This window comes from Bos javanicus, chromosome 2 (genome assembly GCF_032452875.1).
Source record: "Bos javanicus breed banteng chromosome 2, ARS-OSU_banteng_1.0, whole genome shotgun sequence".
Classification (NCBI taxonomy): domain Eukaryota; kingdom Metazoa; phylum Chordata; class Mammalia; order Artiodactyla; family Bovidae; genus Bos; species Bos javanicus.
In genome coordinates this window covers 18,841,849-18,913,937 of record NC_083869.1, presented here as the reverse complement: position 1 = coordinate 18,913,937, position 72,089 = coordinate 18,841,849, and the positions used below count along the sequence as shown (strand labels likewise).

Genomic DNA, 72,089 nt, shown 5'->3' with positions numbered 1-72,089 from the left:
CTCCTTTGTAATTCTAGTGTGGGGTGAGATGAACATCTGCCTTTTGAGCAAATCTCAGCAACTCAATCACAGGGCTGTAGACCCATGTTGGTCCGCACTGGCTTATCAGGAAATGAAGCATATTTACCATTGAATTTTCTATACACATGAAATTGATCCCTTCTGAAACCAAACACTTTTAAATGTATTTATTTCAATGAAGATTATTCTAAAATAAAGTGAACAATGAAATTCTGTGAAAAGGAGTTATTATATATCATTTTATTATTATTTTATATGTGTTAATAATAGCAGTACAGTACAATGCATTCTTAAATATAACTTTCTGCATAATTTTTTGTTTGGTTTTTTGTCTCTTCAAGGAGAAGCAATCAGCTCTCCTTTCTTATATCATGAGAAGGCAAAGCAAGACCTGAATGAACAAAGATAGGGAAAGAGGCATCCTGGCAGAAAGGATGAAAAACACAGAAATAGAAAAGCACTATTTGGGCATTTAAAACAGCACAGAATTTAATTAGGATGGAGCTGAGGCCATACAAAAGCAGTAAACACTAGACTGGAATAAAATTGAACTCTTCCACCTAAGACTCAGTGTGACTCAGAATCAGGGCTGGCCTCTTAAGCATGTAACCGGTGCAATTGCATGGGGGCTCCCTGCTTGAGGTTTAATGTTGTGGCTGTGTGAAATTCTCAATAATTTCATCTTTGAAGTCATGCTTTGTAAATGAAGTCCACTAGAACAATGGTGTATGAGTCCAGAGCTCACAGTCAGTCTCCCACCCCACTGCCTGCCTAGGATTGGTTCTTGGCCACTGATTCCTACTGCCTGGTACCCCAAACCCCGCCCAGTATACACCTGGTCAGCCCTGCCCTGAGACCAGAAGCCACAAGCAGTTGGAGGTGAGGCCCAACTGATTGGCCATTGCCCTCTGCTCCTGGCTGGGGTCTGGGTGGGATGGGGCAAGGGTCAGGTGCATGCCCCACTCCATCATGAAGAGGAACAAGGCGGTGGTCATCCCCACCCAGAGCTGGCAGCTCTACGGCGCATTCAGCGGGCAACTCAAAAGGGCCTCTCGCTCACAGGCCAGGTACTGAGAATTTCTCAGCATGAAAGTTGAAACCACTTGAGGGTCACACATGTGCTGGGGGTTGGGGCAGCAGACCCTTGGGAAGGCAATATTGCCTTCTCCACCTCCAGCCAGGCTCCTGCTTAACAATTTTGTACCAAGCTCCACAAGTTATGTAGCTGGCTCCACTTAAAATCTCTACTCATTCAAGCCTCTCTTTCTATTTTTAATGACAGCATTACCCGTCTCCATATTTCCCAGGTGTAGAATCTGAGTCATCACTGACTTCCCTCTCTCCTTGCCCAAATTCACACCTGCAGGACATCCCCACATAATTCTGCTGTCTATTCCTACTTTGCGTGCTTTAGTGCAGTAGTTCATCTGGCTCCACCATGCCATCATAATAGATTCCAAATTATTTTCACAGTTTTGAGCCTCTCCTTATTCAATCCATTCAGCCACTGCCACCAGGTTACCCAAAACACCATTCTGACCATGCTAAAAAGGTCTCAAATGCTTCCTGTGGCTTACTGTTGTCTTTGTTTAGTCACTAAGTCATGTCCAACTCTTTTGTGACCCCATGGACTATAGCCCACCGGCCTCCTCCGTCCATGGGACTTCCCAGACAAGACTTCTGGAGTGGGTTGCCATTTTCTTCTCCGGTTGGGGGTTGAGGTGGGTCTTTCCTTCTCCAGTCTTCCAAGAATATTGGGGTGGGTTGCCATTTCCTTCTTCAGGGATCAAACCTATGTCTCCTGCTTAATAGGGGGATTCATTACCACTGAGCCGTCTGGGAAGCCCCATGGCTTATTGTTAGGGAAGCCCAAATTCTTTAGTCAGGTACTCAAGATTCTCTCTTTTGCCGTCACCCTGCTTTTGCATACTCATCCTATAGCATATGCAATACTTTGGCCAAATTAAACCACACACTCTCCTCTATACATATTTTGGGTTGCCCGTTACTGTGTTTGTGCTGAGGTCGCTTTGCTGTGCCTGGATGCCTTTCCCTACTCCACAACTATCTCCAACAGTGAAATCTAACCCTTGTCCCAGTTTGAATGACACCTCCTCCATGAAGTCTTCTATAATGAGCCAAGTCACAGTGTGACTCCATTCTCCTCTGTGACTAATGCCATTCAGTTTGTGTCATTTATTTAGTGCCGCTTGGTATTACTTGTTCATGAATAGTTCACAACCTTGTACTTGGAAGTACCTGGAAAGCAAAAAAGCAAGTACTTGCTTCTGTACACTCACAGGCCCCCTGGCTTGGACTTAGGTATAATAGGCACTCAGTGTATGTTTGTTGGAACTGATGAATAAATGCATCTGTTGTGTAAACAGATCAGGTTTTCTGAAAGCCTGGCACACCTGTAACCCTTCTGCGTCATCCCCTTTACTCCTCTCAGCTCATCTAACAAAACATCCTGACTGTTTTTCAAACCCAAAGCCTATCAAACACCTGTAGCATCATTACCAACACTAACTAAAATGTCATCTCACACTTTTTATTAATGTTTAAAGTGCTATACTCTGAGTGCTTAGAATTACTTCAAAGAGAACACCTGTTATTTGAGTGCTCTTATTTTCAACCTCTTGAGGGCAATTTTTCATTACTATATTAAAGTGGGTTGTTTAATAACTTATAGCTGACAGAGGAAAAGGTAGCTTGCAGTCACTGTGAGCTACACTGAATATGTAAAAGGAATTTTTTTTTTCATTTGCAATTCTTTGTCTCCTAATTTCAAGTCTGTTTTTTAGGACTAATTGAGGAAAGTAATGAAAAATAATGAAATCAACTAAGGAGTATTTTTGCTTTCAAAACTTTTACTCAACTTTAGTACCTCATTAGTCTACTCTTGACTTCAGGGTGCCGTGCTTATAATCATAATTTCATAAGCATTTTCAGTGCCTTTCTCTCACCCACATTCTGAACCTCTAAGGGGATCATCACTTTTATTAAATAATTAAATTTTCAAACCCCATGTGATAAGTTCATCTCCTGAAGAAAAAAAAGCACACTAGTTGAACCTAAGCAAGAAATGTCTTAAAAATAGAGTTAACAAAAAATCAGAGAGGATAGTTATATTTCCACATAGAAACTTCAAGATGTTTACATATATGATCAGAATTATGACAATATTTTGATAAGAGAACATGCATTTGGAAGGTTTTCAGTTTTCATTAAGAGAAATCTATAATAGGAAATGGAAAGGATAAGTGAAAATACTATAACTTGGGAAGGATGCAATATTAATACAACACTATAAAAAGCTTTAAATTGCATGAGCTCTAAAAGGAACAAAATGTAGAACTTTTGATAGGATAAGATATGGTCAAGAATTTTCAATCACATTTAGAGTAATCTTAAGCAGGGGGTGAAAGAGTAGACATTTCCATATTCCTTGAATGAAAAGTTAGTTCCAAAATATTTAATTTAAGGGTGGAGTATGACTTAGGGAAAGATAAGGCTGGTCAGTATGTGCTGAGTTCATATCTCAGCCCCAGATAAGAAGAAAAACAATTAAAAATGAGAGAAAGAGGAAAAAGAAGAACACTAGTAAACCAGATATCATTGTTGTCATCATAAACTGTTACCATTTCCTGAATAACTGAAATGTGCCAGGTACTGTTGGGGGGGCTTTAATGCAGCATCTCGCTTTATTTTCAAAACAATGATCTTTACTGCTGCTACTGCTAAGTCACTTCAGTCGTGTTCCACTGTGTGCGACCCCATAGACAGCAGCCCACCAGGCTCCCCCATCCCTGGGATTCTCCAGGCAAGAACACTGGAGTGGGTTGCCATTTCCTTCTCCAATGCATGAAAGTGAAAAGTGAAAGTGAAGTCGCTCAGTCGTGTCCGACTCGTAGTGACCCCATGGACTGCAGCCTACCAGGCTCCTCCATCCATGGGATTTTCCAGGCAAGAGTACTGGAGTGGGGTGCCATTGCCTTCTCTGGATCTTTACTACAGAGGTGTTATTATTCCCATTTCACATGAGTAAATTGAGACTCAGAAATCACAAAATTCTCCCAGAGTCACACTAGTGGTGACTAGTGTACCATAATAAAGAAAAAAAAAAAAGTAATTTTATCAAAGAAAAGTAGCGAAATAAAAATGAAGAAAAACACACCAGGTCAAAAATATATATTTTGAAAGAAACCAATGGAGAAAGACAAGAGAAATTTCCTAAGCAAGGAGTGGATCAAGATCTCAAACCCTATAATTCTATAACTCTTTTCCTTCCTGTCTTTGGCCAGTTCTCCCACCAACCCAGTCTTTACAGCCATCATTACTACCCAGGGAAGGTAAAAAGAACTCTTCATTCTCAATGTCAGTTTCCAACATTAAAAGGCAACTCTGCTTTACCCTCTGTCTTCAGAATAAGAGTAGGGCCCAGAAGAAACATCAGCTTCTGAAAGCCTGATTTTCTATGCCTGTGATAACACCTCTAGCAAAATACTAGGCAGCAGGAAGACAAGTTAACTGCTGAGGAAGCTGAGAATTATGCTATTGAAGAGAAGACAGTATATATGAACAGTATTAAATACAAGTTAGGAGCTAGCAGAAGGGAGTAAAAAATAAAAGCTACAGAAATGGGAGAAAATCAATTGGGGAATAACAAGAAAGTAAAAGCAATAGAGAGAAAAGACTGCAATTCCAGGCTATAACAAGCATCATCCTACCAGGAAGGGATTTTTTTTCCACCCAAGCACACAATAAGGATGTAGAAATAATGAGAAAGAAAAGTTTGTGACTGTTCAACTTTTTACAGAATCTTCAACATTTCAATTATTAAATGTTTTTATTTCTTCCCATGGTTTTCTAGGGTTATAGAGAAATAGATACCTATTAAAGATCACCCATTGCTTGTTTGTCCTAAACTGATCAAAGTCTTTAAGAAGGACATAATGAATAATGAATATAATCAGTAAACAAGTTAACAAAAATGGTATTGTGATAGGCATTCCTTGACATTAAAACATGATATTGATAGACATCCCACAAAAACAAGAAACTTGGTTTCAAGATAAGCTCCTCAATTTTCTATCTAATATTACCAACTTTCAGATGAAACAGAAAAAATTTTACTTTTAGGGTCCTTCCCACCATTTTTGCTACTCTGAGCAACAGCATCAAACTCAAGAAAAACCTGCAGCTTTATTAGACAACTAGAAGTGCTCATCAAATGACAACAAAACTTTCATGACCAAGGAATAGAACTGTCCATTATTATCAACCCAAAGAAGTCTCCTAGAAAGTGGCCTCTGGTTTCATTATGTTCAGGGAAGTGATACTGAAGAAATTAGAATGGACTGACTTTCAGAACCATGATCTAATAGCAAGTTCAAATCACTGTGAAAATGAAAGGCTTAGAAACACCAGACAACAGCATGATGGGCTTCCTTCTGTACCTGAATCCAGCACATTCACCATGCTTATTGCCTTTGGAATTGCTAGAAAATTATCCATTTTTCATTTGCTTCACAAACTAAAAACCTACATGCTCGGTCAAGAGCCCACTGCAGATAATGCTAGATTCAAACCTAAATAACTCTTCAATTTGTCCAACTTCTCTCAACTCCACAACAGAAGCAGTTAAAATAGATGCTAAAAAAAAAAAAAAAAAAAAAGGCATGAATGGATCAGGGGCCCTTTCTTCCCTTGACTTTCCTCCTCTTTTCTTCATCTTCCTTACCTTGGAACTCATGTAAGAGAAGGGGCTAAGGAAATAGCTAGGCACTTTGATCCCCTCCTAATCTGGAATGAGAATGAAATGCATTATGGTCCCCAAATGACATCAGAGACACCAATATACCCATTTTCTTCAGACTAACACTGGAATTCTGGAGTAGACATCTTTTTCCAGCACCTAAAAAAAATGCATTCTAAAATCATACACTGATATTCTTAAAGACAAGGTATCTTGACAAAGAAACATGAGGTATTACTGGATACAAAAATGTATCCCTATGTGTTATATGAATTTTCCACAAGCCACTGAGTGTTAGTAAAAGACCATTCTATCAAAGAAGGTATAGTAATATTCAAACTAATCTAAACTCGGAATTTAAATAGCAAAATTCACACAGTAAAGAATCTAAGTTAATGTGTTTGTGGATGCCAAAGGGTAACAGAAGGCTTGGCTCCCAGACCAATGGGGCTCTGGAAGGGGACAATGCAAAGTCCTACCTGGTAGGCATCAGGAATGTTGACCGTCTCTCCATGCTCCCCGACATAACCAATGATACCTTTGCCCCAAGGGACCTGCACCTCGTTTGAGTTTTCTGTGCTGCTGCAGGGCAGCAGTGGGGTTCCTGCATGCACATCAAAGAATTTGGAGACCAGGCTCTTCTTGCCAGCAGCCGCCCCTTCCACCAGGAAGAGAGAGCAGCGGTCTGCGTCCACCATGAGGCAGACGAAGATGAGGATCTTGTAGCTCAGACTGGTAAGGTCAAGGTCATTGGAGATATCTTTAACCAGTTCCAGGAAGAACTGTCGCTCGTTATGCTTTTTGAGGTGGCACTTGTAGTCCATGGCCGTAGGGGGGTACTGAGGCAGATTCACCCGCGATTCCAGCAGGGCGCTGAGAATGTGGGCGGTGGTTGGGGGCAGGGAGCTGGCCTTCCGGAGAAGCGCCCTCCGCCGCACACTGCTCAGGGGCTCCTGGGCCCGGGAGGTCACTTGTTCGTCGTAGGTCCTGTTCACATGGATGGCCTTGGAGCGGGCAAAACTCTTCCTCAGCTCTTTCTGAGAAGCTCTCCGCTGCAGGCTCCCATCGCCCCGGCTGCCACTGGCCCAGCTGGGACCCATGGGGCCCCCCCTACACTCCCCACCGCCCGGGGTGGGCTGGCTGCTGGCAGAGCCGTCGGGTCCAGGGCTGCCGCTGCCTCCGCCACCGCTCGTGCTGGCGGCCGCGGTGGACCTCGGGCCTACAGCCCCTTGACCCTGCCCGTGCCTCTGCATCCACTTCTCCACCATCTCCTGCTTCCCCTTCCGCATCAGGTAATCTTCCAACAACTCTGGGTGCCTGTCCAGGAAAGTTTCCACCTCCCCAAAGTCCAGGCGGGAGGCTGTCATGGTCCCAGACTCAGCTTTCCCTCTGCCTCTCTACACTGGGACCAAACGAGTCTCTGCTCCGGCCTCTAGCTGGTCCTGCCCATGGCTACCCCACCAGGATCCCGGCCCCGAGCTTCTGCCGACCAGTGGAATCCCAAGGGGCTGGGAGGCGCCCCTTCCTTCGGGCTCAGACGGCGGCTGGCAGGAACCCCACACCCCGTTCCTGCTACTTGTGCGCCGCACAGGTGTCCTCACGGCGCTGCTGCCGCGGCTACGGCTCGCTCTGAAAACCCGAGCGACCGCGGCTCTCGCTCCGCCTGCCGTCGCCGCCGCCGCCGCCGCGGCTGCCTGTACCGGATGAGTGGACCACTGTGGACGCGAGGTAGGGCAGGACACGCCCCTGAGTGAGGCGCGGGTCCCCCGGGGAGGAGAAGGGTGGGAGGAGGGAGACGCGAGCTCCAGCCCCGCCAGAGTCCCCAGCCAGGATGGCCAGGCGGTTCCTGGAAGAGTCTGGCCGGCCGGAATCGGCGCCCGGGAACACGACCCGCAGAGTCCTGATTGGGACAAGATTAGAGGGGAGACGCACCTCGTTCTGTCCCTCTCCTTCCTTCCTTACCGCCCCAGCGCTCCCTCTTCCCCGCCCCTCAATCCTCCAGCGTTTCACGGAGGCCCCGCGGGAGCCCAGTGGGAGCCCAAGTACTAGGAAGTGTTTATGTTTTGCAGGGATCAGACCCAGACGCTGACTCCGAGGAAATGAGGATGCTCAGAGACAGGGGGATTATTTTTCTGGGATGTGACTGTGGATTCTTGGCTCCTAGGATTCCTGGGACTGCCCACTAATACTGCCCAGCTCCTTGTGGGTGTTCAGTAAATAAGTACGGAACTGGATTTACGGAAATTACTAAATGAAGTTCCCCGTCTGAGCAATTCATGACTTTAACCAAATTCATGGACCCGGGGTTGGGTACAGGAGGGTGGTACACGGAAAGAGGCTGTAAAACACAGTTCCTTGGATTTGGAACCCTGCTTAGCCTGAGCATACAGTAGACTCAAGGGCCTCGGGGCTTCCTTCCAAGTCAGTCCTGCATACAGGGTGCCTACTCTTCTTTTCCTGAACGACTTGCCATCTCCTCCTTTCTCCACTCAGTTTGGCAAGGATGGCAAGGCTCCCTTTAGTTTCAGTATCCAAGGGCTGTGAGTAAAGGTTTCTTCTCTGCAGGAGGCTTTTCTTTCCCCAGCCCAATGGATTCTCCAGATCTGGCTAGTCTCTGCTAGTTAGGCTAAGAATGACACCAGGTTCCCCTTGGGCCTTTTCCAACCTACTTGATAAGCTTGGGTAATTTCCTGGCAAAGAGACCCAGCCTGACAACCCCTTCTTGAAGCCCAAGGGTCTCCTCTTGTGAGAAACAAGAGCAGATGGAGAACCATCCAGTCCCCTGGGACAGCAGGACAATCTAGACAAGCTCTTACAGAATGCCAGCAACCAGGTAACAGAAAAGCTGCAGAGGAAACAGGTAGTGACATTTTTATGGGGCTTCCACGTGGCGGGACACGCAGGTGACCTCCACAGTAAATAAAGCTTACTCCAGATGATGTCCTCACAGCGAAAACCACACTTGCTATGCTGATCGCTTTAAACTAACATGTTAATCTTCACAACAAATTTATGATGTGGGGACTCTTATTATCTTGTTCTAAAGATGGGAAACTCTGCGAAGTTGAGTAATGTACCCAGCGCACACAGTGAGGTGGTGCCAGAGCCGGGGCGCAGATCTACTTAGGTTGGCTCCAGAGTGAGGCACAGTCTCAGCCACATCAATGGGTTGTCTCCCACCTGTGTCAGGGGAATCCTAGCTCTGCTGGTAACAGAGATGCAGGGGCTGGCGCAGAATGATCTCTAAACATTCCTCTGACAGCCACGGGAGGAGCAGAGAGGGAGAAGAGAGGCACTTGTTCAAAAATTCCAAATATCCCAGCTTAGTGCTGTGATTAAGGGCATGGCCTTGGCACTGGGAATGCAACTGTGGACAAAGACTCTGCCTTCATGGAGCTTACATTATGCTGGGGAGGCAGCCAGTCAACAAATGAAATATATACAGTTGACCCTTGAACAACAGGGGTTTGAACTGCAGGTGCACTAATACACGGTTATTTTCCAGCAGTAAATACTACAGTACTACCCAGTCTGGGGTTGGTCGAAACCATGAGTGCAGAAACACTGATACAGAGATACCTATAAGTTATAGGTAGATACCTATAAGTTATAGGTAGATTTTCAACTGCACAGGGGTCAGCACCCCTAACCCCTACTTTGTTCAAGGGTCAGTTCAGCTCAGTCGCTCAGTTGTGTCCGACTCTTTGTGACCCCATGAACTGCAGCACACCAGGCCTCCCTGTCCATCAACAACTCCTGGAGTTCACCCAAACTCATGTCCATCGAGTCAGTGATGCCATCCAGCCATCTCATCCTCTGTCATCCCCTTCTTCTCCTGCCCCCATCAACTGTATACAAAATCAGAATTTCAGTGATAGGTGCAATGAAGAAAAACAAAACTTGGCAAAGTATTAAATAAAGCGATGAGGTGGTGAAAAGGTCTCTACCTGAGTAGAGATCTGGTAGAAATGAGGAAATGAGCTACACTAATATCTGTGGAAAAGAGTGTACCAGGAAGAGGAAGGGCGTGGAAGTTGTGAGATGTAATGTGTTGGGAGCATTTATGAAACAGCAGAGAGATCAGTTAGGAGACAGTGAAGCAAGCATAGAATATTGGTAGTTGGGAGCTGCAGACTGCTAAGGGGATGAGTTGTGTTCAAGAATTAAAAGAGGTAAAGTTCTTAACACAGTGCCTGATACAAATAAAATGCTCAATAAAGTCCCCTGTTGTATTACTTTTATTATTATCACTATTATATTCCTAAAATAATAATGGGGTTTCCCCAGCCTGCAGTGCAGGAGCCGCAGGAGATGCAATTCCATCCCCAGGTCAGTATTGTTGCCTGGAGAATCCATGGACAGAGGAGCCTGGCTACAGTCCATAGGATCACAAAGAGTCAGACATGACTGAAGTGACTGAGCACACACACCCACACAGTAATAGTGTATGGCCACGTCTCTGGTAACTTGAGGGACTTATCAGTAAAGATGATCAGGGTAGTACACTGGAGCTGGCTTGCAGGGGCTCACAAGAGCTTGTTTTAGCATCTCTCCAACTTCATGTTCAGTGACATCATGTAGCTTGCAATCAGCCATGATGGGAGTATTTACACCATGAAATCAACAAATGCTATGAATCAGGACTTCCCCCACCCCGCACCGCCCCCGATTGCTAGTTGTTAAATGCCTGCTAGAATTCAGAGGAAACAGTTCAATTGCCCACCAACTGATGAATGGATAAATAAAATGTGGTGTACCCATACAGTGGAAAAAATGTATATGTAACAAATGAAGTACTGAAATATGCTACAACTTGAATGAAGCTTGAAAACCTTGTACAAAGAGAAAGAAGCCACTTACAAATGACCATATACTGTATGACTTCATTTATATGAAGTGTCCAAAATAGGCAAATCCATAGACTAGTGGTTACCAAGGGATGAGGGCAAGGGAAGATGTAGGAAAGTTGGGGGCGGGGGGAACCACTAATGGGTGTAAGGTTTTTGCAGGAGTAAACAAAATGTTCTGAAACTGAGTGTGGTGATGGTTGCACAGATCTGTGAATATACTGAAACCACTGACCTGTACACTTTAAAAGGGTGAAGAATTGTGTGGCGTGTGAATTATATCTCATTAAAGCTGTTATTAAAACAACAACAAAAGCCATTTACCAGCACTCGACTGGTGAGAATAGAGCGGCACTGCTGTGCAAGGAGGCAAGAAAAGCAATGAGCTTCTTCAAGGAAGGGAGAGAAGCAGACCACCCCTGGGCTGCCTGGAAACAGAGCTTAATAAATGGCCATTTCCTCGACTCCATCTTCCATGTATTCATTATGTAAGCACTTGCTTAGCATGTATTATGTTCCAGGCTCTGGGAACAAAAGAAGACCAAGACAAAACCTCTGCCTTTGATTGAGAATCTCAGTCTCCTCTGCCAAGAGGAGTGGGCGTAGAATACTGGGAATGGTAGGGGGGAAAAACTGAGCATTTCTGGCTGGGTTTTGAATTAGCTGGAGCCTCATTCTCTGCTTGGCTCATGAAGTCGCTAAAGGAGTCAGTTTGAGGAAGACAATGCAAAGGTGGCAGACAGCGCAATTAAGATGGTCCGAGGCTGTGGTGGAGGGTGACACAGTAAGATGTGTGGCAACACGGCCCCAGTTGCATTTCCTCGTCATGCTCCATTTGTAGAACAGTGTATGCACTGGTCAAGATTCCAGCGGGAAACAGAGTGCACTCAAAGTAATTCTAAGAGGGTAAATTCACAAAGGGACTCATTACAAAGGGGAAGTACATAGGTAAGCCACAGTGACAGTGAAGGAACTGCGACTCACAGCCACAGAGAAGTCACCTCCCCTAGACCTGATGAGAGCAGGAGAGAGGCTTGCGGACTGACTAAGCCTTGAGAGAAGCAGTGGCAGCCAGTCAAATGACATGGACCGCTCAAGCTGACCTCAAAGGAGGGAGATACCAGGAATAAATAACTTGATCTCCTTCTTCCCCGTCTCTCCTGTCCTGACCAGAGCCAGCTAGAGGTTAGGAGCTTGTTGATGGAATCCATATGTCATCCCTACTGGGCAGAGAGTAGAGCAGGATCTGAGTAATATCTGGAGGGGCAAAGGAAAAATACTTGGCCCAATATGGAACCCTGAGGAAGTCTCTTTAGGACATACTGGATGCTATAACTCCAAAGAATTTTCTGTATAATCCTGCCCTCTTCTGCTCCCTGCTAATTCCATCAGAACTGTCTATAATATACCCTACACCCACATTTGCAGTCAACAAAACCCTCTATGGTATTCACCCTGAAAAGATATGATATCTTTTGAAGATAGATCAGTCATCTCAAGGGAGAAACTCTGCAGGCTCCTTCCCTATCTATATTTCCACCAGTCTAGAAATATTGACCAAGCAGCCCCTCACTGGAGTAGATCAAGGGGTTTTCCCTTCCTATTCCTTTCAAGAATAACTCATTTTCAAGTATAACTTGATCTGAGTATTCATTACTTTATCATTGTCATCATCAATCAGCATTTATTGAGCAACATGCAAAGCACTGGGTTACTTCCAAGGTAACTTTTGTTATTCCAAAGCAGACCCATTAAATTTTAGTACTGGATGAAACCTTAGAGATCATCTAATACTCCACTTTCATTTCACGCCTGTGGAAATTGAGATTCAGAGCAGATATCTAAGTCCTCCAAAGTCACCAGCCAAGTACAACCTCTGATCTGCCCTTGGTTCCATCCCACCTCTACATCCAGAACTCAATACCAACCTCTTGAAGCCGATGAACTTCTGTTGCCTAAACTTGTCTCCTAATCATTCCATCTCCTAAAATAGACTTTCATTTTGTGACCATTAAACATCATCAGATAGGTTGATCCAACTTTCAAAATGAAACCTTCACTTCAAAAATAAAATTGGCATCATATTCTTTTAGGAAATAGGAGTCCACAGGATCAAACAGAAGACAGGTTATTCCCCTTCCAAAAAGATGAAAACTTCCACAGAGATGTTTGTGGAAATTTCATAAGTGGTCATAGTCTATATCAAATCTATACCAAATCTATACATCTTAAGTGGTCATAGCCTATACCAAATCGAAAACCTGAGGTGCTGTACCACTCAGGGTTCTCCAGAGAAGCAGAACCAACCGGATTATGCCGTTCGGTTTGGTTTTAGTCACTAAGTCATGTCCAACTCTTTCGCGACCCCGTGGACTGTAGCCCATCAGACTCCTCTGTCCATGGGATCTTCCAATCAAGAACACTGGAGTAGGTTGCCATTTCCTATTCCAGAGTATCTTCCTGACCCAGGGATAAAAACTAAGTCTCCTGCTTGGCAGGCAGAGTCTTGGACCACTGAGCCACCTGGGAAGCCTATACAGAGAGAGAAAAGAGAGACAGAGATGTTGATACAGACAGAGATAGAGGTAAAGATTGATGTATTAGGGGGAATTGGCTCACATGGTTATGGAGGCTGAGAAGTCCCACAGTCCGCTGACTGCAAAGTAGAAATCCAGGAAAGCCAGCAGGGTGATTCAGTCTGAGTTTGAAGGCCTGAGAACAAGAGGAGAAAATGATGTAAATCCTAGTCAGAGGGCAGGAGAAGATGAGATTAAATGTCCCAGCTCAAGCAGTGAGGCAGAAGGAAAAGAGTGAATTGATTCTTCCTCCACCTTTTGTTCTATTCAGGCCTTCAGTGGAATGGACAGTGCCCACCCACATTGGGAAGAGCTACGTTGCTGAGTCAACCAGTTCAAATGTTAGTCTCAACCAGAAATACTCTCCTAGGCACACCCAGAAACAATGTTTAATCTGGGTACCCAATGGCACACTCAAGTTGTCACATAAAATTAACCATTACAGGAACCTTACCTGGTTTTAAATTTTGCAAGTGCCTTCTCCCTATTCTATTTGTGTAGAATCTCTACATGTGCCTATTTAAATTGTCACTCTCTCTCCCCGTAGTGATTTCACCTTAATCCATGAAACTTGATAACCCACAGTAACTCACAAGAGAATGCTAAGTATATAAAGTAACAGTGTGGGTTTATGTCCACCAGGCAGGGTAAATTAGATTAGCACTGTCCAGCTAGGCATCTGGGAATGAAGTCTGTTTCTTTTACTGAAGAAGAAGTTGTGCATGTAAATTCTGAAGCATGTATTTACACACTAGCGGGCCAAATCACTTTAGTCATGTCCGTCATGTCCAACTCTTTGTGATCCTATGGACGGTAGCCTGCCAGCTCCTCTGTCCATAGGATTTCCCAGGCAAGAATATTGGAGTGGGTTGCTATTTCCTCCTCCAGGGAATCTTCCCTACACAAGGATCAAACCCATGTCCTTTATATCTCCTGCATTGTCAGATGGGTTCTTTACCACTAGCACCACCTGGGATTTATTTATACACCACCTAGACAAGTATGGCTTCCCTTATAGCTCAGTTGGTAAAGAATCCACCTGTGATGCAGGAGACCCCAGTTCAATTCCTGGGTTGGGAAGATCCACTGGAGAACGGATAGCCTACCCATTCCAATATTCTTGGGTTTCCCTTGTGGCTCAGCTGGTAAAGAATCTGCCTGCAATGTGGGAGATCTGGGTCCAATCCCTGGGTTGGGAAGATCCCCTGGAGAAGGGAAGGCTACCTACTCCAGCATTCTGGCCTGGAGACTAAGTCCATGGGGTTGCAAAGAGTTGGACATGACCGAGCGACTTTCACTTTCACTGGACAAATATAGCTGCGTTTACAAAGTATAATTGACCTAATTCACAGTATTACTAATCAAATTAACAGGTTGCCCTCAGTAGCTCTTATACTCTTAGCAATAATCAGAGACAGTAAATTACAATGGTACACTTACTGTTTAAAATATTTTCATGTTAAATTTTCTTTCTTACTCCATTTCAATTGTTTCTTCCCTCTCCCTTCACTATTAACATTTTCAGCTATTTCTCCAAAACTTATCTTTGAACAAAATATCACTCTCATATTTAACCTACAAGGACCTCAGTTTCCTTAGATTTAGTGCAAGGCAATGGCACCCTACTCCAGTACTCCTGCCTGGAAAATCCCATGGACAGAGGAGCCTGGAAGGCTGCAGTCCATGGGGTCGCTGAGGGTCGGACATGACTGAGCGACTTGACTTTCACTTTTCACTTTCATGCATTGGAGAAGGAAATGGCAACCCACTCCAGTGTTCTTGCCTGGAGAATCCCAGGGACAGGGGAGCCTGGTGGGCTGCGGTTTATGGGGTTGCACAGAGTCAGACACTACTGAAGCAACTTAGCAGCAGCAGCAACAACACTATGCTATCCCATATAGTGTCCACCAGACACATGTGGCTAGCTAAATTTAAATGTTAATTAATTAAAATTAAATAAAATTATAAAGTCCGTTCTTTAGGAAACTACTCACATTTCAAGTGCCCAATGGCCATATGTGGCTAGTGGCTACCATGTTGGATTGTGTGTACCTTAAGAAAGTTCTATTGGAGAGTGCTGCTGTAAGACCATCTGCAGTGCTAAGATTCTGTGTTTATTTACCAGTGTCATTCAGTGGCCTCCCAACTGTCAGATATAATGGCCCATTTTAACCTTCATACTAGTTTTGTGATTGTCCTCTGTTCATGAAACTTTCTCTCAACAGCACCATTTCCCAATTCTGTATTATTCGAATGGAGTTGAATTACATTCTCTCAAAATAGTGACTAACCATCATTTCTCAGTTTATTTCACTAGTTTTTACACTTCCTGTGGCCTTCCTTAATGGCTGCAATTACTCATTTAAGGTCCATTCCCACAACTGTAGTTACCACCTCTTGTTTTCACAGTCCCCAGTCCATATGTCATGTTACAAGATGATTCCGTTTTCTATCAGCAGATGCTATCTTACTTAGCTGGGCTCTCATAACAAGATATCATGCACTAAGTGTCTTAAGCAACAGAAATTTACTTTCTCACAGTTCTGGAGGCTGAACGTCTGAGAACAGGATACTAGCATGGTTGTATTTTAGTGAGAGCTTACTTCTTGGCTTGCGAATGGCCACCTTCTCTCTGTGTCCTCACATGGCAGAGAGAGCATGCTCTCTGCTGTCCCTTCTGATTAAAGCACTAATCACTTCAAACCAGGGCCTCACTCCTAAGACCTCACTTAACCTTAATTACCTCCCAAAGGCCTCTCTTCTAGTGCCATCACATTGGAGGTGATGAATTTTGCAGGGACACAAACATTTAGTCCATAACACATGTACAACAAACCACCTCAAAACTCAGTTGCTTAATACGAAGGATTTGTTTGTTTGTTTACTTATCACAGTTGTGTGGGTTAACCAGTGGTTCTTCTGTTCCACTTGGAATCAGCAGGAGTCAATCCTGTGGCTGCATTTAGCTGGCAGCTGGGCTTCACAGGAAAAGGCCTCTTATGCACATCCAAGACCTCAGTGCTGGGGCTACTCAGTTTTCCTCCAAGAGCTTCCTTCCATGGCTTGTCTCTCAAGGACAGCTTGTCCTCCCTTACTGTGTAGCCACTGGCTTCCAAGGAAGAGTATTTCCAGAGGGTAAGCCCAGTGTGCAAGAGCTTATTAAGTTTTGTATTAAGTATTACATTTGTATTAAGTTTTGTATTAATACTTACTAAGTATTAATGTCCCATTGGCCAAAGCCAACCATATAGCCAAGCTAACTGCAGAGGAGGGACAAGAATGTGAATCTTTATTGGGACAGTGCACTGGGAGCCACCAGTCAACCACACCAGCTCTCCCCAGAATCTCCTACCCACATTGCCAATTGCTACAAGACATTTGCTCCTAAATGTCTTACAGGCACTTCAAATTTATCATTCCCAACATCACTTTCACTCCTCCCCACCTTAAATCACTCAATTCCATATATTTTACTTGAGAAATTTCTCTTTGAAACCAGATTCTCTTCTCCTAACCTACTTGCCTTAATTCAAGCCTTCATTAACTGCCTAATTCTCTGCTGAACAGTACTGTCTTATAACAAGTATAATGGCACAGCCTTGATTATAAACTCTTTTATTTATAGACTTCTGCATTCATATATGCTGGTCACTTCAGTAATGTCTGACTCTTTGAGACCCCATGGGCTGTAGCCTGCCATGTTCCTCTGTCCACGAGATTCTCCAGGCAAGAATACTGGAGTGGGTTGCCATACCCTCCTCCAGGGGATCTTTCCAACCCAGGTATCAAACCCACATCTTGTACATCTCCTGCACTGGCAGACATGTTCTTTACCACTAGTACCACCTGGGAAGGATATATAGACTTAAGTCCTTGTCAAAGCTAAGTCCTTGTCAAAGCTATGTAGGGGATTGAATGACAACCTTCCAAAAGATATGTCATCTCAGAACCTGTGAATGTGACCTTATTTGAAAAGAGGGTCTTTGCAGATATAATTAAGGATCTCAAGATAATAGCATCCTGGACTTAGGCCTAAATCCAGTGACACTTTTACTTATAGAGAAGAAAAGATAGAGATATTAGAGAGAAGATGTTGTGAAGACAGAGTAGAGATTGGAATGATACTTCTCTAGGCCAAGGAACATCAAGGACTGCTGACAGCCACCACAAGCTAGGAGAGAGGTGAGGGGTGGATTCTCCCTCAGAGCCTCCAAAAATACAAACCAACACTTTCCCACACCTTGATTTTGGAGTTCTGGCTTTCAGCACTGTCAGAGAATAGTTTCTATAGTTTTAAGCCACCAAGTTTGGGGTAATTTATTGTGACAGCCCTGGGAGATAAATATAAGACATTCCATCACTGTATCTCTATGTTTCATCTTCTACTACTCCCTACCACGTAGTCTCCAAGCAGATGCCTTCTGTCTTCTTGTCTTCTTCCCGAAAAGTCCTTCTCCCCTGTCTTGCCCTTTAACTTCTCTGTTCTGTGAAGACCTATATTTGAAATGTCACATCCTAAATGAGGTTTTACCTGTCTCCACAGTGAGAAGCAGTGTTCCATCTTCCTGTGTGGCCTGTCCTCCTGCTTTCGTACATTCTGGTCATCTATCTGCTATAAATCATTCAATAGTTGGTCTCTATTTAACCCAACGTGATGCATTTAATTCTCCATTTTAAAAGGTTTTACATCAAAGCACATTTTATTATTCTTTCACTTCTCTTTTTTTGTCAATTTAGAAACTGAAAACACTCTAAGCAAAAAGTCCACCTGCATTCATAACGGTATTAAAGAGTAATAAGTACCTAGAAGATAAATTTTTAAAAACTTAAAAGATACCTAGGTGAACAATAATGACCTGTGAGAATAACAGAAAAATATGCAGAAAATAACAGAAAAATATTCCATATCATGCCATAAATATTTTATATATTCTGTTTTCTCCTCATCTCCTTAATATCAATTGAGTATTTTATCTCAGAATAAAAATAAGAAATAATCAAAATATCTTGCTGAAGAATGATTTGTTGATAAAATAAATTGACTGGCTTTTGACTGTCTCAAAGTATTTCCTCTGCATTTGGAGATTCAGACAGCAGATAATTGACAAATTCAATATTCTTAAAATTCCTTGAATCTTTACAAAGGTAATTTTGCTAAAAATATCTTAAGCAATCAAATGTTTAGTTAAAACACTGAGAATATAAAACAGTCAAAGGATCATCCCTTTCTTCAAAGAACATTACCTATAATCTAGCTAGGGAGATAAGATATTTACATACTGAAAGTCACTCAGTCATGTCTGCCTCTTTGTGACCCAGAATACTGGAGTGGGTAGCCATTCCCTTCTCCAGAGGATCTTCCCAACTCAGGGATCGAACCCAGGTCTGCTGCATTGCAGGCAGATTCTTTACCAGCTGAGCCGCCAGGGAAGCACAATTGACAATACTAGATACTACTGATGGAGTAGGAGAGACAAAGAGATCTATAATAGAGATCAGAAGTATTCTTAAGTGTCATATGGTATGGTTTATATTTAATAATAATTCATAATTAGTATTAATATTGAAAGTATAGGCCTACCAATACCAGAACAAAGGAGGTAAAAATTGAAGGAAAATTCAACAATAGATGGGAATTAACAATAATAGGGAATTAACATAAGAAGGATAGAAATAAATATTAAATAGTGATGACTTTCCTCTCTCTCTCTCTCTCTTTTTTTTTTTTTTTTTTGACCTCTCAGGGCAGCTTTTTGGATCTTTGTTCCTGACCAGGGACAGAACCCATGCTCCCTGCAGAAGCATGGACTCCTAACCACTGGATGGCCAGGGAATTCCCCTGATGCCTTTTTTCTTAATTGCCATGCCTTCATTCACTAAATCAAAAGCAATCAATCATTCCAGTTATTGCTTTACATGTCTTACAGGAAGAACACTATAAGAACAGAATAAGGATGCCTTATCATTTAAAAGACAGTCTCCATTTGTCTCATACTGTTATTTATGGTTTGATTCAAAGATGAAATATTACTCCCCAGAGTACCTGTAACAGCAACTAACACAAAAAAGCAAACATGTCAACTCTTAATTATTTTTTATTTTTCAAGTGATTATGATAAATTAGGGCAAGGCCAAGCTATAAGTTTCAAATAAACTTTTTTGAAAATATACCATATATTATCCATAAAACATAAATGTTTTAATGTTAGAATTTACAAATTCTAACAAATTACAAATCTAACAATTTACAAATCCCCAAAATAAATACATGAAGATTAAAGACAATTTGAACTTTGAGAAACTATGAATCTCCTGCCAAATTAATCTTCTTAATATAATGTGAGATAGCAGCTAACATAATTAGTTATAATTCCAGAAATGAATTACATCACTGTTATATGCTTTAAGAACAGCTAATGAGTGTAGCCTGGTGTGTGCATGCATGCTAAGTCTCCAGTTCTGTCCAACTCTTTGCAACCCTGCTTGGGCTCCTCTGTCCATGGGATTCTCCAGGCAAGACTACTGGAGTGGGTTGCCATGCCTTCCTCAGGGGATCTTCCCCATCCAGAGATCAAACCCATATCTCCTGCATTTGCAGGCGGGTTCTTTACCACTAGCCCCACCTGGGAAGCCCAGTCTTTTGCCATCATGGAAACAGTTAATCCAAGATAGAACCTGATGCTGGATATTTCCCCTGAAATTTAGTCTCTGAAAGATTTTCTCACTTGTGTATATTTTTTTTTCCAGCATAAAACCTGCATCTTAATGAAACTCTTGTATGTGTAGGAAATTTCTTTACCAGTTATTTTACCACCAAGAAATAAGCCAATTTAAATGTCTTACCAGATATCAACATAATAGATATATTAAAGAAAAAACAAAAAATTGGCCAAATTACTAAATTCATGCCACAATATAATAATAAAATAAAGAATGAGGTTAATTTCAGTCTTTCATCCAAATACTCTTTGGAGCAAAGTAAAATGTGTCATTTTCACCCTGGCTGCTTTTTTTTTGCACTCTTTCATCCATCTGCTCATTGGCTTCTCCAATGGGCTTCTCCAATTTTCCCTATTAAATGACCCTCCAAGGACACTCTGACAATGACCTTGGAGGGAATTTACATCTGTTTCTGTTAGTTTGTTTGCTTGTGATAGTAATTGCATTGTATTGCTTCTAACCTGGTCCTTTTTTTCTGAAATTGCAAACTCATGTCTTAACTCTGTGCTTGGTAGGCTGGTTCTTCTCGTTGAGCAGATTCCCTGGTGAAGTGGGAGTGGTGCTACCTGTCACCTTCATGGTCCCAGTGAAGGCCACTGTGGGGAGCACAAGACCATCTCTGTCAGTGCCCTTTATGATTTTAGCTTGGTCAGAATTTCTATTTTGCATATTTTCCTTAGTTTCAAGCTATGACAGGGCAATTTATTTCTCTGTGCCTCAGGTTCCATATCTATAAAATGTGAATCATTTCCCTAACAGAATTGTCTAGAGGATGAAATGAGTTCATACATGTACAGCACCTAGAACAGTATTTGACACTTAGTAGGCTCTCAGTAAATGTTAGCTATTCTACTATTGTTGTTGTTATCATTATTTGAACCACCAATCCATACTCCTTAAGAAATATAATTTTTGAACACACTATTTTTAAAGAACATAAATGCTGACGTTAATAATTATTTTTAAAACCATAATTTCTGCTAGTTGGGAGTAACTGAAAAAAAAAATCACTGTAGAGAGAGAGAGAGAATTTAACAGAACTAAACATGTGAAGGAGCACAATTGTGGCAGGAAATTGAACCAATTCAAGGAGCCAAAAAACAACAAACAAAAAATACTGCTTAGAAAGATGACACACTTGCTTTTCAAAAGAACTGGCTGTGCTGGTTTCCCACATGTTCAGGGGAGTCTTGCAGATCAGCACAATCAGCCCTCTCAGGAAGTAGCTGCATTACTACTCTCTGCCACAGTAGCCACCATGCCTTCTGAGAGGCGGTATGGCTAACACCAGTTCCCAAAACACACAGTAAGCTTCCCAATAACTCATATGCATGGAAATGTTCTTCTTTCTAAATTTTTATAAACTTAAATTTGCTGAACACAAAAAGAATTTATAGATTTCACTTTTATATATGTAACAGAATTTTAGTGCCTTTTGTTCTTTTTTATTAGAAAAATATATACTTGTAAAAACTTAAATATAACAAAATTATATAAAAGAAAAGTAAAAGCCTTCCATCCCTGTTCCCTAGAAACACATTTATCATATAGCGTGTATCAAGTAGCTGTATAGATACCTTTACATATACATACTTTTGTATGTGCACAGAAAAAAAAATTGTATATAAAATTGAACAATTCTATGACATTAATCAGAAGTTTGCTTTCTTTACTCAACAGTGTATCAAAGATATCCTTCCAAATCAGAAAAAATAAAACCTTTCAAAAGAACAAAACTTCAAAAAAGGCTTTTATCTTTAAGCAAAATTAATACTCTAAGAAGAAAGACCATGTTTATTCTATCCAGAATTATAAGAGAAGTGATTGTCTCTTCCAAATCAGAATTTAACTTTTAATGATAAATTATCTTCTTGAGTGGTTCACTAATGTTCTCAGATATAATGTGGAATAGAATCGTCTAGTCCTAGCTACCAAAGTTAACAAATTTTTCATGCTTCAAGTAAAGTTGCTCAATAATTTGATAATGAGTATAGAGTTAATCTAAAATTGGAATTTTCAAAGGCGTTGTTTTTTTTTTTTTTTTCTCTCACTTATCAGAATTGGAGAAGTAGTAGGAGAGCCAAGACAGAGCAAAGCTGATGGTTTCACAAGCCAGAATGCAGAACTGAGCAAGCCTGAAATGGGAGCAAGCAAATGCAAACAAGTACAGAAACCAGAAATAAGAATGCAGCAAAGTTGCCAGCCAAGGAGATCATCAACAAAATGAAAGGCAGTGTACAGAATATAAGAAAAATCTCCAAATCATCTACTTGAGAAGGGGTTAATATCCACAATATATGATGAACTCATGCAACTCAACAGGGGTGGGGGCGGGGAACCACCCAATTTAAAAAGAGGCAAAGGAACTGAATAGACATTTTCCCAAGAAGACATAGAGATGGCCAACAGATACATGAAAAGGTGCTCATCACCACTAATCATAAGGGCACTGCAAATCAAAACCATAATGAGACTATTACCTCATATATGATAAAATGACTATTATCAAAAGACAAGAAACAAAAAGTATTGGCAAAGATGTAGAGAAAATAAATGTTTTATTGTTGCAAGCCCCTAAGATTTTGTTACTGGAGCAAAGTTGACTAATACAGAAATTGGTACCTAGAAGTAGGGTGCTGCTCTGTGGCTCTACCTTCTGCACCAGATATCAGGTGGCATGGAAACTATTATTTAGAGCTAGAAAAATGGTGACTTATGTTATGCAAGTATCAATAATTTGGTGAAATTTTCACCTGCAATAATGTAAACAACAGGTAATGAACCTAATAAATTTATGGCTTTGGGTGAAGAGAATGTAAAACAAAATGGTAATAGTGTACTTTGGTCACTCCTAGCTGTATTTACAGAGAAGGCAATGGCACCCCACTCCAGTACTCTTGCCTGGGAAAATTCCATGGATGGAGGGGCCTGGTAGGCTTCAGTCCATGGGGTCGCGAAGAGTCGGACACAACTGAGCACCTTCACTTTCACTTTTCACTTTCATACATTGGAGAAGGAAATGGCAACCCACTCCAGTGTTCTTGCCTGGAGAATCCCAGGGATGGGGAGCCTGGCGGGCTGCCATCTATGGAGTCGCATAGAGTCAGACATGACTGAAGCAACTTAGCAGCAGCAGCAGCAGCAGCTGTATTTAACAAGATTCTACAAAAGAGGCGAGCTCATGAAAAGAACAGGCCTATCTGCAAGCAGGATGCAAGGGAAAATAGAGGACTCAGAAATCCTACAGTTGCGATCCTGAGAGCTACAACTGTTTCTCACCTCAATTTCAAATGAAATTTGAAAATACTCTGCTACACAGGTCAAATAAGATAGTCTTGAGGCAAAGAAAGGACTCAGAAAAAGAATAAGACTCCATGAAAGCCCTGATAAGTACAAAGTACAATCAACAAAAAGAACAAAAATCAAAAAGATGTTTGGAGATGGTTGTATTTTAAATAAGGACTGTGTTTTATTATTTACAGGGCAGCACTGGAGAAACCGACATAGAGAATAGACTTATGGACAGGTGAGATGTTTGGAAAGAGTAACATGGAAATTTATATTACCGTATGTAAAATAGATAGCCAAGGGGAATTTGCTGCATGGCTCAGGAAACTCAAACAGGGGCTCTGTATCAACCTAGAGGGGTGGGATGGGGAGGGAGATGGGAGGGAGATTCAAAAGGGAGGGGATATATGTATACCTATGGCTGATTCATGTTGAGGTGCAACAGAAAACAACAAAATTCTGTAAAGCAATTATTCTTCAATTAGAAAATAAATAAAAGAAAAAGGACTGTGTTTTAAAGGACAGTGTTAAAAAGAACTGTGTTAAACATAAAAACAGTAAACATAAAACAGTCTTGGCAGCAGTCATCTGGGGGCTTGGCTGGACTAGATGGCTTACTCTGTGTGGCCCCTTCACAGAGACATCTGAAGTCTGGGCTCAGTGGGACTCTGGAACAGCTGACTCTCTTGATTTTTCTTATTCCCCCAGTTCAATCAATCAATCCCTCTCCTTCTCTCTCTTTCTCTACAGTTCCAGGCCCTCTCATTCATCATAAGGTTTCTCCATGTGGTCTTTCCAGCAGGATGGCCAAACTTCTTACATGGTGGCTTGCTGCTGCTGCCACTACGTCGCTTCAGTCGTGTCCGACTCTGTGCAACCCCATGGTGGCTCAGATCTTCCAAAAATACAAAAGTGGAAGCTGCCAGGCTTCTTAAGACTTAAGACCAGAACTGGAATAGCATCACTTCTACCACGTTCTGTTCATTAAAATGAATCAAGTTCAGCCCAGATTCAACATTTGAAGGAGCTACACAAAGGCATGAACACCTACAAGCCAGTTTATTGACAGCCATGTTTGGAGATCGGCTGCCAAGATGCACAAAAAATATTTATTAAGTGAGCTCATTTATTAATAGCCTTCCACTGTAGCAGACTACATTTTTATTGTGGACACAGAATGGTTTAAGATCATCACCCTTATTTTCATTGCGTGCTTACTCAGTTGTGTCTGAATCTTTGCAACCCCATGGACTGTAGCCCACCAGGCTCCTTTTCCATAGAGTTTTCCAGGCAAGATATTGGAGTACGTTGCCATTTCCTCCTCCACGGGATCTTCCTGATCCAGAAATCAAAACCACATCTCCTGCAGCTCCTGCATTGGCAGACGGATTCTTTACCACTTAAGCCACCTGAGAAGCCCCTTATTTTCCCTATCAAACAGCATTTATATAGATAAGATTTTCACATTCTATTCCAAAAAAGGAAAATAAACCAAAAATAAAGCTCTTGGCAGGATTAATAAAGATTTTATTTCAGAGATTTTGATTCCATATCATTGTTGTAGTTTAAGGAAAATTAAATGCGAGGAAGTATGTTTGATAACAGTAATTGAAAGTATATGGACTTAGCCAGAATCCCACATAAAAAATTGAAAAATCAGTTATTTGGAAATCAGGACCCACGTTCTAGTCCTAGTTTTTCATTTTGATCGGAGTGTAGCTGATTTACAATGTCGTTTCCATTTCAGGGGTGCGGCAAAGTGTCCAGCTTTGAAGACTAACACTGACTGAATGTTTGATTTTGGAAGTCTCTGAACTTCAGTTTTCTCAACTGTAAAATGAGATTGTGAGAGCTAATAGTTTTCAAACATTTTCTAGCATTTATATTCTTTATTCAGAAGCAGCTGGAGGTAGGCAAAAAAGATATGGGGGAGGAGGGATGTATCCAGCCCTTCCTCAGTCAGAGTACTATTATTTTACATACTGAGTTTTCTTTGGAGGACTGCATTTAAACAAATGGTTCTGTAAATAAAATATATTTGAGAATGAGAGATCTGGCCCAAGTCCCCCATTTTATAGATGAGGAATTTTATAGATTTTGTCCCTTTCCACACCCTTCCTTTTGTATTCTTCATGCCTGTCGTCAGCTCTTGTTCCTTCAGACAACACCCCACCCCGACAGTGGCTCCTTATCCTCAGCTGGCCTACAACCATACTGTCCTGTGTTAAATGATGCCCAACTTTGTGGGAAATGAGGAATTCAAGATGAAGAACTGCATGGGATTGTGATGTCAAACTCACAAGTTGATGACAATGATCACTGAGTGAAAAATACAAAGAAGAAACTCTGATTCTAAATTCCTACCCATGTTAATATTTTAGAAGTGATAATGAGAGAGAATAAGCCAATAAAATATTCTCAAAATCATGCTCTATTATATATGACATCTTGTAGGACACAAGCGTTCAATTCAAAAAATTACTTTTCTTAAGTAATAAATGGTATGTTGTTTCCCATAAGAACCCCTGACTAGAAGTTTACATCTAGGAAGTACTTCACTCTCTAGTGTAAAAAATTTTAAGAATGCAGGAACTAACAATGTTCCACTGTCTGATGAGTTCTCTCTGTTCCTTCTGAGACACACAAATAATTGCCAAGTTAAGTGATCTCACTTTTTCACTCTAATTAAGTAACACTTTATTCTTCCAAATCCTCAAGATATATCATAAAACTAAAAGTCATAAATGCGCATCTTATGTAATCATCCAACTGTCTACAATACTTTTCAAATATCTTTGTGTTGGAATGCAAACAGCATAACATTTCCTGGTCACTGAAGTCTCCTGGTTCCTGTTAATGGTGCTATAAAGCAAGGATACATACTTTCTCTTAGATTTCACAGTAACAAGGATGTGTTCTCTTATTACGGTGAACCCTTCTTCTACTGAATCTTTAAGACTGGAGACCTCATTAGATCACTGGAAAGGTAATTATTCTTTGCTAAAGGATCAAAGTTCCTAAGACCACAAAAGAGAGCCAAAGAAGACGACGGGAGGTGACTGGCTCTGCATCTCGGTGAGCGACCTAAAGCTGCTGTAGGTCAGCCCGGCAGGTAGTCGGGAAGAAAAGCTGGGAACAGACTATGGCGACCAAGGAGACACCCGTGACAAACTGGAGCCAGTGCTGCTTGTTTCTCACCGTTTCACACTTGATTATGAGGGTGACCTGACCTAAGTCTTTCCCCTTGAAACAGCCCGGACCCTGGCCCCTGGCCCGGGACTCAGAAAAGCTGAAAGGGTTATGGTAGGAGCTGGGGGAGCTCAGTGCCCGGCTGCTGCCCCACCACCCAAAGGCTGCTGAGTTGCACCTGCGACCCTGCACTGACTATTCAAGTGTGAAGGCTTCCATCTAACTGCTGCTCTTCAAATCTCAGGCAGACTTCTCATGTGACCAGTCCTAACCAGCAATCATACAGGGAATAAAGTTCTGAAAAACAGTTCCAACTTAGCTAAGTTGGCACAGTACCAAATTAACACAGTGCCCAGAAGTTCCTTCATGTAAACTGATCCTAAGAAGGACTTATGCCTCTCAAAGGTGACATACATTCATTCAGTAATAAATCCTATGACAATACAGAATTTTAATTAATGTGTTTATTTGAAAATTTTCCTCAAAATGTTTTCCCTAATATTAGAAACATTGCTACCAGCTCTTACCTGGATACTCATAGATGTAAATCATTCAACAACTTATCACTAGCTGACAATTTTTGAAATGGAAAAGGTCCACCTAATACTTCTCCATTTCCACCAAATGACTTTTATCATTTCAGCCCTTCTCATACTACCATCTTTTTACTACTCCTAGGTCAAAAAATATTTAAACTCCAAACAGGAGACCTTCATTCTCTTGTGCAACATGGCTTTTTCTCAGTACCACCAAGTTTATCAGGACTGTATAAATCTGAACTATGATTATGAATATGAATTGAGTTCAAGCTCTGTCTCACAGAGCTCTATGTCTCATGCAGATCAGAACAGAGGGTATGTCACCCAGTTCTACATCACTGCAAACTCAAGTCAGCTCTGACACTGGCAACATCCTTAATATACGCTTGAGAGTCCCTACAGATGTCTCTGACCTCATCAAAGAACTCCTCCAGGGAGAGAGTCACAAGGTCAGCTTTGCCTAAGGCCTTCTCTCGGACCCCAGGGACACACTCTCCTATTCAACAGGGCCCTGGGCTCCAGGAGGAGTACACCCTTTTCCGCTTGCTAGAAGCATTGAGTAGTCCCAGGCACTTGAAGGATTTAATAGAACCTTCTGGAAATCACCATCTTTTCAACCATATTCCCCTTCTGACAGGAATATCTTCTTAGTAGTGGCATCTGTTAATGTTAGCTAACATATCCCTATGATATGGTGAAAAGTTATTAAGAACTGGAGTAGAAGATCCAAGTTTTGGTTCTGGCACCAGATCTAAGTCTCACTGTAGAAGGTAAACTTCACCTTATGGAGTATGTGTGTTAGGGGGTGGGGTGGTGATGGTGAGTGGAAATGAGAGGGAGATTTCCATGTTGTGAAGTACAAATGAGATAATGGATATCCTATCTTCAACTATTATGAACCTAACCAGTCTATTATCCATGCCATCAACAAGGAAACACCTTCTCCTTGTGTGGGGCCATATCATTCAGGTGACAGAGTACTGGAGATGACACGGGTCATGTCACACCACACAGAGCCACTGTTCCCTTCTACACAGGCCTGTTGTGGACCTGCCCCACCAGGCCTCACTCCCATTTACTGTGAGGTGGGAGGTCTTTCACATTTAGGATGAAAGTTGTTATTCTTTCTCCCTGTCTCTCAGGGTCCCTGCTATCCCTTCCTACAGTCTAGCCTTATATTACTCAGGATTAGAAGGGCACTGTAATGCTGACAGATAAATGCAGAAAACATGTATGTTATGGATATGAATGTCTATTAACATGGAACATGCTTTTCTCCTTCTCTCTAGGTTTTATTTTATATCACCTATGGTCAACAATCAAATCCCTTATGATTATACAGTGGAAGTGAGAAATAAATTTAAGGGCCTAGATCTGATAGATAGAGTGCCTGATGAACTATGGACTGAGGTTCATGACATTGTACAGGAGACAGGGATCAAGACCATCCCCGTGGAAAAAAAATTCAAAAAAGCAAAATGGCTGTCTGGGAAGGCCTTACAAATAGCTGTGAAAAAAAGAGAAGTGAAAAGAAAAGGAGAAAAGGAAAGAGATAAGCATCTGAATGCAGAGTTCCAAAGAATAGCAAGAAGAGATAAGAAAGCCTTCCTCAGTGATCAATGCAAAGAAATAGAGGAAAACAACAAAATAGGAAAGACTAGAGATCTCTTCAAGAAAATCAGAGATACCAAGGGAACATTTCATGCAAAGATCGGCTCGATAAAGGACAGAAATGGTATGGACCTAACAGAAGCAGAAGATATTAAGAAGAAGTGGCAAGAATACACAGAACTGTACAAAAAAGATCTTCACAACCAAGATAATCATGATGGTGTGATCACTGACCTAGAGCCAGACATCCTGGAATTTGAAGTCAAGTGGGCCTTAGAAAGCATCACTACAAACAAAGCTAGTGGAGGTGATGGAATTCCAGTTGAGCTATTTCAAATCCTGAAAGATGATGCTGTGAAAGTGCTGCACTCAATATGCCAGCAAATTTGGAAAACTCAGCAGTGGCCACAGGACTGGAAAAGCTCAGTTTTCATTCCAATCCCAAAGAAAGGCAATGCCAAAGAATGCTCAAACTACCACACAATTGCACTCATCTCACACGCTAGTAAAGTAATGCTCAAAATTCTCCAAGCCAGGCTTCAGCAATACGTGAACCAGGAACTTCAGATGTTCAAGCTGGTTTTAGAAAAGGCAGAGGAACCAGAGATCAAATTGCCAACATCCGCTGGATCATCGAAAGAACAAGAGAGTTCCACAAAAACATCTATTTCTGCTTTATTGACTATGCCAAAGCCTTTGACTGTATGGATCACAATAAACTGTGGAAAATTCTGAAAGAGATGGGAATACCAGACCACCTGACCTGCCTCTTGAGAAACCTCTATGCAGGTCAAGAAGCAACAGTTAGAACTGGACATGGAACAACAGACTGGTTCCAAATAGGAAAAGGAGTACATCAAGGCTGTATATTGACACCCTGCTTATTTAACTTGTATGCAGAGTACATCATGAGAAACGCTGGGCTGGAAGAAGCACAAGCTGGAATCAAGATTGCCGGGAGAAATATCAATAACCTCAGATATGCAGATGACACCACCCTTATGGCACAAAGTGAAGAGGAACTAAAGAGCCTCTTGATGAAAGTGAAAGAGGAGAGTGAAAAAATTGGCTTAAAGCTCAACATTCAGAAAATGAAGATCATGGCATCTGGCCCTATCACTTCATGGCAAATAGATGGGGAAACAGTGGAAACAGTGTCAGACTTTATTTTTGGGGGGCTCCAAAATCACTGCAGATGGTGACTGCAGCCATGAAATTAAAAGACGCTTACTCCTTGGAAGGAAAGTTATGACCAACCTTGATAGCATATTAAAAAGCAGAGACATTACTTTGCCAACAAAGGTCCGTCTAGTCAAGGCTATGGTTTTTCCAGTAGTCATGTATGGATGTGAGAGTTGGACTGTGAAGAAAGCTGAGCGCTGAAGAATTGATGTTTTGAACTGTGGTGTTGGAGAAGACTCTTGAGAGTCCCTTGGACTGCAAGGAGATCCAACCAGTCCATTCTGAAGGAGATCAGTCCTAGGTGTTCTTTGGAAAGAATGATGCTAAAGCTGAAACTCCAGTACTTTGGCCACCTCATGCGAAGAGTTGACTCATTGGAAAAGACTCTGATGCTGTGAGGGATTGGGGGCAGGAGGAAAAGGGGATGACAGAGGATGAGATGGCTGGATGGCATCACTGACTCGCTGGACGTGAGTCTGAGTGAACTCCGGGAGTTGGTGATGGACAGGGATGCCTGGCGTGCTGGGATTTATGGGGTCACAAAGAGTTGGACATGACTGAGCAACTGAACTGAACTGAACTGAACTGACTGATGGTCAACAATTGCAATTTTTTCCCCAATAACATTCCTAGATAAGATCATGCTGCTGCTGCTAAGTCACTTCAGTCATGTCCGACTCTGTGTGACTCCATAGACGGCCTCCTACCAGGCTCTCCTGCCCCTGGATTCCCCAGGCAAGAACCCTGGAGTGGGTTGCCATTTCCTTCTCCAAAGCATGAAAGTGAAAAAGTGAAAGTGAAGTTGCGACCCCATGGACTGCAGCCCACCAGGCTCCTCCATCCATGGGATTTTCCAGGCAACAGTACTGGAGTGGGGTGCCATTGCTATATTTGACTTTATTTTCCCTACTTTTTTTTCCTTAAAGTTACTTTAAGTATTGTTCATAATAAAAAGCAAACATATAATCAAAACAACTTAATGAAAATTAAACCTAATGTCTGCTATATTTACATTTAAAATGCAGAGAAATAAGTATGTGGAAACTATTTCCATTATCACTGGTAGTTTCTAGATTTATAAAATATTTTGTGCATGTAGAGACGACTAAAGAACAGTAAGTTTCAGTTTCCTTCTCTCTCTTCCTCCACCCTGACCTTGCTCACATTCTTAGCAACCAGACAAAATCAACTTCAGACTCCAAAGGGCATGTGATAAGTAGGTTACACACAATCAAAAATATCAACTTTTATTTTAAAATGTTAAACTTACTTACAGGCTGATCAAGAAAGATCAAATATGAATTTTTTAAACATGTAAAATTGGAAAACATGAAATTGGAAAATTTTGGTTTATAACTAATAATTTTTAAGTTGCAAGAACATTTCATGAAGATGTTGCCTGTTTCAAATACTCAATAAGATCTTCTCTCTCGCTCTTCTTTTTAAGACCAGCAAAGATCATTTTAGTTCCAGGGATATATTTCTTTGGGTTCTCCAAATATTCCATCAGAGTCTGCTCTCCCCAGATAATGCCTATAAAGGTGAAAATAAGTTTTAAGTTTGCATAATTACATTTATAAAACTTACTTACTGATGTGATCTACATTCGAGAACAAAAGCTTACTTTTGGACTCAATAGGAATGCTATTATAACCGAAAATACTTACAGTTTCTGACCTACAAGAAAATTCCAAAATTGGCCTTTGGTGATCTCCTGTTTGGGTTTCTTACAGAAATCCAATGCTGTTTAAGATCATCTAAGGTACACCAATGAACCACCAACCCAGACATGTTGTGCCATCCTCCTAGAGTCACAGAGTTCATTCTAGAAAAGATCTTAGAGGTCAATTGACCCAAATCCTCATTTTGCAGATAAGTGAATGATGACCCAAAGAGAGAATAATAACTTACATTAAGATGACAAGGCCACAGAGTCAGGAACCTGTGACTAGTAACTCAGTTCCATGTTTGGGGTGGGGAGTTGCTCGGTTGGTTTTTTACCAATCATAGCAAGCTGCCTCCGTCTAGATCCCTACCAAAAATTTATGACTTCAGGAATCCAGTTTTAAAACCAGAGAAAAAGGTTGCCTCTAACTTTTTTTCCTTTCTGAAACCAGTTGAAAAGAACATGAACAAAGAGAAATAGAAATGCTAATTCTACTTTTAATAAAATTCTTGAGGGAGTACCTCACAAATTTGATACAATTAGAAAACTACCACAGACATAAAACCTGGACCAGAGTGAGAGGACACTTGTCACTAATTTCAAGACAAAAGTTCTCCAGAATAGGTGACAAATCCTAAGGGGCAGAGTCATGACGCTCTGGCCCCAAAAGAGTACAGTATATATTGACTGGCTTTGAAAGTCTAAATTCAATTTGATATCATGGAGGGCCAGGGGAGCCAGGATTAAAGAAGAAAACACATCTTTAAAAGAAAGATTCTACCTTGTTACAGGATAGAAGAGAAAGGTACTGGGTAACCCTGGAACTACCAGACTTGGTCAGCTGAAGAGCCAAATAACCCCCCAGCCAACATTCACACATACACATATCTCTAAAACATAACTGTGGGTAAGGAAGACTTCATAACCAAATGGAAAGCTCAGACCCTCACTCTTACTGACCTTCTGCACATACCCATCCTGATGAATCATCCTCATCAAAAGATGAGTAGTAATTAAAAAGGAATCAGCATGAAAGAGCACTAAAAACACATACACACAACAGCAGAAATACAAAAAACCAAAAGATAAATGAAATATACACATCAGAAATCATCAGAAAAATCATGACCACATCCCCATGGATTCAAAAAAGATCTTTACAAATCAAGGATTTATAGCAGAACTACAAAGGGTCAAGGAGAAAATGATAAAAACAGAAGACATAAATGACAGCGAAAAGAACAGACACGGCTGATAGCACACTCAGGCTTGAAAGTATTGATAAAAAAACAAAATGAAAAAAATTAAAAGTTTAAAACAATCAAAGGAAAAATAAGTTATAGAAGATATGCAGACAAAAGACATCCAAAATATGTACAACTGATGGCCCAAGCAACATTTCTTTAAAAAACAAATGAAAAAGTATAAAATTTTTAAAACATGTAGTGCAAGAAAACTTTCAAAAATAAAAGTTCTGAGTCTACCAACTGAAAGAATACATATCCCAGGAAATTCCGAAACAAATGAATCAAGGCTTACACACAACCCAATAAGTTCCTAATTTTTAATGAGAATTTTACTGAAATTTAGGGGGGAAAGAATAAAATAAAAATAAAACCGATTAACTTATAATGGAAAACAGTCAGGCTGGCTTCAGATTTCTTCAAAGAATAATTCAACACAAAGCATACAAAATCTTGAGGAACTAAAAGAATCATCCAATTATTTTAAGTCTAGCCAAAAAGTTTAGCACAGACTCGGACACGACTGAAGTGACTTAGCTACAGCAGCAGCAGCAGTGAGATATAATTGACGTATAACATTCTCTAAGTTTAAGGTGTACAATAGGTTGATTTGATACATTTATATATTGATTTTTCATTACCACCATAGCAAGAGCAAAAAACTCCACCCCATCACATAATTGCCATTTCTTTTTTGTAGTAAGAACATTTAAGATATACTCTCTTCTGCTGCTGCTAAGTCACTTCAGTTGTGTCCATCTCTGTGCGACCCCATAGACATCAGTCCACCAGGCTCCCCTGCCCCTGGGATTCTCCAGGCAAGAACACTGGAGTGGGTTGCCATTTCCTTCTCCAATGCATGAAAGTGAAAAGTGAAAGTGAAGTCGCTCAGTTGTGTCCGACTCTTAGCGACCCCATGGACTGCAGCCTACCAGGCTTCTCCATCCATGGGATTTTCCAGGCAAGAGTACTGGAGTGGGGTGCCACTGCCTTCTCCGATATACTCTCTTAGCAACTCGCAAGTATATAATACAGGATTATTAGCTATAATCACCATGTTATACATTAGATCCTCTGAACTTGTTAATCTTGTAGCTGGAAGTTTGTACCCTTTGACCAATATCTCTCCATTACCCTAACTCCCCACCCTGGTCACTACAATTCTACTCTCTATTTTTCTAAGCTTGGCTTTTTCAGATTCCACATATAAGTGATATTATACAGGATTTGTCTTTCTCTGTCTGACTTATTTCACTTAGCATGATGCCCTCAAGATTCATCCAAGTTGTTGCAAATAGCAGGATTTCCTTCTTTCTCATGGCTGCATAGTATTCTATTGTGTATAAATAGCACTTCTTCATTCATCTATCCATTAATGGACTCTATGTCATTTCAATATCTTGGCTGTTGCAAATAATGCTATAATGAACATGGAGGTATAGATACCTCTTCAAGGTTCTATTTTCATTTCCTTTGGATGTATACCCAGGAGTGGGATTACTGGATCATATGGTAGTTATATTTTTAACTTTTTGAGGAAACTATATACTGTTTTCCACAGTGGCTGCATCAATTTACATTCCCACCAACAGTGCAAAGGGTTCCCTTTTCTCCACATCCCTGCCAATAATTGTTATTTCCTGTCTTTTGATAACAGCCACTCTAAAGGTGTGAGGTAACAATCTCATTTGCATTACTGGGTTACTAGTGATGATGGCCACCTTTTCATGTATCTGTCGGCCATCTGTGTATCTTCTTTGGAAAAATATCTATTCTTTTCCTCTGTAAATTTTTTAATTTGGCTGTTTGGTTTTCTCTCTATTGAGTTGTATGAGTTCTTTACATATTTTAGATATTAACCCCTTATTAGATACATGATTTGTAAATATGTTCTCCCATTTAGTAGGGTGCTTTTTAATCTTGTTGATTGTCTCTTTTGATGTTCAGAAGCTTTTCAGTTTGATGTGCTGTGTTGTGCTTAGTTGCTCAGTTGTGTCCAACTCTTTTCGACCCCATGGACTATAGCCCACGAGGCTCCTCTGTCCATGGGGATTCTCCAGGCAAGAATATTGGAATGGGTTACCATGCCCTCCTCCAGGGGCTCTTCCCAACCCAGGGATCAAACCCAGGTCTCCCACATTGCAGGCAGATTATTTACCAACTGAGCCACCAGAGAAGCCCAAGAATACTGGAGTGGGTAGCCTATCCCTTCTCCAGAGGATCTTCCCAAACCAGGAATCGAACTGGGATCTCCTACATTGCAGTGGATTCTTTACCAGCTGAGCTACCAAGGAAGCCCTTAGTTTGATATAGTCTCATTTATTTTTGTTCTTTTTGCTTGTGCCTTTGGTGTCATATCCAGAAAACCACTGTCAAGACCAATATGGAAGAGCTTTCCCCTATGTTTTCTTCTAGGAGTCTTATAGTTTCCAGTCTTATGTTTAAATCTTTAATGCATTTCAAATTAATTTTTGTCAGTAATATACAAGAGAGTCCAATTTCATTCTGCTACTTATCATTCTTATTTCATTATTAAAACTAACAAATACTCATATTATATGCCCAAGTAAGTCACAAATACTACTTAAACAGTCTCACTTAGGAAAAATTTTATTTCTAATTGTTAAATAATGTTAAAGCCAAGCCTTATAAGCTTTTATCTTTGACAATAGCCCATAATAAAAGATACATTTGTAATAAGTTTTAATATGATTTCAAATCAATATTAATAAAGAAAATGTTAAAAAGAAAGAGTTTTGGCAGCTAGAGGGACAATAATAACTGTTCTAAAAATCAGAACTTTAAAAGTTGACTGTTCTTATAAGAGGATAATAAAATAAAGACACTATAGAAAAACATTACTTGAAAAGTTAGAGAGCCATATAAATGCAAACAATAAATGCAAGTTTAAGACTTACTGTAATAAGTGCAATTCAATTCTCATACTAACTGTCTAGAGTTAGCACAGACTCCAAAGTTTCCAACAAGACTGCAAGTTCAGTGTACCCAGCCCATCCAAACTTCTAAACAATTGGCTATAAATTTAAGGGTTCCCAGGACCCCCTTAGGTATGATAATTCAGTAAAACAATTCACAGAACTCAGGAAAGCACTACTTAAAAATCACAGTTTTACTATAAACAATACAAATCAGTACCAGCCAAGTGAAGAGACCCATATGGTGAGTTCTGGGAAAGTCACAAACACAGGGGGTCCTGGCCCTGTGGAATCAGGACTCATCACCCTTCTAGTACACGGATGTGCTTATCAAACAGGAAGCTCAAATAGAACTTCCAGTTTAAAGTGGTCAGAGTTTTTGATTGGGGTTTCATTATATAGACTTGACTGATTGCATCACTCACCATGTGCCTAAACTCAATCTCCAGCCCCTACCCTCTATACCTGGAGATTAGACTGCTATCACCTAGCCCAAAGTCCCAATTCTCTAATCAAAGAGTTGGTCTTTCCAGCTTGGCCAGTCCCAGCCCTATCAAGAGCCCTACTGAATTTTCTCATCAGCATAAATTCAGGCTGCAATCCCAAGGCCCAACGTTGAAAAACAAAGACACTCGTGTGTGTGTGTGTGTGTGTGTGTGTGTGTGTACGTGTTAGTCTCTCAGTTGTGTCTGACTGTTTGTAACTCCATGGACTATATATAACCTGCCAGGCTCCTCTCTCCATGGAATTCTCCATACAAGAATACTGGAGTGGGTTGCCATCCCCTACTCCAGGGGATCTTCCCGACCCAGGGATTGAACCCAGATCTCCAGCATTGCAGGCAGATTCTTTTACCGTTTGAGCCACCAGGGCAAACTCTCTTATCACTGGGAAATTCCAATGTTTTACAGATCCCTCCCAAGAACCTGAGATAAAGACCAGACAAATTCTTTATTAAAGAATATCTACTAACCAGCACTTTTACATATACTAAATACAATGATATTGTATTAAAACAACTATGCTTCCCAGGTGGCACTAGTGGTAAAGAACCCACCTGCCAATGCAGGAGACCTAAGAAACAAGGGTTTGATCCCTGGATTGGGAAGATGCCCTGGAGTAAGAAATGGCAACCCACTCCAGTATTCTTGCCTAGAGAATCCCATGGACAGAGGCGCCTAGTAGGCTAGAGTCCATGGAGTTGAAAAAAGAGAAGCAAATGAAGCGACTTAGCCCAATGTAAGTAATGTAACAACTACACAGATGTTTTAAAAAGGTGATAAACACCCTTGACTTGACAAAGATTAAACTTTATGTTGCTTTAATATAAGAATTTTTATCAATTGTCTATATATGTATTTTATATATATGTGGTCGTTTTTTGTCGGTGTCCCCTGAATAAAACTGTGTTGAGACCCCTAACCTCTGGAGCCTCAGAATGTGGCTTTGTTTGGAATAAGGTCATTGCAGCTGTGATTAGTAATGATCACAACTGAAAAGTAAGATAGGCCATACTGAGAAGGATAGGTCTCCCAGTCCAATATTACTAGTATCCTTACTAGAAGGCCATGTGAACACAGACACATGCGGACAAGGTAACAATGAAGGCAGAGGCTGGAGTCATGCAGCTGAAGGCCCCAAACTCCAAGTTTACTGGCAAACACCCAGAAGCTAGAAAGAAGCAAGGGAGGATTGTCCTCAGGCTTCAGAAAGACCATGGCCATGCCAACATCCTGATTTACACTTCTAGCCTCCAGAGCTATGAACCCATAAATTTCCACTATTTTAAGCCACCTAAATTATGGTACTTGGTTACACCAGCCCTAGGAAACTATTACCGCCCTCCAATGCTAAGCTGTAGAAGTACTGCTCTAAAACAGACTTAGCATATACTTCCCGCCTCATCAGAGTTTGCCTGGGAACCCAAGTCTAGGAACAAATGGCTTTGCCACTTTTCCATCCTACTAAACGGCATTGCTCTCAAGGCTTTGAGAAAATGAAAAGTATCTTACTTTCACATATGCACAGAAAAAGCTGGCAATCTAGATGTGTTAATTTTCTTTTACTCAAACCATTTGACTATCCATAAGGTCTCTTTCTCCAAAATTCCAGATAACAAAAATTTCACTACATCTTATCTATCTGTAGTATAAGTAACTCACAATTAATCTTTTTGATTGTAATATAAGTGCTGAACATTAAGCTTTCAATTGCTGAGGCAACTCCTTCAAATATACACATTTTGAATAAATGCACTACCAGCTACACAGAGTCCCTTGGACTGCAAGGAGATCAAACCAGTCAATCCTAGAGGAAATCAATCCTGAATATTTATTGGAGGGACTGATGCTGAGGCTGAAGCTCCAATACTTTGGCTGCCTGACTCTAAGAGCCAACTCACTGGAAAAGACCCTGATATTGGGAAAGACTGAAGGCAGGAGAAGAAGGGGATGGGAGAGGACGATTTGGTTGGATGGCATCACCCAGCTAAATGGACATGAGTTTGAGCAAGCTTCGGGAGATGGTGAAGGACAGGAAAGCCTGGCATGTTGCAGTCCATGGGGTCACAGAGAGTCAGACATGACTGAGTGACTGAGCAACAACTACACAAGTAGATGGAGAGCCAGGCTGCCCACCCATGAAGTTCCCTTTCTTCAGAAAGCTCTGGTAGACCCACATACCTATTTGACTGACCTGCTTGCTTTTCCCTTCCCATGCTTTAATTCGTGCTTTTATATTTTAAATTCACCAGTAAAGAGTGAACCCATAAAACCCCAGGCAACCCATCCTCAACCCCAATAAAAGCAAAACTCCAAGCCCGTGCTCTCTCTCTACCTGCGACCACACTGTGTGCCCCAGGCATGCTGTGTGCCCTCAAGAACCTGTGAGTAATAAACTTTGTTTTTTCCAGCTTCCTGATGTTGTTGCTAAAGGAAAGTGCACCTTGCAATCATATTAAGAAATGTAATAGGCTGAGACCAACCCCAAACACTATCTTACTAGAAACATTAATACAGGTTGAAATAAGTAGAATCCCTCTTTCGACAAAAAGCAAGCTATTACCTGTGCACTCGAAAATAAAAAATAGTACACAAGATGCCAAGTACCCATATTAAAGCCTTTCTCCTACAACGTGGTCTCCAAAGCTAAACCAAGTAAGGTAATTTAGTTTATGTTGCTGTTGTCATTTAGTCGCTATGTCGTATCTGACTCTTTTGCAACCCCATGAACTGTAGACTGCCAGGCTCCTCTGTCCATGGGATTTCGCAGGCAAAAATACTGGAGTGGGTGCCATTTCCTTCTCCAGGGGATGTTCCCAACCCAGGAATTGAACCTTCATCTCCTACACTGGTAGGCAGGTTCTTTACCACTCAGCCACCAGGGAAGCCCAATTTTATCTATATAAGCAGTATAAAACCTATTAAGTAAATTTTTAGTACTAAATTCAAATCACTAATGAAAGGATTTGAAACTTCCAATAATCTATATTTAAAACTTCTTCAAACACCAAGTAAAGACATCACAAGAAAATGACAAACCAATTATCTCTTATGTAAAAATCTTCAACAAAGTACTAGCAAGTTAAATTCAACAGCACTGTTAAAAGAACTACACACTACGACCAATTGGGATTTATCCCAGGAATGCAAGAATAGTTCAACACAGGAAAATCAATATAATACAAACATTAATAGAGCAAAAGGGGAAAAAAAAAAACACATGATTATCTCAACAGACACAGAAAAAGCATTTCACAAAATCCAAAACCTTTTCATGAGAAAAAACATTCAGCAAACTAGCAATAGAAAGGACCTTGCTTAACATGGAAAACAGAATTTATGGAAAACCTAGAGCTAGCACCATATTCAAGGTAAAAAATGGAACCCTTTCCCTCTAAGATCAGGAACAAGATAAAGATTCTCACTTTTACCAGAGCTATTCAGAATTCTACCATAAGTCTTAGCCAGAGCAATTAGGAAAAAATGACAAATAAAAGCTACTCAGGTTGGGAAGGAAGCAAAACTATCTCTATTCACAGGTGACATAATTCTCTACATAGAAAATGCTAAAGAATCACAAAAAATCTACTAGAGATAATAAACGAATTTAGCAAAGTTGCACACTACAAGATCAACATGGCTTGTCTGGTGGTGCAGTGGTAAAGAATCCATCTGCCAATGCAGGAGACACAAGAGACATGGGTTTCATCCCTGAATCAGGAAGATCTCCTGGGGTACGAAATGGCAACTCACTCCAGTATTCTTGCCTGGAACATGCTATAGACAGAGGAGCCTGGTGGGATACAGTTCATGGGGTCACAGAGAGTCGGATGCAACTGATTGAACACCCATGCCAAAAACTGGAAAGGCATCCCATGTTCATAGAATATAATGTTAATACTGTTAAAATGGCAATACTCGCCAAAACAATTTACAGATGTTATGCAATCTCTATCAAAATTCTATAGGTCTTTTTTGCAGAAATGGAAAAATGATCTTCAAACTCAGGAAGTTACAAAGGGTCCTGAAAAGCCAAAAAAATACTGAAAAATAAAAACACTGTTGGAGGGCTCATCCCTCTGAATTTCAAAATGTATTAGGAAGCTACAATAACCAAAACAGTGTGGCAGTAGTATAAGAACAGAAAGGCAACAGGCTGCATTTCACTACTGTATGTCTGCAAGAACAGACATGCAGACAAATGGAAGAGAGCGGAGAGTCCAGACGTAAACCTTAACATATATGGTCAACTGATTTTCAACAAGCGAGTAAATTCCATTCAACTGTGAAAGAATGAATCCCTTCAACAAATGGTGCAAGGACAATTAAATAACCACATGCAAAAGAATACAGTTGGACCACTACCTCACTCTATATAAAAACTTAATGATAATTAATTAGAGGTAAGACAGTGACCTAAATGTAAGAACTAAAACTATTAGAAGAAAATATAGGGTAAATCTTTATGACCTTTGATATGGTGATAGATTCTTAGATTTAACATCCAAAACACAAGCAACATCAACAATAAAAATAAACAGACTTCATACAAATTAAAAACCACTGTTCATCAAAAGACATTATTTTTAAAAACAAAGACAATCTACAGAATAAGAGAAAAAAACTGCAAGTCACTTATTTGATAAGAGTTTAATATTAAGAATACATGGACACCTCTTGCAGTGCAGTGCAGCACATGTGTGCTCAGTTCAGTTCACTTCAGTTGCTCAGTCGTGTCTGACTCTTTGTGACCCCATGAATCCCAGCACGCCAGGCCTCCCTGTCCATCACCAACTCCCGGAGTTCACCCAGACCCACGTCCATTGAGTCAATGATGCCATCCAGCCATCTCATCCTCTGTCGTCCCCTTTTCCTCCTGCCCCCAATCCCTCCCAGCATCAGAGTCTTTTCCAATGAGTCAACTCTTTGCATGAGGTGGCCAAAGTACTGGAGTTTCAGCTTCAGCATCATTCCCTCCAAAGAAATCCCAGGGCTGATCTCTGGGATCAGAATGGACTGGTTGGATCACCTTGCAGTCCAAGGGACTCTCAAGAGTCTTCTCCAACACCACAGTTCAAAAGCATCAATTCTTCGGCGCTCAGCCTTCTTCACAGTCCAACTCTCACATCCATACATGACCACAGGAAAAGCCATACCCTTGACTAGACGGACCTTTGTTGGCAAAGCAATGTCTCTGTTTTTGAATATGCTATCTAATTTGGTCATAACTTTCCTTCCAAGGAGTAAGTGTCTTTTAATTTCATGGCTGCAGTCACCATCTGCAGTGATTTTGGAGCCCAAAAAATAAAGTCTGACACTGTTTCCACTGTTTCCCCATCTATTTCCCATGAAGTGATGGGACCAGATGGCATGATCTTCATTTTCTGAATGTTGAGTTTTAAGCCAACTTTTTCACTCTCCACTTTCACCTTCATCAAGAGGCTTTTGAGTTCCTCTTCACTTTCTGCCATAAGGGTGGTGTCATCTGCATATCTGAGGTTATTGATATTTCTCCCGGCAATCTTGATTCCAGCTTGTGTTTCTTCTAGTCCAGCATTTCTCATGATGTACTCTGCACATAAGTTAAACAAGCAGGGTGATAATATACAGCCTTGACGTACTCCTTTTTCCTATTTGGAACCAGTCTGTTGTTCCATGTCCAGTTCTAACTGTTGCCCCCTGACCTGCATATAGGTTTCTCAAGAAGCAGGTCAGGTGGTCTGGTATTCCCATCTCTTTCAGAATTTTCCACAGTTTATTGTGATCTACACAGTCAAAGGCTTTGGCATAGTCAATAAAGCAGAAATAGATGTTTTTCTGGAACTCTCTTGCTTTTTCCATGATCCAGCAGATGTTGGCAATTTGATCTCTGGCTCCTCTCAGTCGTGTCCAACTCTCTGTGACCCCATGAACTGTAGCCCATTAGGCTCCTCTGTCAATGGAACTTTCCAGGCAAGCATACTGGAGTCTTGTTGCCATTTCCTACTCCAGGGGATCTTCCCAACCCAGGGATCAACCATATGTCTCTTGTGTCTCCTGCATTGGCAGGTGGATTCTTTACCATTGTACCACCCGGAAAGAACTCTTAAAACCTGACAAAAAGTCAACTCGAATAAAAAATGGGTAGAGAATATCAACAGACATTTTTCCAAAGAAAATATACAAATGGCCAACAGGCACATGAAACAATGTTCAGCATTATGGATCATTAAGGAAATACAAAGCAAAGTCACCAACGCTACTTCCTACCCACTGTTGCTATTGTTTTTAGTTGCTAAGTTGTGACCAACTCTTTTGAGACCCCATGAGCTGTAGCCCACCAGGTTTCTCTGTCCATGGGATTTCCCAGACAAGAATACTGAAGTGGGTTGCCATTTCCTTCTCCCAAGGATCTTCTCAACCCAAGGATCAAACCCACATCTCCTGTATTGCAGGCAGATTCTTTACTGCTAAGCTACCTGGGAAGCCCTCATATCCACTAAAACGGCAGTAAAAGAGAAGAAAAGGAAATCACAAGTGTGGGTGAGTATATAGAGAAATAAGAATCCTCCTCCATTGACGATGGAAAAGAAAAATGGTGTAACCACTGTGGAAAATAGTTTGCTGCTGCTGCTGCCGCCAAGTCACTTCAGTCGTGTCCAACTCTGTGCGACCCCATAGATGTCAGCCCACCAGGCTCCCCCATCCCTGGGATTCTCCAGGCAAGAACACTGGAGTGGGTTGCCATTTCCTTCTCCAATGCATGAAAGTGAAAAGTCAAAGTGAAGTCGCTCAGTCATGTCAGACTCTTAGCGACCTCATGGACTGCAGCCTACCAGGCTCCTCCGTCCATGGGATTTTCCAGGCAAGAGTACTGGAGTGGGGTGCCATTGCCTTCTCCAGGAAAACAGTTTGACTTTTCCTCAAAAAGTTATTAACTGATCCAGCAATTTCACTCCTAGGTATAGATTTAACGTAACTGAAAACAGGGATTCAAACAAACAATTTTTCACAAATGTTCACAGCAGTACTGCTTAAAATAGGTACAAGGTAGAAACAATACAAATGTCCATCAATTGATAAATGAATTTAAAAAATTATATATATATATATATACACACACACAGACACGCATATATATGCAATGGAATATTACCCAGCCATAAAAAAGTAATAAAGTACTGATATATGCTTCAATTTCAATGAAAATATGCTAAGCAAAAGAAGTCAAACACAAAAGATCATATATTATATGATTCCTTTCATATGAAATATCCAGAGTAGGGAAATCCATTGAGACAGCAGATAAGTGATTGCCAAAGGCTGGTAGTTACGAGATAGATACGAGGAGTGATTATTTAATGGGTACGAGGGTTTTTCTGGGATAACAAAAAAGCTTTGAAACTACAGAGGTGGTGATTGTACAACACTGTGGATACAGTAAATGTTTCTGAATTTTACACTTCAAAATGCCTAATTGTATTTATGTGAATTTCATCTACTAGAAAAATAAAAAGAAATATAAAATAAAATAAAATAAAAATCTTTCCAAACAGTAGTATAGTAGTGATATGAAATTTGGACCAGTAAGAAATGCTCAGATCCCAAGAACAGTTCAAAACAGAGAAGTACTTTATTTTTTAAATGAATGCTAACTATATTTATAAATATATATATAGATATAGATATCTCCAGGAGTAATAAATTGCTTTGCAAACATATTACAGTCTTTTGCAACTATTTTTAATTTCAACCTAAAATTAACTGCCATCTACATACCTTCTATCCAACAAAGAAATGACTGACTATACTTTTTCAAGCTGAAAAATAACTGAATATACTTTTTCAAATTGAATATACTTTTCCACCCTGCTAAGAATCACTACCAGAAATAGAAAACTACCATTATGCCATTAAAACATAATTTGATTTTTTAAATTCAGCTTATGCTTTTTCAAGATAAATGTATTGCTAAAAATGAAGTGTCTTGTATAGGCAAAAAATTAATGCTACAGAAGATTGCTAATCTTGCTGATAAAAACATGACCAGTTATCCAAACACAGATCTTTTGATATACATTAATATTTCTGTAATATAAACGTAGATTTCATTTTTAATACTGCAAATTAGGAAATTATTATAATATCAAATCCTGTGTTTTCTTCTTTGCTACAAAGTTTCTGGTTCTCTCCAACAACTGCCTAGCTTTTACCTTTGTTTTTGTTTGCCTCGGTATAAGAAAATCCTGGCGCTTGTCCTGTTTTTCTGCCAAAAAGGCCCCAGAGATTTGGACCAGTCTTGTGTTTTCCGCCTTTCTCCACTGTGTGGCACTGAGCACATTTTTGAATAAAGATCTTCTTGCCTGCCTCAGCATCTGCCATTTTGTTCTGCAATGAAACATTAAAACCACAGACCAAAGAAAATATCAGATTTGCAAAGCTGGAGAAAAAGGAATTTCAACACTTTGACTGAAGTATTAATGATATTAAACCAAAATATAATTTAAAGCATGTGCTTTGAATTCTGAGCGCTCAAAAACACAAACATAGCATTCAGTTTTATAAAGAATTGTCTCATTTATCAGATTTATTTTTAATTTCTAGCTATAGCTACTTTAGAAACTGCTATTGGTATAAGCCTGGTTTTACGTCAGCCTTCAGACAATTATGGGGTTCTCTGGTGGTTCAGACGGTAAAGTGTCTGCCTGCAATGTGGGAGACCTGGGTTCAATCCCTGGGTTGGAAAGGTCCCCTGGAGAAGAAAATGGCACCCCACTCCAGTACTCTTGCATGGAAAATTCCATGGACAGAGGAGCCTGGCAGGCTATAGTCCATGGGGTCACAAAGAGTCAGACACGACTGAGCAACTTCACTTCTTCACTTCTTCAGACAATTATAGTGATTTACCTAAATCAATTATATTCTTTCTTTTCACTTCCAAAAAGTACATGTGTAAAAAATTATGTGAAGCATATATGTCTAAATTGGTACTTCCTCACTTAAAAATAAAGATAGAACAAGTTGGAAAGATGATTAAATACAATGTTTATTATAAGTACTTATATGCCTGCAATAATAGACAAAACTATAAAATACCATGCAGAATGAGGCTACATATGGAATGAGGCAAGATACATATAATATATAATTTCATGTTTACTTTACACTCTAAGTGGTAAACAAATCTACCAAGACTAAATCAAGCATTACCTGAAAATAATTAAATAACAATATTGAGTTCAGTCAGCATTAGTATACATAGCAGAAAATACGTGGTCCTAAGTAGGAAAGATTTTATTTTATGGTGATAGACATACACAATAAATTCTGTACAAAGATACTTTTGTTAAGACTGCCAAAAACTCTACTGGGTACCTAAATAAATGCCTCATCCATGTAAAATGATATAAAAACTAAAATAATTTGAACTTATTGAACAAATATAGCTTAAAATGCTAATGACTGCAGTACCTTGGTTTTGTTTTCCTGCAGCTTGTGTTCTTTGAAGAATGGGTGCTGGGGCAGTGGAAGTGGGGATGGATTCCAACATAAGAGTTACTGTTACAGACATCATGAAAATTCCTAATTCTTTGACAGGTTCTAGGCACATTTTTACCTTCATAGCTCAATTGAGAAATAGAAAATGTTTGTGTTATTCTGACAATATTGAAAAAACAATACTGTTTAACTAAAGTAACTATCCTGGAGAAGGGCATGGCAACCCACTCCAGTATTTTCACCTAAAGAATCCCATGGACAGAGGAGCCTGGTGGGCTACAGTTCATGGGGTTTCAAAGAGTTGGACACAACGGACATGACTTAGCACGCCAAGTAACTATTACAGTGAAACTAGTATTTCATCTGTATGTACCATGTGCATGCATGCATGCTAAGTTGCTTCAGTTGTGTCCAGCTCTGTGGGACCCTATGGAATGATGCTAAAGCTGAAACTCCAGTACTTTGGCCACCTCGTGCGAAGAGTTGACTCATTGGAAAAGACTCTGATGCTGGAAGGGATTGGGGGCAGGAGGAGAAGGGGACAACAGAGGATGAGATGGCTGGATGGCATCACTGACTCGATGGACATGAGTCTGAGTGAACTCCGGGAGTTGGTGATGGACAGGGAGGCCTGGCGTGCTGAGATTCATGGGGTCGCAAAGAGTCAGACACGACTGAGCGACTGATCTGATCTGATCTGATCTAATGGATTGCAGCCTGCCAGGATCCTCCGTCTGTGGGATTCTCCAGGAAAGAATACTGATGTCGGCTGTCACGCCCCACTCTAGGGGATCTTCCTGACCCAGGGATCGAACTTGTGTCTCTCCATTGGCAAGAGATGTAGCTACTGCATTGGCAGGCAGGTTCTTTACCACTACCAGCACTACTAAAAATACCACTACTACTTATGTAGAAACCCAAATCAGTGTCAATAATCCACTTAAAGGGAAGACAGAAGTTTTCTTTGGGCAGTACCCAAAACAATTCAACTGTTAATCAGTGCTTTAGGTCTAATGCTTGGGGCTGATGGTGCACTGGGATGACCCAGAGGGATGGTATGGGGAGGGAGGAGGGAGGAGGGTTCAGGATGGGGAACACATGTATACCTGCGGCAGATTCATTTTGATATATGGCAAAACCAATACAATATTGTAAAGTTAAATAAAATTAAATTAAAAAAAAAAAAAGAAAAACACTTTATCCAAGAGAAGATTACTTTAAAATTCCAAACTTAAATCAAAATACTGCATTCAATTTCTAACTAGGTGAGTTCTATCAACTTTCTGTATAGGTACAGAATTCACTGAACCTTTGAATAAAGGACACAGAGAGGAAAACCTGAGTCACTAAAACAAACATATGGCCTTTAGTAAAATGTATTCACTACACCAGTAAAGCTTGTGTAATACAAAAACGTTAGGGAGGGGACATATGTATACTTATGGCTGGTTCATGCTGTTGTATGGCAGAAATCAACACAACACTGTAAATCAATTATCCACCAATTAAAAATAAACTAAAAAAATAGAATCTACGAGAACCCAAATGTCATCTCAGTACTAAAGGAAACTTTCTTTCCAATTTTTATATAAAGCAGAAAGATCAGATTGATTTTTATACCAATTAAATTTTACCGGTAATTCAGGAAACTAGACTTTAAAAAAAGGATAAAACAAAATATTTTGCTTATTAACACAGATTTTACATGCAAGTCACTAAGAAAATATATACTGTCACTGTTCAAACTATCAGTATTTAACACAAAACACTGCTGCCGTCTTTAATCACTGCTGTGCAAGTATCTAAGATCCCTCTTCAAAGTGCATTAAAACCAGTAGATTCAGCAATGGCAGCAAGGGAGGACACAAGAAGACCAGGAAGGATCTCAAGGGAAGTCATTTTGTCTTATAATCATTTGGCACTCTACTAGTACTTAGTAACTAAGAAGAAATATCTCACTGAAATAGACAAAGATATGATATCTGGTATGAGAATGATCACTCATCCAAAAACGAATTCTAAAACTAAATAGACCAAGATAAGAGTAGCAAGCAATTACACATGCTTACTTAATGCCAGGCATATTCTAATGTGTAAGCCTGTACACATTATTAATGTATTTGATCTCCACGCCAGCCATGTGAGATAGATACTATTAACATCTCCGTTTTTTACGGATGAGAAAAATGAAGCACGTAGAGCTCATTTCAAGTCATAAGCTAATGAAAAGTAGAGAGAGATGGTGAAAGATGAGAGAATTACATCTATAATCCTAGATTTTTAATTTCAACAATTCCCTTCTAAGAGTGATTGAGGCAACCCTGTGTTGAACATAATGTCTGACACACTGCAGCTGCTAAACTGAGTGAAAATACTTAACGAGGAGTAAGTGAAAAAACTTTTTAATACTGGTACATACCACTGACATTTCTAATTTTGCCCATAAAAAGAGGAATGTGGTAAAAAAAACAACTAAGATACCATTAAAGTCTAAGAAGTCCATATAACTGAAGTGATGAAAGAGGAAAGAGAAGCTCACTAGAATATTTTAAGGATGAATACTACACTGATTTTAAAAAATTAAGTGGGATTATGCATGTTGTAGTGGGAAAAAACACTGGAGTGGAATGTATCACAAAGATGTGACCCTGGGTAAATCGTTTCATGTTTATGAACCACATGCATAGGTGTTTCTATAGTCTTTCTCCTTGCTAATCTGCTGTACTTGAACCTATGACCTGGAACAAGAATCCAGCTTTCCAAACTCCTAATTGCCAAAGAAAGTTCAAACTATCACACAATTGCACTCCTCTCACATGCTAGTAAAATAATGCTCAAAATTCTCCAAGCCAGGCTTCAACAGTACATGAACCGTGAACTTCCAGATGTTCAAGATGGATTTAGAAAAGGCAGAGAGGCACCAGAGATCAAATTGCCAACATCTGCTAGATCATTGAAAAAGCAAGAGAGTTCCAGAAAAACATCTACTGCTGCTTTATTGACTATGCCAAAGCCTTTGACTGTGTGGATCACATCAAACTGCAAAATTCTTTAAGAGATGGGAATACCAGACCACCTGACCTGCCTCCTGAGAAATCTGTATGCAGGTCAAGAAGCAACAGTTAGAACTGGACATGGAACAACACACTGGTTCCAAATCAGGAAAGGAGTAGTCAAGGCGGTTTATTACCACCCTGCTTATTTAACTTATATGCAAAGTACATAATGCAAAATGCTGGGTTGGATGAAGCACAAGCTGGAATCAAGATTGCCAGGAGAAATATCAGTAACCTCAGGTAAGCTTTTGAACTGCAGTGTTGAAGAAGACTCTTGAGAGTCCCTTGGACCACAATAGAGATCCAACCAGTCCATCCTAAAGGAAATCAGTCCTGAATATTAATTAGAAGGACTGATGCTGAAGCTGAAACTCCGATACTTTGGCCACCTGATGCGAAGAACTGACTCCTTGGAAAAGACCCTGATGCTGGGAAAGACTGAAGGCAGGAGAAGGGGAGGACAGAGGATGAGATGGTTGGATGGCATCACGCACTCGATGGACATGAGTTTGAGTAAGCTCCCGAAGTTGGTAATGGACAGGAAGGCCTGACGTGCTACACAGTCCATGGGGTCGCAAATAGTCGGACACTGAGCGACTGAATTGAATCTCAGCATGCCATCACCTCCTTTTGGAGGCTGACTTCTGCTAAACATGGGCTGAAGGTTCGGCTCAAAATCAGTCCCATCCAGAAATCAGAAGGGCTGCAGCGAGGCCCCTGGTAGAAACAGTCAGAATTCTGTTTTACTTAGGACTACTCAGGCCCCACCTGGCTAGGGCTAAGGGAGAGCTTCTTACTATCCGGACGGTTGGGATACTCCTCTCTGAGTGAGCTAAGTCACTTTAGTCGTGTCCGACTCTGTGCGACCCCATAGACGGCAACCCACCAGGCTCCCCCGTCCCTGGGATTCTCCAGGCAAGAACACTGGAGTGGGTTGCCATTTCCTTCTCCAATGCGTGAAAGTGAAAAGTGAAAGTGAAGTCGCTCAGTCGTGTCCGACTCTTTGCAACCCCATGGACTGCAGCCTACCAGGCTCCTCTATCCATAGGATTTTCCAGGCAAGAGTACTGGAGTGGGGTGCCACTGCCTTCTCCGTCTCTGAGTGAACCCAGGCCTAAATTGTATCGTGGTCCATAACGGTGTTCAGATCACATGAGGTCGCAGGCCACTCCCTCCTAGCTAGTCCCATACTTACCTCAGGGCCAGTGGCTCCGTCCTCTGCCTCCTTGCAGAACCTTTAGCGTCAACGTGCAGCTGTGAGCCACAGTCTGTCCTGAGATCAACGCTGGCGATACCGCAGCAGCGCCTCAAAGACTGTACTGCTGGCCCAGCCCAGCACGTGCTTCTGGGACGACGTCAGCCAATGGAAGGCGGGGCTCCGTCGGCACTGCTGATTGGTCCTCAAATCCCGCAGGAACGCAACTCTCGCAGGAGCAAAAAAACCTAGCACTGCAGAGTTGTTACTGATTGAGTTTAAACGTGACAAAATGTTTATTTCTTTAACTTTTACCTAACTTAAGAGTTATCTATGTATATTCACAGTAAATACCAGTTCTTGCTTGAGGTAGGAACTCAACATTTTATGAATGATTCATTAGTGTTTGACTGTGGGAATCAAATCACGTCAATGAAAGAATAAGGCAAGTGCTTATTGGGGGCAAGACGCTGTGCCAAGCAACTTGGAAGGACAAACTCTGAACTGAAGTTCCAATTTTCATTGAGGTATAATCCAGCTGGGGCAAGATTAAAGTACATTAAAAGTTAAATCATTATAAATGAGCTACATAGAAGTGCAATAAATAAGAACTGACAGCAAAGTTGCAAGCTGCCTGTTTAATCGCCAAAAGAACAACAGACTAGAGCATGAATAGAAACAGAGAATGCGTCCTGAAGGAGCGAGGGAGGGAGATATAAGGGAGAGGACTGAGAAAGCTTTAAGAAGACGAGGGTATTGAAGGCAGACGGGTGAGAAAGCCAAAGCTGTGTTTAGGAAAACGTGAGGGGGAAAGTAGTTCACCTGTGGTTACACGATTACCTCAGTGAGATGTGAGTGGTAAAGGCTATTAACAGAGAAATAAAAATATTAAAATAATTTAGCTTATTAAATTTTGTGTTAGGTAAGTGCAAGATTTACCCATATTCTCTGGAGTGCTGTCCAATAGAACTTTCTACTATGATGGAAATATTCAGCGTGGACCCCGTCTACTAGCTGCAAGTAACTTTGAGCACTTTAAGTGTGACTCATGCGACTAACTGAATTTTTTATTATTTTAGAGTTAACTTTAATTAATTTCAAATTAAATAGCCACAATTAACAGATGGTTGAATGAAACTAAGTGGTACCTATATGTTCTGTCCTGTGAGCCACATATTTAAAAGATGTATGTCATCAAATTGAATCAAAAAGAGAGAAAAATCTGGTGTTACATATTATCTCAAACTCAAAGACGACCAAACTCAGGAAATAAAATGAGACTACCATTTCTTGAGTGCATACCACATGCCAAGTTAGGCACTTGTGTACATTATCAGTAGCCTGTAGACTTATAGATGGGAAAATGGAGACTCTGGACCATATTCATGCAGAACAATCTGAAAGTTACTAATTGATCACCAATAAATATCAGTGAAAATATTTTAAAATCCAGTAAAAATTTGCAAATAAGGCAAAACATTTTTACTTAATCAGATATAATATATAATTATAATTATATATAATTATGCATCCCAGACAGTAAAGAATCTGCCTGGAATGCAGGAGACCCAGGTTCAATTCCTGGGTCGGGAAGATCCCATGGAGAAGAGCGTGGCAACACATTCCAGTATTCTTACCTGAAGAATCCCATGAACAGAGGAGCCTGTTCATAAATATGTGGTCATTACCACAGTCCACAGGGTCGAAAAGAATCGGACATGACTAAAGCAACTTAGCACACAAAGACTAATATCAATAACCAATAAGTCTTATTGTAATTAGATCATAGTTTAGAGAAATTTTGGAAAGCAATGACAATAATTTATTATTTTATCCTTGCATTTCAAAAATAAGTTACAATATCAATATGATCACTTTTAAAAAAGATTAGTAAGAACTTATTAAAAATTTCAAGGCAAATCTGAATTTCATGTGAAATTCAGTGTCTATCATTCTAATAATTGTGCATTGTAGGCTACATGTTTTATTTCTCTTAATCTGCAATGGCCTAGCATACCTTTTCTCTAATATAAGACAAATTAGTAATCATTCTTTCAAATCTCAGAATTTTCAACTGTTTTACTTCCATGTGATTCATGGTCAAATGTGACTTTATATGATTTGAACATAAAAAAAATCTGTCATTACTGAGTGATGAAAATGTTCTACAACTGTGGAGATGGTTGCACAACTCTGTGAATACTAAAAAGCAATTAACTTAATTCTTTAAATGGGTGAATCATATATTTGAATTATATAGCAATAAATCTGTTTAAAATAGACAAGTAAAAAAATTATTTACTATAATTTATAATATAAGTAAATTTCTTATTTTCCTTGAATATGTGGTATTATTTCACATGATTAAATGGTAAAGAAATTTTGCTTTCTCAGCATCACCCAATATTTCTGATTCAGGCTTTGTTCTCTCCAATCTTTCATTCGTTCTAAAATAAAATTAACTACTCTAAAATTCTCAGGATACCAATCAGTAATCTTGTTTTACAAAGAAGAGATTTCCCAGAAAATGCTGTTTAAAAAAAGTATACATTTTCCACTAGATGGCACTAGTGTTCAAATAGTATTGCTAGAATACTGGACTTTCTTTACATCAATAAAATTATTATATTACGACATTGTTTTCATTCACTTTGACTGGTCTGGGCAAGATAAAGAGAAGTGGAAAGTTAAGATATTTCCTTAACTTGTTAAGCTCCAATGTAAACAGATCCTTCATTTTACAGACGTGGGAAGTAATGCAAGGAGAAACTGTATCAATTTTGTGCTAAAGCCTGAGTGAGAACCCAGAATCCCTAACTCAGTTGCCATCATACAACTATACAATATTAAGAATGGAGGATTGTACACCATAGACAAATGGAATAAGAAATTAAATCTCTATCGTGCATTGTACACATATCTCATTTGATCACTACGCTATTAGCCCCATATATCTTATCTCAAATAATCCTATTTCGAGAAGCCCAATCTATTAATTTCATGAAGTAAGGAGAGAATCATTTAACACATATCATTCAGTTATAGCACAGTGCCCAACAGACAGCAATCAAAAACATTTCTGAGCTAATAGAATGGATGAATTAATTAATTTTGCTTATGTGCTAAATTGCTTTAGTCATGTCCAACTCTTTGTGACTCTATGGACTATTGCCCACCAGGCTCCTCTGTACACGGGATTCTCCAGGCAATAATACTGAAGTGGGTTGCCATGCCCTCCTCCAGGGGATCCTCCCAACTCAGGGATCAAACCTGCATCTCTTAAGTCTTCTGCATTAGGCAGGTGGGTTCTTTACCACTAGCACCACTTAGGAAGCCCTAATTAAGCTAGACAACTATGCTATTTAGTAGGGTATATTATTTCTGCTTTATAGTTGAGGAAACTGAAGTTGCAAACTTGAAGTAATTTGCCCAAGCTCATATAATTCAGTGGCAAAACCATTTAACACAATCTGGTGTTAGTTTGCACTATGTATTTTCTTATAAGACTTCCACAATAGAAAAGAAAAGCTCTCTGAGAGCCAGCATCATGTATTTCCTTTTCTCCATTGTATGTCCAGATCCTTACGCAGAGCCTGGATTATGGCTGGTACACAATAAACAGTATTTATATGTTTTCATTCATAGCAACACAGGTCTTCAAGTTCCATTAACAACAAGCTTTAGAAGTCAGTACAGATTTCCCATTTTACCTGAACCTTAGGGCTTCCCTGATGACTCAGAGGATAAAGAATCTTTCTACAATGCAGGAAATCCCTGTTGGAACCCTGGGTCGGGAAGATCCCCTGGAGAAGAGAATGGCAACCCACTCCAGTATTCTTGCCTGGAGAATTGTATGGACAGGGGAGCCGAAGGGTAGCAAAGAGTCTGACAGGACTGAGCGACTAATACTTTCACTTTACTTTCACATTTCTCCTAGCTCCACAGTAGCGTGCTGCATTCTTTTTTCCCTCAAACCACCCATGGTTGCTTGTGGGAATCAAGTACATCCCAGGTGGTTCTAATAGTAAAGAATCTGCCTGCCAATGCAAGAGACAAAAAAAATGTGGGTTTGATCCCTGGGACCTGAAGATCCCCTGGAGTAGGAAATGGTAATCCACTCCAGTATTCTTGCCTGGAGAATCCCATGGACAGGGGAGCCCGGTGGGCTATATAGTCCATAGGGTTGCAAAGAGTAGGACATGACTGAAGTGATTTAGCATACACGAAGATGGAGTTGTTTTCTGGTTAGGGCTCTACTGTTTGTATTAATGTTTCTGTTGCCTTTTGTTATGCGATTGGCCCCAATTCTTCATCTCAGTCTTCTCAACAATAAGACTGAAGTTGGATGATCAGCAGTAAAGCTGAACAGTTTTAACTTAGTCCTATGGAGCTGTTCTAGTGAGCTTACGACCAAGATGGCAGGTTTGGTGGAAGAGTCCATGGGCTGTAGAGGAAGGGTAGAGCCAGCAACAGGAAAGCTCTTCCACCAGACAGGGCTCTTCTAGCAACATGGAACCAGGGTCGCCCACCTTAAGTGTGGGCCTTGGCTCCACCGGATTGGGGGCCTGGACTGCGGCGGGCTCCCCCAGGCCGCTAGGGCGCGCTGCAGGCTGCCCACCACCCCCCACCCCGGAAGCCGTCTCACTGCGCGTCCGGCCTGCGCCGGGAGCCAAACTTTTCAGTCTTCCGGAAACGGACCCCGGACCGGCAACGGTTGGGTGTGGTGCGACGGTCGTGGCTGTAGCACGGCTGGAGCCAGGAGGAGTAAAGGGGTGCGAGCCTGGATTCCGCCCCGGGTGGAGCACCATGGACGAAGCGGGCAGCTGTGCAAGTGGCGGAGGCTTCCGCCCGGGCGTGGACAACCTGGACGAGCCGCCCAACAGCCGCATCTTCCTGGTGATCAGCAAGTACACTTCCGAGTCGGTGCTGAGGGAGCGCTTCTCGCCCTTTGGGGAAATCCAGGACATCTGGGTGGTGCGCGACAAGCACACCAAGGAGTCCAAGGGCATCGCCTTCGTCAAGTTTGCCCGCAGCTCGCAGGCCTGTAGGGCCATGGAGGAGATGCATGGCCAGTGCCTCACCCCCAGCGACACCAAGCCCATCAAGGTGCGGGTGCCCGGGACGGGATGTCCCGGGTGGGGGGCGGAGGGGAGCGGTTTCGGGGTGCGGTAAGGGCAGTGCATTCGCTAGCTGGAGCGGTCTGGAAAGCACCTGGCATTCCGGGGCGAGGCAAGGGAAGGACCACGTTGCAGAGAGGATTTCCTAGGACCTCCCTGCGCGAAAATCTGCTAGAGGGTGCGGGAGATAAGGGATGCGGAGAGAACACCCGCTTCCGGGTCGAACCAGGTTATCTGTGGCTACTCGGGCTGCAGAGCTGCGGTGGCTGGGCCTTCCCCCACCCCCGCCGTCACTAATTCAGCTCTCAACTCCGACCCGACCTGCTATGAGAACTTTTCTTACTCTCCTCTCTCAGACGTCTTGGTTACCACGTATAAAAGTAGTTAACTCTACTTTTCCCCACATCGGTAAGGTGCTTAACAACTTGATAAAAGTAGATTTAATTGTGGCCCTCTGAAGTTAGGCATTTTCCCAGTACCAAACAAAAGTATACATGTATATAATATTTAAGTGCAGGTAATTAAAACTACTGCTATTGCCTATTTATCACACTTATGTAAAAATTTGTAATTTTTTACAAATTATTATAAATAAACCCCTCTGTGAAGATATTAATGTCATAGGTTTTGTTACTGTCACTTCTCTTTGAAAGCAAACCAAAGTAAACTGCCTTAAAAAGAGCCAAATCAAAAAACCAAACAAACAAAAAAACGGAAAACGAGCCAAATCATTGTGATGATAGTGTAAATTGTATTATTATTAAATGCTTCTTGGCATACTCCTAATTCATTTTGGTGGTATTTATATTTAGTTTCCACACCTAATTTATCTGTAAAATTAATATACTGACACATGGCAGGAAGGGTGATTTTGAGGGTTATCTCATGTTTGTCCATAGCAACAGTCTCTTCCCCATACTTGGTTTAGTAGAAAACAGAGGAGCCGGGAAATGCCGACAACACATTAGGCAATAGGCATTCTGTCTCCTCCCACCTTCTAAACCGTCTGAAATAAGTCAAAACAGATCATCAGTGAAGTTACGTGTAAGGCCACAGCATGTAAAATCAAAGGGACAAACTTTCTATAAAGAGTCAATAAATATTTTAGGCTTTGTGAATCACATACAGTCTCTGTCATACATTCTTTTTGTTTTTTAACAACCCTCAAAAAAATGTAAAAGCAGTTCTTAGCCTATGGACTATAGAAAAACAGGAAGTTGAAGTTTGTTGACTCCTGCACTAGGTTGATAATTTTCATCTTCTTTCAATTGTGATCTTAGCAGAGAGAATTTCTGTACTTTGAATATAACCACAGAGGTCTCCTGGGAAACTTTGCTCACTGCCCCAAATTTGAAACATAATGACCCCCTCTTTCCTTGATTAAATTCCTACAAGAGAAGTAAAAGTCTCAACACTAAAATGTATCCTTACCTTTTAGCCACAGAGAAATTAAATGGTTCCCAAAGATAAAGTTTAAATTTTGTTTGTCATATTGTACACTCAGTTTCAGCCAGAGGGTTTTTGGACTACAGTGCTTAGCTGGACAATCTAAGGTCACTCTTCACAGCGTCCACCGTCTTCCACCGTCTTCCACTGCATTGTACGGGGGGGGGTTTTCTGTTTTTCGATATTTCCAGTTAAATTAATTCAGCCTCAGTTTTCTTCGTGTACTTTGCTTTTGCAAAGTTTCAAAAGTCCTAAAAGATAAAAATTTTGATAACAGGCCTACAGCCAGAAAGGATTGTGCAAATGAGAATCCTGTGAGCGATCAACTATATTATCTTGAGGAAAAGGGTAAAACCTAGAAAGTGAAAGAGTAAAATCTTAGGAGAAATCATCAAGTAGGTGGTTAATTATTATACATATCTACTTAGATATTGTTTCCTCCATCAGAAATTTGAAATGCTCCAATCTTCTAAAATTTAGAAATTTGTGATCTGATGGCAACTCCAGTCACAAAGAGTACTTGAGACTTTTTTTCTCCTAGTGTCTTCTCATATACTTAAAGGTTCCCTATTTGTATTTCCCTACATACCATCCATTACTTAATATATCCACTGGACTAACTTTCTAGTGGGCTATTTCTGTGTTATTTAGTACTCTATACTTAATACCTTATACAGTGTTTGGCACATGGTATGTTTATTGAAGGAATAACATGGAAGTTGATGCTCTCTAGGGATGTCTCCAGCTATATCTTGTAAGCAAGGTTCTACACCTCTGGGAGAGCTGCTTTCCAAGCAAATATAATGACCCTCTTTTTCAGGATTTCTAAAATATTTATAAATTCTTTGGTTTTTTAGTTACTGCCTCCTACCCTGGAATTTCATAGGTTCAGGTTTTCCCCACTGAGTGGTATACAGCCCCTCTTCAAAAACAGAAGAAAACAAAAAATTCAAGGGCCCTGTATTATGGTGATTTACATTAATTCTATTACATTTCTTCAAGTTATGAAAAATAAACGTAGCCATTATGCTCGTGGCTCTACAAACAAATTCATAACCGTAATTAACACATTCTTCTAGAATAATGTAAAACCAAAGAAATTTTTAAAAGCAATACCACAAAGCAAATTACACTCCAAATAATAACCTAATGTCACAGATGATATTTCAGTAGAACTAAATTACTAATAGAGAAATAGAGCCTCAGTTCATTGTGTGCATTTTCTTGCTCACATAAGTCATTCAGGTGGTCACTGAGATGATCCAGAATATAGTTGGGTTATCTTTTTAAGGATTAATATTAGAAAGCAAACAAAAACATGGCCATCTAGATTTAAATCCAACTATATCGATATTAAACATAAACTGACTCCTATTAAAAGTCAGGGATTGTCAGGATTTTTTCTTAAAGGTCAAACTAAGTGCTGTTTACAAGAGATGCAGTTTAAGTATAAAGATACAAAGTGGTTGAAAGTATTTAATAAAGGAATAGAAAAAGCTGGTAAAAGGATAAGAAAAGCTGGTATGGTATCAGACAAAAATGGTCTTCAACAGGAAGACTATTAACAGAATAATTTCCTAAACATAAAAATACCAGTCAAAAACTACAAAATAATTCCGAATGTTTATGCAGCCAATAATAGAACTTCAGAATACATGAAGCATTATTAATAGAACTAAAAGGAGAAAAGATAAATTCATAATCATATTTTTACACTCAGTCTCTGATAGAAAAGGAAATGAAGTATGTGTGACATTTTAGTAACACTATTAATCAGCTGTATAACTGACATTTATTGACACCACCCAACACTCAACAGAGTACACGTGCTGTTTCAGTGCACTGCCTCTTGCTCTCGGTGTATGTGTGTGGAGTCGCTCAGTCATGTAGTCGTGTCCGACTCTTTGCCATCCTGTGAACTGTAGCTCACCAGGCTCCTCTGTCCATGATTCGAATTCTCTAGGTAAAAATACTGGAGAGGGTTGCCATTCCCTTCTCTAGGAGATCTTCCCAACCCAGAAATTGAACTCAGGTCTCCCGCATTGTGGACAGATTAAATACAAAAGGAAAAAAATTTTGAAAAAAACATAATGTGATGATTAGTGTTATCTCATAAAAGGTCACTGCAATAAAATTTGCTTTACAGTGTTGTTTGATGAGATCCTATCACATTGTATTTAACCTAACATGAAACTTAAGCTAATAATGAGGTAAGTATTCTTAAGAAATAGAAAAACAGTTGACTGATATTTCTGCATTTTTCTTTGGGTTTTGTTTGTTTCTTAGGTTTTCATTGCTCAGTCCAGATCATCTGGAAGTCACCGAGATGTTGAAGATGAAGAACTTACAAGAATATTTGTTATGATACCAAAGTCCTACACAGAAGAAGATCTACGGGAAAAATTTAAGGTGCTTCTAATAGCTGATGTTTGTGATAATTTACAATCTTAAATTGGTTGTACAATTACTAAATCTTAGGTTGTTTGAGTTAGATCATTAGATTGGTGGTGGAGAATTAAATAACTTTTTAAGTCACTTATTTCAATCTAGTTTTTAAATGTTAAAACTAAAATAATTTTTTTTGAAAATATATAAAACCTGGAAAATATTAATGATGGTGTTTCTTCCCCATTTAGCAAAAATACAGATTCAGGAAATGGAAGTGTAAAGCTCAGAGTTTTAAGTAAGGTCACATATGTAATTATGCAGTGGGGCCGTTATTCATGCCCAGGCTGTCTAAATCTAGAATCTGCTCTTGGTCTTGAAAATTTCAAAGCACCCTCTTAACACTGCTCTCTATTGGCTCTCACAGAGGTACATCAGGCAAGCCTGAGTGTGTGAACTGTACTAGCTCACATTTATTGCAAATTGTGACGTGTTGTACTTATTCACAGAAAGGCTTATCCTTTATAGTTTATGTTTTAAAATTAGGCCTTTGAAGGAGTTACATTGAAAGAAAAAAAATTACCTATAGCTCTCACTTTAGCTACTTTAGCTAGATTGTAGTCAGTGAAATTTGGAGACGACTTAAAATCTCTTTTTAGCCATTAAATTTTATATGCAGTGATACACTTTCACAAAAACTATTTCAAAACCAATTTTAAAATTGTCTTTTGAGTTGTAATTTTTTATTATTTTTCAGTACCTTCCCAAGTACTTGTGGGCAACAAGCAAGAAAGAAAACAAGTAATAAAAAGTAATTTAAAACTTCCTCTGTCCTACCCAAATGAGGATTGAATAAAATACTTCAAAAATAACAAATACTAAATACATATACTCCATATTTTCTCCAATAGTAAGGAAAAAGTTCATACATTATATACTTATAAACTTTTATCCTTTTCTGAGTGAACATATAGCATTTTTATCTACATATAGTAAAGTTACAATTGGTATCTATAAAATAAATAATAAACAATTTATATCCTGTATTTCTTCCTACCTTAAAAGTAAACATTTACCACATATTTCTCACATAGAGTATTAACTTTCTGAGTGAACCAGTATATTTTAAAGATGTACTTTGAGAAGCACTGCTTTAAAAGAATACATAATGATTTGTTTATGTTTATGTTAAAAGGAAGATAAATAATTATAGTTAATATTTACTGAATGTTGACTATATCCCAGACCCTGTATAGGCACTTTAGATATATTTGTTCTTTTAACCCTGAAAACAACCCTGTGGGTAGGTACAGCTGTTAGTCCCATTTACCAGGTAAGGAGATGGACCCAGAGAGGGCAACTCAACTGTCCAGTATTTAAGTGGCTGAACCAAGATTTGAATAAAGAAGATTCTAATCCAGAGTCTCTGCTTAACCATCACTGAGTAAGGCTTTGAAGCTATCCAGACCATGAACAAATTCTTACTCTACCTCCATGACTTCGGCAAATTATTTGATTTCTCTAAGGCCCAGTGTCTGTGAAATAAGCAGTGTAACATATATATCCTTGAAGGACTGTTGTAACAATAAAGTGATACATGTAAAGCAAATGTTCAGTAAATAAAAAGCATCATTGTTTTGGTTATGTTATTATTTGGTTTTTATCATCATTAAGATTATTTTTCGAGCACCTTATTAGTTTGTGACATACATATTCCATTATTAAAAATAGCTATAAATTCTATTTTCTTTTTTTAGCAAGCAAGCAAGATCAATAAACAAATTTTAATTTAGTTCTGAAATCTGTTCAGTTTATTAATCTTAACTCCTCTAAGAACATTTCTTTTAACTCTCATAGGTGTTTGGAGATATCGAGTATTGCAGCATTATTAAGAATAAAGTAACTGGAGAAAGTAAAGGCTTGGGCTATGTTCGGTACTTAAAACCATCACAAGCTGCCCAAGCAATAGAAAACTGTGATCGAAGTAAGGATGTGTTCATTTATCATTGTTATTTGAAAAAGTGCTAATCTGATTATCTTAATAGTGGTTTGTGTTAATAGCCATACCTGCTAATTTAATCTCAGCAATGGTAATTTAAATATATATAGTCTTAGGATGAAAATAATTTGGGGGTTATTATTAAGCATTCACTGAGGCACTGTCTTGAAAAATATGAGCAACTGCATTAACTCATTAAGTGAAAATGCTCGTTTCATTAGTATTTCCACGGGGTTTTAGGGTTTATTCAATTATTTTAGAATTTTAGGTATTAAAAACATTGACCAACCCTTTCAGGTTGGGTTGTTTTTTTTTTTTTTTTATATTTATTCTTTGTATTTTAAAGAAATTCAAGTAGTCTGTAGTATTTGTTCATGTATGACTTAAACCCTAAATAGAAGTAAGTATACTAATAAACATATAATTAATAAAGATAGGATTTTTAAGGTTTGCTAACTTTGGAAAGTAAATGCACATTGGGTTAATTTCAAGCTAGAGTGGCATTACTGTTACTGGTGTACATTCTGAAGAATGAGAATTTTAGAGACCAAGGAAAATATTCTTTGTTGTCATACTTGTGATTATATTGAGCTTTAGAAATGAGATGTAGAATATTTATTTCAGTTAGTGGGTTTCAGGATATTATAAAATACATACATACTGGAAATAATTATTGTTAATCAGAACGTTTAGATAATTCTAAGTTACACACCAAAATGTTCTCTCACATCCTTCTAAATTTATCAGTCAGCCAGCATTAATTGAGTACCTATGGTATACTCATCAATATAATTAGAGGGATACAACTGGAATTTATATAGCATCCCTGACATTTAAGGAATTTATAGCTATAAATTTAATACCCATAAATTAAAATTTATAGCTATAAATTATCTTGGATAGCCAAGATCTAATAGGCAAAAAATAGTTGAAGAGTAATAGGATTTTTTTAAGCTCTTTGAAAGCAAGGTATATGTCTTATTTATCTGTTTCTGTCACCCCAAGTACCTAGTACTATACTCGGCATAGTAGTGAGCCGTCAGTTAAGACTTTGAGATCCCTAGCAAAGATTTTGTCATTTAGAGTAGTCTCAATGAAAATATGGCAAATGAAAAAGTGTTCAAACGTGTGTGATATTGCCTGTCAGTGGTGAAAAGTAAGTGCACCGGTGCAGCGTGAAAATACATCTGGAGTAGACTTTGCACCTGGTGTAGAGGAGCCAGGGCAGATGATGAGAGCAATGTCAGTAAGACGTGACATATCTAGAAATGAATATCTTTGCCTAATAGTGTGAAGGCAACAATCTGAGTAAACCTTGTTATTCCCATTGAGAAAGTAATCTAGGTACATTTGGACCATATACGGAAGGTTATGAAAAGTTCAAGCTTAGTCCACATTAGAATTTCCCTTGAAGATTGCTTCAAGAGAAGAAAAATAGCAAAAACTGTTTCAGGATCTTTGATCTAAACACAGTATCAAGAGTGAATTTCCAGAGAAAGAATTCAAAGAGGCTGGTTTTATCCTTTTTGGAGCCACTAAATAATATGGTGAAAGCTGTGTGAACCTTCTCCCTTTGAAATACGCCCTAGTGCACATACACACAAGCTCATTTTTGGACACCTAGTTAAAGCTCTTAACCCAGAGGCAAATGGATCAGTTGAAGGATTGTTGTAATTAATTGAAGAAAATATAATTTTAAAACAGAGGCAGGGAAATTGGAGTAAAATGTAGCATCCTCTAGGTACATTTCAAAGGAAGAATCTTGATGGCAGTTGGGTGTGAAGAAGCACTGTTAGATTTTGATGTTGAGAAGGCTGAGAGAATGAATGATGATGTCATCTGTAGTAGGGATTGATTGATCAATGTAATGAATGACTATGATTGATGTCATCTGTAGTAGGGATGGATTGATTGATTGGAAAGGATAGCATAGAATCGTGATCTTTCATGTCTCTATTGACCCATAATTTGGGATTCTTGCTATTTCTCATTTACTCTTTTCTGTTTTCAAAAAACAAAAAAATACGTAGGTCTGGTGGAGATGGTTGTTGGTATAGATTTTTTATACAATTATAAAACTAAATCAAGCAGTAGCAGTCGAGTATATTTGTAAGTATGTTAAATTTGCTATAAAGTTTGAAATTCATAGATTGTCTTTTTCAGGTTATAGAGCAATCTTGGCTGAACCTAAAAATAAAGCATCTGAATCCTCAGAACAAGATTATTACAGTAATATGAGGCAGGAGACTTTAGGACATGAACCTAGGGTAAATATGTTTTCATTTGGTAAGTAGGCTATCTTTACTTTAATGGTATAAGTAGTAAATATTCAGTCTGATTTGGAGGGTTTTTTTAATATTCTTTTATCAGCAGTCTAAATCTCACACAGTACATAAGAGAATTTATAGGGTTTTTTAAAGTTGGTCATGGTCCCTAATGTCCTTATTATTTAACATTTAAGTTATTTCCAGTTAAGGTTTTTTTATGGCTAGTTTTGCATTATCTAAGTGTTACACTATGTCACTGCCATTATGTGAGGGTGGGTTGCTGCTTATAAGTAGCTGGTCAAGAAGTATGGAAAACATACATAGCTATCCCCTCAGTATGAATCCTAAAATTTTATCCCTAAATTACTGATGCTTTAAAATTAGGGTTAGAGAAAGAAGAGGAATGACAACAGTAAAGTTAAAAAAAGGGGGGAAATGTATGATGATGGTAAGACCTGTAACTCTTATTTGGCATAAATTTGCTTTTAGGTGAAACACTTGCTATATTTTGCAATTTTGCATAGTAAGCATATTCCTGTGAAATTAGACTACACATTTCTGCTTACATTTTTGAATAGAGGCGAGGAAATGGGGAGAGTTGTCTGTTTTCTCATCCTGTCTCTCCTGATAGTGCTGATGACCAGCATACTACAGAAAACAGTGCCTTTGATCAATGCAGAGGACTCAATGACAGTTCATTTTATTTTCTAGTACTTAAAATGTTAAATGAATCTTTGAATGAATAGAAATATAAAGATTTGCTTTTTTTTCTGTATTGTTGGAGAACAACAATCTGAATTTTCAAGTTTTGACAAGAATGACAACAGAGGCCAGGAAGCTATCTCCAAACGCCTGTCAGTTGTATCAAGAGTTCCTTTTACTGAAGAGCAGCTTTTCAGCATTTTTGATATAGTACCAGGCTTGGAATACTGTGAAGTCCAACGAGATCCTTATTCTAATTATGGTAAGATAATGTCTTTGTAAATGTACTGTAGTTTGTTAAAATGGCTTTTCTCCAGTGGCACTTTTTAAAAATTTTTATTGGAGTACAGTTGATTTATAATGTTGTGTTAGTTTCAGGTGTACAGTAAAGTGAATCACTTATACATATACCTATATCCACCCTTTTTTTAGATTCTTTTCCCATATAGGTCACTATAGAGTACTGAGTAGAGTTCCCTGTGCTATACAGTAGGTCCTTAATAGCTATCTGTTTTATATATAGCAGTGTTATATGTCAATCCCAATCTCCCAGTTTATCTTCATTCCCCCAAAAAAGCTCCTCAAAAGAATGTGAAATGTGTGAGTCTGATCCTAAACCCTCTATTCCCTACTTTTTGGTTTTCATACATTTATCACTTTTTCTCTATATATCATTTCAGCTAGCCAAGATGACTGTATATTCTTTCATATATCACTTCTCATTTCATTTCCTACTTAGTATGATACGAAAAATTTTAGAATTTTGAAGCTTATTTCATAGAATTGAAATGTTAAGAAAAATTAGTTGGTTTTTAAGGTGTATCTCTGTCATACAAGAAAAGCTAGTATCTTTAAATTCTTTGGACAGAACTTAAGCTAATGATATATATATTTTTTTAATATCATATTCATGTTTTTACGAAAATCTGGTTCATATTTTGCTTTATAGGAACATGACTGTTGAACACATGTATCAGTAAAAAATAATTTTGTTTTCTGATACATTTGATTATATATTATTAATGTTGTGATATTAGTGTCTTTCTATGTTGTTTTATTTTTGTGACAACACAGACTCTAGGTATTCAATCTGCTTTCTTTTTAATTCCCATATATTCTCTGCTTTGTTCTAGGTCATGGAGTGGTTCAGTATTTTAATGTAGCATCAGCTATTTATGCAAAATACAAGTTACATGGATTTCAGTACCCTCCTGGGAATCGGATAGGTGTTTCCTTCATTGATGATGGGAGTAATGCAACAGAGTAAGTACCATTCCAGGAACTAGTCTAAAGCCACACTTCGGGTGTGCATGCCATGACTGAGAGAATAAAAGTAGAGAACAATTTACCTCTCAGGTGAGGAAGTTACGTGAAGCAAGTTATTGTGAGAGACTTGAGTATTTCTAGTTTTCTATAAATTACCTGTTCTTATCTCCAGTCTCCTTAGAAAAATGGCAACGCAGATGGTCGCTGCACAGCTTGCATCAATTGTGTGGAATAACCCAAGTCAGCAGCAATTTCTGGTAAGTGAAGAATTTAACCTTACAGTACACCATTAGGGTATAAAATAAATGTGGCCTCTGTTTATTACCTGTGTAAGAAAATGTTCAGAGATATAGTAAAAGACCACATAGGTGCCATGATAACACGTCTATTTTTAGCTCTTGACTTATTATAAAATCCCCAAAGTGCCGTTTTTTCTTTTTCTCATTTTGAACCTAATTCTTCAACAGCAATTTGCAGGAAGTTCTGGATCACAGCTGCCTCAAATCCAGACGGATGTTGCACTACCATCATGCAAAAAAAAAGCTCCTCCTGACACTCCCGTGAAGGAAAGACTTTTTATCGTGTTTAATCCACATCCTTTGCCTTTAGATGTACTAGAGGATATATTCTGGTAAGATTTCAGTTCCATAGAGTTACATTTTATTTTATTTTATTATTTAAAACTTTTTAAATTTTTTTGGCTACGAAGCACTTAGGATCTTAGTTCCCCAACAAGGGACTTCCCCACACCTTCATTGGAAGTGGAGAGTCATCCCAGGACTTCCCTGGTCGTCTGCTGATGCTGTAATGCGTGGAGAAGGCAATGGCAACCCACTCGAGTACTCTTGCCTGGAAAATCCCAGGGACAGAGGAGCCTCATAGGCTGAAGTCCATGGGGTTGCTAAGAGTCAGGCATGACTGAGCGACTTCACTTTCACTTTTCACTTTCATGCATTGGAGAAGGAAATGGCAACCCACTCCAGTATTCTTGCCTGGAGAATCCCAGGGACGGAGGAGCCTGGTGGGCTGCCGCCTATGGGATCGCACAGAGTCGGACACGACTGAATCGACTTGGCGGCAGCAGCAGCTGTAATGCAAGGCATGCAGGCTCAATCCCTGGTGTGGAACTAAGATCCCATATGCTGTGTAGAGCAGCCAAAAACAATTATTTTTTTAATTTTAATAAATATTTTAAAATAATATAATTTATTTAAACTAGACATTTAAGTATTCTTGCAGTCTGGAAACTTCCTGTGTCCAGTACCTCTCACGTGGAGATGATTTGTTCTGTGGTTTTAAAAAAGTCTGTGGTTTGTATCACCTTTAAAAATACAAAGTTATCTCCTTTTCTTTGTTATTCATATGGCTTAAGTCTCCACACAGAATTTCCTTTTATTTTGTTTTGAAGACATAAAACATATAGTATTGTTTTGTAAATTGCATACGTAGAACGAACAAATCATTTGTTTCTTGATAGAAAATACATGTGTCTAGATCTGGCCTATAGAATTCTTTTCCTTTTCCTTTGCAGTTATAATTCAACTGAACAGTGTTTATTAAGCATCTTCTATTTTGTCAGCATGCTACTGGATCCTTAAGGATAATATAATTACATTGAGTAAAAAATTACTTGATTATAATGCTTGCTATTATATATAATAAGTATTAAAAAGGGGGAAGACACTTGTTTCCAGTATAACTTCTTTAACCTTAACATTTTCTTTTTGATCTTTTCCTATTTGCTTTACAACAGTGTTAGTGAATTAAAAGATAGATAGAAAACTTGTTAAAGAGTTTCACAAAATATAAGCAATGTGGTTCAAGTGTTTTGATTTTTATTTAACTAATTTATTCTATTTCTTTTTTGAACCTCTCTTCTGTACCTGCTAAGTGCCAGAGACATTGTGTAAACTTCATATCAATATTATGTAAACAAGACGTAATAGTTCTTGTCCTCTTAGAACTGATCACATGTAGGAGACAGAGAAGTGAATAGGAAATTACAACCTGTAGAGGTTAGTGTTGTGAAAAGGAATGTTCAAGCTATGAAATATATGGGAGGGGCAACCGCTATAGAAAGTCAGAGAATGCTTCTTGAAAGAAGAAAGGATTCTTTGGAGGATAAAAATAATTTAGCCAAGGAAGAAACTTGGGCATGTAGGTGATTATTCCTCCAGAGAGAACATGAAAAGAGGTTGTGGGAATATAGGATTTAAGAGACTGAGGAAAGATGAAGCAGGGAGAGTTCGAGGACCCAAGTCAAGAAGGGCCCACAAGCTGTTAGGGAGTTTATCCTTCCTCTGGAGGCATAAAGAGCTACCAGAGGGGCTTTGTGGGAGGAAATGATCCTACTTGTCTTTTAGAAAAATCATTCAGAAGACAGGGTAGAGAATGGGTTGGAGAGGGATAAGCCCAGGATGCAGGGAAACTAGTGAAGAAGGTATCTGTTGTTGTTTTTGTTCTGTTGCCCAATCTGAATCTTTGCAACCCCACGGACTGCCGCACACCAGGCTTCCCAGTCCTTCACCATCTCCTGGAGCTTACTCATACTCATGTCCACTGAGTAGGTGATGCCATCCAACCATCTCATCCTCTGTCGTCCCCTTCTCCTCCTGCCTTCTGTCTTTCCCAGTATCAAAGTCTTTCCAGTGAGTCAGCTTTTCGCATCAGGTGGGCAAAGTATTGGAGTTCCACTTCAGCATCAGTCCTTCCAATGAATATTCAGGACTGATTTCCTTTAGGATGGACTGGTTTGATCTCCTTGCTGTACAAAGGACTCTCAGGAGTCTTTTCAGCACCACAGTTCGAAAGCATCAATTCTTTGGTGCTCAGCTTTCCTTATGGTCCCACTCTCACATCCATACATGACCACTGGAAAAACCATAGCTTTGACCATACAGACCTTTGTTGAAGAAGGTATTAGAATAAACTAAGAAAAAGAGAATGATGCTCAGAGTGAGGAAAAAGACCTGAGTGGGAGTGAAGAGAAATTAACTAATAAAGGAAAATGTTTAACAAGAAAGATTGACACATACTAGAGATTGGATGTGGGGAAAGGAGTGAAAAAGGAGTCCAGAATGGATCCTAATTTTTAGACCTGAGCATATATGCTTATCAGTTTCAGTTGATCTCTCTCTGTTTTTTTTTTTTTTTACTTTCAGTCGTTTCGGTAACCTGATTGAAGTTTACCTTGTGTCAGGAAAAAATGTGGGGTATGCCAAGTATGCTGATAGACTAAGTGCTAATGATGCCATTACAACTTTACATGGAAAGATCCTGAACGGAGTCAGACTCAAAGTTATGTTGGCAGACTCCCCAAGAGAAGAATCTAACAAACGACAAAGAACTTACTGATTCTTTAGGTAAGGTTTTTATAATATAAATTCTAAAACACATTGTCTAAATAGTATAATGAAAGAAATATATAGGGAATTTCTTTTTAAGGATTTAGAAGTTGTTGGTTAAAAACACTGTGACTTAAAAGTTTGCTGATAATTTTTACAATATATTTTTAAACTTGGACTTTTTAAACTTAAAAGTCTTTTATGTTTACTGGGAGAATGTTTTTGTCCTTCTGTGAAATAAAATCAGATTTCAGTTTAGAAAATTAAATAATATTTGTGTATGTGTGTGAATGTCTTAGATATTAAGAATTGGACTTCACTGTATGGTTACATAAACTTTAAAATTAGAAGACTTCTAAAGATTTTTTTAGCTAACACCTAAGTTATCAATTGAGGTAATCTATGACAGTCTTTTGGAGAAGGGCGTGACAAACCACTCTAGTATTCTTGCCTGAAGAGTCCCATGGACACAAGAGCCTGATGGGCTACAGTCCATGGGGTCGTAAAGAGTCGGACACGACTGAAGCAACTTAGCATGCACATGACAGTCTTTATAAAGTATGCCTTGACAGGCATTAGTGAAATGCCTAAAAAGCAATATCTAATACAGTTGACCCTTGAACAATGCAAGTTTGAACCGCATGGGTCCACTGGACATGAGGATGTTTTCAGTAGTAAGTAATACAACACTAGATCTGAGGTTGGTTGGGTCCAAGGTTGGTTGAATCTGTGGACGTAGAACCGTGGGTATGAAATATCCACGTTTATAAAAGGGTTCACAGTAAGTGATATGCAGATTTTCAACTATGTAGAGGGTCACCACACCTAATGTCTACATTGTTCAAGAGTCAATTATAATGCATCTTTTTGGACCTAAATGGTATTTTTCTGGACTCATATTTGTGAATAAGTACATTAAAAGTACACATTCAGAAATAAGTGCATTAAAACTACATGTTCATGTACATATGTGTATTTTCAAAAATAACCTTGACGTTTATCAAAAGCTCTTGTCAGTTATACATAATGCTACGTACAGCCTTATGAGTGCCTTTTTTTTTTTTTTAAACTATTAAGAAATCAAACCTAAATTTCTATCTATAGGACAGTTCACATCTCCGCAGTTGGGGGAAACATTATTAAAAGTTACCATTGTTCAGCTCTTTCACTTTTTTATTCTGGAAATGAATTCTGAGTTTCTGGGGAAGCTGAGTGCTTCCCTGTTCCCACACACACACCCGCTCCCCAAGTCCACTGCTGGTCCAGTTGCAGCAGCTGGTAAGCACATCCGATTCAGTTTGAAGTTACTAGCTCGAAAGCAGTTTTCTTTTCTCACCAATTATGAGAAATGGCGAGTATCAGAATGAATTGTCTGGGTCTTTACTATAGATGACTTTTCCTTGGATGAAGCAAGTCACATGATTACTTCCTCCTTGCAGAAGGCACTTGTCGATAGAAAGTGCCCATTGGGGCATTATGAATATCTCAATTTAGAAACATTTTCAAATGTTACAAAATCCACTCCCATTACTTCATACAGTGTAGAAATATTAAATTTGCCAGTGAAAAAGAATTAACAAGTCTTTCTTAAAGCAGTTTTTTGTCTTTACAAATAAAATGTTAAGAACTGAATTCTCTTTAGACAAGCTGTCTTCTAAAATAGCATGCAAACCTGCTTATTCATGTCTGTGAGTCTTCCAAAATATAGGTAGTAATTCTTACTCTTATTCAAAGAATCTTTGTCCTTAAAAGAGGACAATACTAACTTCTTAATATGGGGAAAATATATAAATGACTCCTGTGAGTGAGCCTTTTTATAAAATAATTATTTATATAGTATAGAGAATATTAGACTTAAAATCAGAAGATCTGGAATTGGGATTCCATCTCTGACACTTAATGATGATTTGGCAGTTATCTTCACCTTTCTGAGGCTGAGTTTCTCCACGGGATTATTAAGAGAAAATGAGTCGGCAAAATTTCTTATAAAATAAAATTTTTAAATACTTTGCAAGTGTGAGCTAAAACTCATGCATTGGTGACTTCATTGAAACTTCTTATGTCATCTCATCAAAAACGGTCAGAAATTAAGCTTAATAGTACAAAACCACCTTCTGGCCAGCAGGTGTGTGGGAATGAAACTTGAAAATAACATGTTTATTATCCAGTTCCCTAATTAGAGGAAGTGGTATTCTTCAGCATGACTAGTCATGAAATACAAATCTATCCTTTTTCCCTTTGTTGAGCGGTTATACATATTCAGTAGGGTCAAATGAATTGAAAATGGTAGGACATAATAAACTGTACTGGTTTTAAATGTCTTCTAGTTGCAGCACGGCTTTTTAATTTATTTTTGCTTTGAATCCTCATTTACTGTGGATTTCATAATGAAATTAGTCTCTGAGAAATAAGCCTAAGATTAGCTGAATTGTGCCTAGGAAATCGGAGAAGAAACTGGTCTAAGAATATCACTTTGAAAGTTGTTGAGTTCTATTTTGAGATAGATCTGATGTGCAAAGTATGTTTCTCTTTCTATTTGAGGAAAACTCGAATTTTAGTATTTTAGAGCATCCTGATCTATGTGTGTGTGTGTGTTTATAGGTCCATTTCTTCCTTTTTTTAATCACATAAAACAGTTTGTACAACTGTTGCTTTTTTCACTTCCTCTGTTTTGTATCTTGACAGACTATTTTGAGGGAAATCCCTCTGAACTTTATCCTTGTTTCTCAATTATGATTGAACAGTTATGGTTAATTGAGTTTAGCTGCCTAAAAGAACAAAATATTTTACCATACATGCTCTAGTTGGACTCATGGTTAAGAAGACAAATACAAGCACCCATTCAGTCAGCCTGGTGTGTGGGGATAAAACCCAAAGCTGTCATCCTCAAATGATGCATGATTTTTGTATGCATTTTCCCTCCCAAAATTCAGTACCCACTTGCGTCATTCTTGTCAGTAAGTTTGGTTTTGCTTATTTGGGGGCATCTGTGATTAAGCAGGTAATATTGGGTATATTGAAATAAGGGAAGAACTAACATTTTAAGAATACTATATACAACAGCTCTTTCCTTTCAGGTGATGATTTTCATGCTTGTGTTGTGTTCTTTCTACAGAACAAAGACTAAATAATGACGTACTCCTCAGCTGACTGACTGAAAATGTGACTGGACGCACTCCCTGTGGACAGTTGACGGCTTTTTTTTCACATACCTGATAGTTTGTACACAGCATTGTTTTGTCTGGGGAGTAGGATTGTTGACATGTGTTTTTCAACCACACATTAATGCTAAAACTAATATAGTAGTTGTTTCTTAGAGTAATATGTTGTTACGTGTGGCAGAAATAAAGTTTTCTTTGGTTAACTAAATCATGCCTTATTTATGTGAAAGATGAGAATGAGAAAAACTTAATAGACAATGTTTAGAAATTTATTAAATGACATTTCATTGATTTTGAGATGCACGTTTTTTCACATTTTTACACTTCTGAAATTGGAAATATTATGATATCAATCAGTAAATAATTGACAGCTTTTTTTTTTTCCTTTCTTTCTTAGTGGAACATAAAGGTGCTTTTTTCAGTCAGTTGCATCTGAGATTCAATGAAATATGGTAACTGCTACTCAATCTACACATGTAGATTGGCTCCTTACACTTATTCTGAAGCAAGGGCTAAAAAGACATATCATTAGAAATATTTTTATACTTTTTTTGTGGTTATACCAGAATACTTTGTTGGTAATGTTGTACAGATCTT

The 72,089-nt window shown here is 39.4% G+C and overlaps 2 protein-coding genes across 3 annotated transcripts; one reads left to right on the top strand and one right to left on the bottom strand.

Moving 5' to 3' along the window:
* Nucleotides 1–30,957: 30,957 nt before the first annotated feature.
* LOC133258035 (cytochrome c 2) lies at nucleotides 30,958–50,108 on the bottom strand. 2 transcript variants are annotated; one of them, XM_061434377.1, is made up of 4 exons: nucleotides 49,806–50,108; nucleotides 45,528–45,572; nucleotides 44,270–44,444; nucleotides 30,958–31,264 (listed from the first exon to the last, which is right to left on the bottom strand). In XM_061434377.1, exons 3-4 carry the CDS (start codon nucleotides 44,436–44,438, stop codon nucleotides 31,116–31,118), a joined length of 318 nt encoding a protein of 105 aa, XP_061290361.1. In that variant the 5' UTR covers nucleotides 44,439–44,444; nucleotides 45,528–45,572; nucleotides 49,806–50,108; the 3' UTR covers nucleotides 30,958–31,115. The 2 variants fall into 2 exon arrangements, with proteins under 2 accessions (XP_061290361.1, XP_061290357.1); XM_061434373.1 differs by lacking the exon at nucleotides 45,528–45,572 and having other exon boundaries at nucleotides 49,806–50,094.
* Nucleotides 50,109–54,453: 4,345 nt separating this feature from the next.
* Nucleotides 54,454–68,349, top strand: RBM45 (RNA binding motif protein 45). The gene is made up of 9 exons (XM_061434365.1): nucleotides 54,454–54,911; nucleotides 58,655–58,777; nucleotides 60,611–60,737; nucleotides 62,916–63,038; nucleotides 63,804–63,983; nucleotides 64,855–64,984; nucleotides 65,160–65,244; nucleotides 65,455–65,618; nucleotides 68,149–68,349. The coding sequence occupies exons 1-9, from the start codon at nucleotides 54,612–54,614 to the stop codon at nucleotides 68,339–68,341; spliced, it is 1,425 nt and encodes a 474-aa protein (XP_061290349.1). The 5' UTR covers nucleotides 54,454–54,611; the 3' UTR covers nucleotides 68,342–68,349.
* The last annotated feature ends 3,740 nt before the right edge of the window (nucleotides 68,350–72,089 follow it).

Coding starts and splice junctions, on each gene's coding strand:
- LOC133258035 (XM_061434377.1), bottom strand. CDS start 44,438: ATGGCAGATGCTGAGGCAGGCAAGAAGATCTTTATTCAAAAATGTGCT. Junction 31,265..44,269: donor CGAGGCAAACAAAAACAAAG/GTAAAAGCTAGG, acceptor TCACCTTTATAG/GCATTATCTGGGGAGAGCAG.
- RBM45 (XM_061434365.1), top strand. CDS start 54,612: ATGGACGAAGCGGGCAGCTGTGCAAGTGGCGGAGGCTTCCGCCCGGGC. Junction 60,738..62,915: donor AATAGAAAACTGTGATCGAA/GTAAGGATGTGT, acceptor TGTCTTTTTCAG/GTTATAGAGCAATCTTGGCT. Junction 63,984..64,854: donor AGATCCTTATTCTAATTATG/GTAAGATAATGT, acceptor GCTTTGTTCTAG/GTCATGGAGTGGTTCAGTAT.